General features: G+C 46.3%; 1 protein-coding gene across 5 annotated transcripts; it reads left to right on the top strand.

The window, feature by feature from the left end:
• Positions 1-26,691: 26,691 nt before the first annotated feature.
• ZNF331 (zinc finger protein 331) lies at positions 26,692-41,208 on the top strand. Of its 5 annotated transcripts, none has more exons than XM_047077458.1 (6): positions 26,692-26,840; positions 27,812-27,877; positions 29,484-29,583; positions 34,850-34,897; positions 36,088-36,214; positions 39,364-41,208. In XM_047077458.1, exons 4-6 carry the CDS (start codon positions 34,889-34,891, stop codon positions 40,698-40,700), a joined length of 1,473 nt encoding a protein of 490 aa, XP_046933414.1. In that variant the 5' UTR covers positions 26,692-26,840; positions 27,812-27,877; positions 29,484-29,583; positions 34,850-34,888; the 3' UTR covers positions 40,701-41,208. The 5 variants fall into 5 exon arrangements, with proteins under 5 accessions (XP_046933414.1, XP_046933411.1, XP_046933413.1 ...); XM_047077455.1 differs by having other exon boundaries at positions 28,744-29,583; XM_047077457.1 differs by having other exon boundaries at positions 27,812-28,828.
• The last annotated feature ends 24,280 nt before the right edge of the window (positions 41,209-65,488 follow it).

The following is a 65,488-nucleotide window of genomic DNA, read 5'->3' as shown; positions in this document are numbered from 1 at the left end:
TCGGCATAATCCAACCTCTTAGGAAAACATAAAGTGTGTTCATGTGTATGTACGTATGTACATGTATACATGCATGTATGTATAGTCACACATACAGTTACTTTCAGAAAGTATGAAAAGCCCAAGATTTTACCTGAATTACTGGCGGGTAAGTGTGCCTGCAACAGTCCATGGATGCATAAAGACAAAAGACTCCTGAGTCAGAGGAAAGAACTTTATTACCCATGGCATAGCAGGTAATGAGCTTAATATTTGCAATGGTTTCCTTTGCACCCACCCCCAGCCCCATCCCCAAGCCTCACACCTTCCCACCTCACCAAACTCACGCCTCCCTTTGCCCCAAGACGTTATCTTCATTTTTCTGTGTGGCAAACAAATCCATTCTCTCTTCCAGAAGGAGATTTATATCTCCTTCCAAGGCTGTTTTCCATACAGTCATCCTTAGGAGATCAGTCAGGAAGAAAATCTGTCCATGATTTTGCCCACAAGACATGCAGACACTTGAAATCCCACTGACAGCCACTCCTCAATTCTGTACTGTCTCGGCTTCTAGCAGATTTTCCCATGAGCACAGCACTCCATTAAATTTCTGATTAATCACAGACAACAGAGGCTGAGACCAATTTCATTCATCAGTTGGTTAAGATTACTATCAATGGTTGGGGTATCTGGCTGCCTCGGTCGATGGAGCGCACAACTCTTGATCTTGGGGTTGTGAGTTCGAGCCCCATATTAGGTGTAGAGATAACAATAAATAAATAAATAAACAAACAAACAAATAAACAAATAAGTATATCAGTATCAGCAGGACTCCAGGTACAGGACCAGGCTAACCTGAAATACTGATGTCACTAGTGCAGAGAAGGGTCTCAGACTCAATCAGCTGTTTAAATATCAGAAGCCATCTGGACATGCCTTAGGTAGTCAGAGTATCAATGGCCTAGAGAGTGTAAAGGGTGACAGAAATTTGTTTCAAGGGTCACAATGGTGTGGCTGGCCAGCTGACCGTCATGCCTCGAAGCAGGTCAGAGTTCCAGTGGGGTGGTTGGAGCCTCCCCACCAGTGGGACAAACAGGTCAGCTGACCGTCATCCCTCGAAGCAGGTCAAAATTCCAATGTGGCTGGAGCCTCCCCACCAGTGGGACAAACAGGTCACCAGCAATCACAAGTGTTGCATGTAGCGACAGCCTCTGTATCAGAGACAGAATCGAGCTTGGTCATCAGCTTCACTGTGGTCACTCTCTCCATGGAACAGGCAATAGTAAATCCTTCCCTATCAATCATTACTTTACGGGGCACCTGGGTGACTCCGTCAGTTAAGTATCTGATTCTTGATTTTGGCTCAGGTCATGATCTCACAATTAGTGTGTTGAGCCCCCCATTGGGCTCTGTGCTGACAGCATGGAGCCTGCTTGGGATTGTCTCTCTCTGTCCCTCTCTCTCTCTCTGCCCTTGCCCTGCTCTCTCTTCCTCCCTCTCAAAATAAACATTAAGAAAAATCCTTATCTTAAATGTAAATGAAATGTGCAGAACCACAGAGTGGCTGAATGCATGGAAAGCAAGATCTAACTGTATGCGGTCTACAAAAAAACCCACGTTAGATTGAGAGGCTCATGCAGACTGAAAGAGAAAGGATGGAAAAAGCTATCTCATGCAAATGGAAACCACAAGAGCAGGAGTGGCTATATTTATATCAGAGGAGGCTGATGTGAAGTCAAAAGCTATCCCTAAGGGCTCCTGGCTGGCTCAGTCAGTGAAGTGTACAACTCTTGATCTCAGAGTTGTGACTTCAAGCCCCACACTGGGTGTAGAGACTGATTAAAATAAATAACCTTTTTTTTAACGTTTTTAAAATTTTTTTAATGTTTTTATTTTTGAGAAGAGAGAGACAGAGCATGAGCGGGGGAAGGGTAGAGAGAGAGACACAGAATCCGAAGCAGGCTCCAGGCTCCGAGCCGTCACCACAGAGCCCAACGCTGGTCTCAAACTCGAGCTGCGATATCATGACCTGAGCTGAAGTCATGACCTGAGCCGATATCATGACCTGAGCTGATGCTTAACCGACTGAACCACCCAGGTGCCCCAGCATGGATTTACTTTAAAAGTACCTCTACAGACTCCGGAAATGTTGCCTTGTTTTGAAGACTGGTAGCAAGCAAGTTAATTTCCAAATTGCCGTATACATGATTTTTTGTTTTTTGTTTTTTTACAGTTGTATTTGTATTTCTTTTTTTTTCAATATCTGAAGTTTATTGTCAAATTGGTTTCCATACAACACCCAGTGCTCATCCCAAAAGGTGCCCTCCTCAATACCCATCACCCACCCTCCCCTCCCTCCCACCCCCCATCAACCCTCCGTTTGTTCTCAGTTTTTAAGAGTCTCTTATGCTTTGGCTCTCTCCCAATCTAACCTCTTTTTTTTTTTTCCCTTCCCCTCCCCCATGGGTTTCTGTTAAGTTTCTCAGGATCCACATAAGAGTGAAACCATATGGTATCTGTTTTTCTCTGTATGGCTTATTTCACTTAGCATCACACTCTCCAGTTCCGTCCATGTTGCTACAAAGGGCCATATTTCATTCTTTCTCATTGCCACGTAGTACTCCATTGTGTATATAAACCCCAATTTCTTTATCCATTCATCAGTTGATGGACATTTAGGCTCTTTCCATAATTTGGCTATTGTTGAGAGTGCTGCTATAAACATTGGGGTACAAGTGCCCCTATGCATCAGTACTCCTGTATCCCTTGGGTAAATTCCTAGCAGTGCTATTGCTGGGTCATAGGGTAGGTCTATTTTTAATTTTTTGAGGAACCTCCACACTGTTTTCCAGAGTGGCTGCACCAATTTGCATTCCCACCAACAGTGCAAGAGGGTTCCCATTTCTCCACATCCTCGCCAGCATCTATAGTCTCCTGATTTGTTCATTTTGGCCACTCTGACTGGCGTGAGGTGATATCTGAGTGTGGTTTTGATTTGTATTTCCCTGATGAGGAGCGACATTGAGCATCTTTTCATGTGCCTGTTGGCCATCCGGATGTCTTCTTTAGAGAAGTGTCTATTCATGTTTTCTGCCCATTTCTTCACTGGGTTCTTTGTTTTTCAGGTGTGGAGTTTGGTGAGCTCTTTATAGATTTTGGATACTAGCCCTTTGTCTGATATACACATGATTTTTTGAATGAAGATTTCATTGCAGAATCTATACATATTTCCTTGCTGCATAGATTACAAATCCATATCCACGATCCACACAAATTGCAATAAACTAAATGAGAGGTGGTCAGAATTGAAATAAGGGCCGGAGCCACCAGTCAGTCTCCACAGGCTTGGCATGCGCCTCAACGATTCTCCTGCTTGCTGGGTGGCTTGGTATCAGACCTGTTTCTACTGTAGAACTGCTTTTCCCAGCACGAGCTCCTATCTGGTCTCCTGACAGGTCTCGTTCCCTTTTAGACTCTGCATCTCAGACTGGAAGAGAAAATGCTCACCCAATTAATTCCTTCCTGCTGTCAGGGCCGTGGGCTCAGTGTGATGCTTGTAACAGCCAAAGCATGTTATAGTTCTGTGACATCACCCCCAACCCCTCACAAGTGCAATTATCTTCCCAACACTGTGACAGCACCCTTGGGGAGCGGAGAATATTTTTGAAAAACTTTGCCCAGTTACCAATTATCAAGAATCTGGTAAACACCTACTAAGAGGCTGAGGAGTTTCGGAGACACTGTTTCTTTTCCATGATCCCTGGAGGGGGACAGGGTCTCACCTGAGAGCAGGAGATGCTGAGTCTGACACTCAGGGACCCGCATTGCAGCACGCTTGCCTTCCTGTACTACCTGCTTCCCTGAGAGGTTCTTCCACCCCAAATCCAACTCTCTATCAGTCTTCAGGTTCCTGAGCTGCCCCACATTTTATGTTATGGGCAGGGAAATGCAATCACTCAAAGGATCCTCAAGAGATTTTCGATTTAGTAGTAGCAATGAGAAGAACATGATGTCAGTAACTAATAATGGAAATCACCGGGCTAATTTTCATCACCCAGAGCAAATAATCAGGAACCCTCGATAGTGTGAAATTTTTCCAGGAAAAGAAACTACTGATAATCGGCCCCAGTATAGATGGGGGGGGGGGTCTAAAGACAACAATATCTGCAGAAGGAAGGGAGAAGTTTATACAAGTATCCTGCCCAAATAAAAGCACCAGTATTAGACGGTTTAACATGGAGATTCTACCGTTATTTTTATTTTTTTTAATGTTTTATTTTATTTTTGAGAGAGAATGCAAGTGAGGGAGGGGCAGAGAAGAGGGGGGGGGGACAGAGGATCTGAAGTGGGCTCTGAGCTGACAGCAGCCAGCCTGATGCAGGGCTAGAACTCACAGACCATGAGATCACAGCCTGAACCAAAGTCGGATGCTCAACCAACTGAACCACCCAGGTGCTCCTACCATTGTTTTAAATATCAGGTAAGCCCATGCTACCTACGCAAGGAAGTAGAAGTTGCAGATAATTTTAGGACATTTAATAGAACATGGACACATGCAGCACCTGGGTGGCTCAGTTGGTTAAGTGTCTGACTTCAGCTCAGGTCATAATCTCACATTTCGTGAGTTTGAGCCCCACGTTGGTCTCTGTGCTGACAGCTCAGAGCCTGGAGCCTGCTTTGGATTCTGTGTCTCCCTCTCTCTCTCAAAGACAAAATAAACATTAAAAAAAAAAAAAAAGAACATGGATACCAAAGCTTCTAAAATTGTACCATAGAGAATACAATAGAAGAACCTCACATCTGCCTATAGATGCAAAAAAGTAAAATGAATACTAGCAAATATATTCCAACAGCCCACTAAAAAACAATCAATGACCAAGTGCAGTTTATCCCTGGGATCCAACAGTGATTGTAGTGATGTAGGTTATCATATATATAAAGATAAAAGTCCTAGGGAGCCTGGGTGGCTCAGTCAGTTAAGCATCCAACTCTTTTTTTTTTTTTTACATTTATTTATTTTTGATAGAAAGAGACAGAGCACAAGTGGGGGAGGGGCAGAGAGAGAGGGAGACACAGAATCCAAAGCAGGCTCCAGGCTCCGAGCTGTCAGCGCAGAGCCTGAGGCGGGGCTGGAACTCACAAACAGCAAGATCATGACCTAAGCTGAAGTCAGACCCTTAACCGACTGAGCCACCTAGGCGCCCCAGGCATCCAACTCTTGATCTCAGCTCAGGTCTTTATCTCGGGGTCGTGAGTTCAAGTCCCGCATTGGGCTCTATGCTGGGTATGAAGCCTCATTAAAAAAAAAAAAAAAAGAAAGAAAGAAAGAAAAAGAAAAAGAAAAAAAAAGGATAAGACCTCTATTTGGCAGAATTTAACATGCATTAATGTTAAATGAAGACACTTAAAAATGAAGAATCAATGGACCTTTTCTAACCTGACAAAATAGTCTTCATCCTACTCATGGAAAGCACTAGAAAGCATCCTACTAAGTTCAGAAACAACACCAAGAAGTATAAGATTGCCTGTCCTGGCTGTCGAACATTGCACTGGAAATACAGCCAACACAATTTCGAGCACTGTAAGAATTGAAACACAGATGTGTGTGATTATTTGCAGGCGATATAATTATATACCTGGAGGGCGCCTGGGTGGCTCAGTCGGTTGAGCATCCACTTCGGCTCAGGTCATGATCTCACAGTCTGTGAGTTCAAGCCCCCCATCGGGCTCTGTGCTGACAGCTCAGAGCCTGGAAACTGCTTCGGACTCTGTGTCTCCCTCTCTCTGCCCCTCCCCCGCTCACACTCTGTTTCTCTCTCTCTGTCAAAAATAAATAAAACATTTTTTTAGAAATTAAAAAAAATTTATATACCTGGAACCACAAAAGAACTGAGGGAAACTCCTATTACAAAAAAAACAAAGAGGGGCTCCAGGTGGCTCAGTTGGTTGAGCATCTGACTTTGGCTCAGGTCATGATCTCACGGTCCATGAGTTCGAGCCCCACATCGGGTCTGTGCTGTCAGCACAGAACCTGCTTCAGATCCTTTGTCCCCGTCTATCTGCCCTCTCTTTCCACTCACCTCTCTCAAAAATAAATAAACTTTAGGGGTGCCTGGGTGGCTCAGTCGGTTAAGCGTCCGACTTCAGCTGAGGTCATGATCTCACGGTTCGTGGGTTCGAGCCCCGCATCGGGCTCTGTGCCGACAGCTCAGAGCCTGGAGCCTGTTTCAGATTCTGTGTCTCCCTCTCTCTCTGCCCCTCCCCTGTTCACGCTCTGTCTCTGTCTCAAAAATAAATAAACATTAAAAAATTTTTTTTCTAATAAATAAATAAACTTTAAAAAAAAATACAGAGGGGATGCTTGGGTGGCTCAGTTGGTTAAGCGTCCAGCTCTTGACTTTGGCTCAGGTCATGATCTCACAGTTCATGGGTTCAAGCCCCATATCAAGTTTGGAATTCTCTCTCTCCCTCTGTCTCTCTCAGCCCCTCTCTGCTCACGCTCTCTCTATCTCAAAAATAAATAAACATTTAAAAAAATACACAGAGAGAGTATGACATTAGCATAGAGAAAACAATGGTCTTCATATAGACAAAGAATCATTTACAAGTTATGATCTAAAGGCAGGCTACAATCACAAAGGGATAGTGTAAAAATGAAAAACCTACAAATAACCTTCACCAGAATGACCAGTGGGTGATTCTCCAGAGGGGGGGGTCTAAGGAGATGTATGGCGTGTCCCCCTCTGTGAGGGGACAATGCTGGAGCTGAGACAAGATTAAAGAGCCTGATTCAGCCACGCTAAGAGGGAGCGGCTGGTGCCTCCAAATACACGATGAAGCTATCACCTGGTCTGCAGTGAGGAAGGACAAAGTGTGTTGGAACGACAGAAATATGTCCCATATGCCAGGAGTGTGTGTGGAAGGGAATTGTTGGGAGAAGGAAAGTGACAGGCAGTCATGGACCACGTTACGGAAAGCTGCCTTGGTCCAACATCTGAATTTCAATTTTTTTTTTTTCAACGTTTATTTATTATTTTTTTTGGGACAGAGAGAGGCAGAGCATGAACGGGGGAGGGGCAGAGAGAGAGGGAGACACAGAATCGGAAACAGGCTCCAGGCTCTGAGCTGTCAGCACAGAGCCCGACGCGGGGCTTGAACTCACAGACCGTGAGATCATGACCTGAGCTGAAGTCGGATGCTTAACCGACTGAGCCACCCAGGCGTCCCTCAACGTTTATTTATTTTTGGGACAGAGAGAGACAGAGCATGAACGGGCGAGGGGCAGAGAGAGAGGGAGACACAGAATCGGAAACAGGCTCCAGGCTCCGAGCCGTCAGCCCAGAGCCCGACGCGGGGCTCGAACTCACGGACCGCGAGATCGTGACCCGGCTGAAGTCGGACGCTCAACCGACTGCGCCACCCAGGCGCCCCCAACATCTGAATTTCAAACTAAGAGCAGTCAGAGACCATGGGGAGAATTTAGTAGGGAGGTGATAATCCGCAGTTTGTAAAAGGTTTCTCTGGGACTGCAATGGAAGTGAGACTTAAGAGGGAAAAGAGATTCACCAGCAAGTTGCTGATATAGACCAGGAAAAGTTTTAACAACTCTGATAATGGGGAAGGATATCCAAAGTAATTTCCTGTTGACTTGGAGTTTCCTGTTGACTTCTCTCACCTACAGGTGAGAGAAATGAGAGGGCCAAGGGTGGTTAGTTTGGGATTAAATGGTTGTATGGTGTCCTTAATCCACATGAAGACCAGAGGAAGAAACCAAGGTGAAGGAGGAACATGATGTCCCATCTTGGGTATATTAAGGGATGAGATGCATTTCATCCCTCTAAGTAAAACCCTAGTAATGTATCACCATGTGGACAAGAATGAGCATCTCTCGGGGCACCTGGCTGTCTCAGTCTGCGAAGCATGTGACTCTTGATCTCGGGGTAGTGGGTTTGAGCCCTACGTTGCATATAGAGGTTACCTAAAAGTAAAATATTTAAAAAAAAAAAAGAGGATCTTTCCACAACAAGGACTGTCATCCCAACATATAGGTGGGGAGACTTCTATTCTTTCCTGTGTAGACTTCTGAGGTACCACCTACTAATTTCATTTGCGAGCACGAATTTTAATGTTTACTACATGTCAAGAGGTAAGGGTCTTACAAATATTAACTGACTCATCCTCATTAACAACTCTGTGAGGAAGCTACTGCTAATTCCCACTCTGCCACTGAGGGATCCGAGGCCTTCAAGAGGTTAAGAAACTTGTTGAGGTCACATGATCGTCAAGTCAGAAATGGAAATCATGAGATGCCTGGGTGGCTCCCTCTCTCTCTGCCCCTCCCCTGCTCACTCTCTCTTTCTCTCTCTCTCTCTCTCTCTCAAAAATGAATAAACATGTAAAAGAGAGAGAGAGAAAGAAACGGAAATCAAACATCTGGATCCACAATTCCATACTCTTAGCCTCAACCCGGGAACGTCTGTTTGCCATCACCCCTCACCCAAACAGAACCCCCTCTGAACTTCATAGCATTCTCGGGGCCCACATCAGCAGCATATTCCATATTCCTTCCTTCTTTTTTAATTTTTATTTACTTTTGAGAGAGAGACAGAGCATGAGAGGGTGAGGAGCAGAGAGAGAGGGGACACAGCCCCGACGCGGGGCTCAAACTCACAAACAGTGAGATCATGACCTGAACTGAAGTCGAACGCTTAACCGACTGAGCCACCCAGGCGCCCTGATATCCTTTTCACTACAGTGAGGTGAGGGCTTGTTTCTAGACCACCACCAAGATTCTCTGCCTCCTGCTTTCAGCCATGAACTGCCTGCTATTAAAGAGTCTGTCCTCTGGAACATAATCTTCCAGTGAGTTTTCTGCCCTGACACAATACAGCCCACTTCCCAGGGCATCCTTATTCCTTCCTGTACTGTCTACCAAAGCAACTCCAACATTTCTCCTTGACCTGAGAGTTTGGCCGTTGTTTCTTCCGGGATTCTGAGAGACACTCCAGCACCAAAACAGCCCCAACTTCAGGGCTCCTTGCTGGAGAGTTAAATCCAACGTACTGAGCAACAGAATAAATGAGATTTTGTTTATCCAGCCCTACATCCCTGCCCTCTTCATCAAACTCCCATAAGTCGAATCCCCAGAGTATTCCCTTGGCCCCTGCCATACATTCCAGCTACTTACAACTCTTCATGTTCATTCCTCCCTTAGCACTCCTGGCATGTCCAGAGCCAAGATATACTGAGATTCAGGGCCAGATGGGTCTAACATCCAGGAGAGGAAGTGGGGGAAGCTCCGGAGGGGATGCTTGCTGCATCGTGCACACAATCCTCTGCAGTATCTTCCAACACAGCAGCAGAGCCAGTCGCCCTTACTGGGAGAGAATGGGCCACCTCTACGCCCCAGAAGTTCCCTGGGATGTTGTAAAGTCAACATCTCCAGACGTTCCCATCCAGATGTCCCTACCCCAGTTTTCAGGACACCAGTTTTTTCCCACCAGACCCCGATAGTAGCCTAACAGACTTATCATGGCAGAGCATTCAGGCATCTCTAGAGCTCGGCAATACTCACAATTACGTCTAAACCCTGCCATTGGATCGTGCCTTCTCTTCCACTACAGATGACAACGAGGGCTTCTTTGTAGGCTACAACCAAGTCCCTCTGGCTCTTTTAGCCATTAGCTAGTTGCTATTAACTTTTAGTCTCTCATTTTCCTTACGCAGGCACTCAGTAAAACTCAGTAACCAGGCAACTCAGCTGTCTTTCAAATATCTGAATCATCACACCTGGTCAGCACTAGTGAACTCCTTAGAAAAGGACTTAGCTCTGTGCCCCACCTACTGACGAGAACAACATCCTCTTTACCTGTCAGACAGTGGGGGAACCAGTCCCAAATTCCCATCTTTCCACCTGGCTTCTCAGGCTGCTCTCAAGCACAAGTTTTGCTAAGATGGTCCTCAGAGAAGTAGATGCCCAGATGAGATTAAACATTCAAGGGATTAAGGGGCATCTGGGTGGCTCAGTCAGTTAAGTGTCTGACTTAGGCTCCAGTCATGACCTCATGGTTCCTGAGTTCAAGTCCCACATCGGTCTCTGTGCTGCCAGTGGAGAGCTGCTTCAGATCCTCTGCCCCTTCCCTGCTCTCTCTCTCTCTCAAAAATAAACTTAAAAAAAAAAAAAAAAAAAACACATTCAAGGAACTTATTAGGGGAAATGACTGAAAAGAAATAGAGAAGGAGCCAGGCAGGGACGAGTCTTCAGAAAGCAATGTAAGTCTGACTCCCCCTAGTGGACAGTGAAGGTTGAGGGAATTTTTGTAGACCTGTGTGCAGCATAAGCATGGTTCTACAGAGTGTCAGGGAGTTCTTGAGCCCACCAAAGACTTAAATCTTGGGAAAGGAAAAGAATTATTAGGATAATCAGGTGTCTGTTCACATTTAATTACATGCCTTCAGAGACAGGGCATAGACGGATGTCTGCTCTTTTCTATAACTGGCAATACTAATATTTTTTTAAATTTTTTAATATTTATTTATTTTTGAGAGAGAGACAGAATGTGACTGGGGGGGGGGGTGCGGGCAGAGAGAGAGAGAGGGAGACACAGAATCTGAAGCAGGCTCCAGGCTCTGAGCTGTCAGCACAGAGCCTGACATGGGGCTCAAACTCACAAGCCGTGAGTTCATGACCTGAACCAAAGTTGGACACTCAACCGACTGAGCCACCCAGGCGCCCCACAACATTTCTGATTTAGCATTTTATGTGCATACTGTACAGCTTCAAAGTTATAACATAGTGTGAAAACAAACAGCAAGTGGCCCACCCTTGTGTTGCAGCCATATACTGGTCAGGTGTCAGGAGCTAGTAAGGACCCAGGGAGTGGAGACCTCAGGGTCAGGTCATCTGCATTCTGTCCTGTTTTCACTGCTCTGCTCCCTCCCCCACAATCCCCCCACACTCCATTTGAATCCCAGGCCTTGTCCTCTGCCACAAGACCCCACTCTTCTAGTCCCAGTGGACTTCCTCAAGACTCTTACTTTCATGGACAAGAACACCCTCCCTGACTTCTTCTTGCTCTTTTGGACTGAGGCTAGGCGGCACAGGCATGGCTGTCGCACTGGCCCTCAAGGGTCCTCCAACTGCAGGGGTCCCATGTTAGGGGTCTCTAACGTCTGAATGGCCTCTGACTCTCCATGCTGCCTTTACCTGGAAACATGGATCAATGCCAGATCCATGGCACTTGACTGTTCTTCCGTTGGCCAGAAACTCAAGCACAACATCCTCCTCCACTGGGGTGAAGAAGGGTTCTTGGTAGATGAGTGATTAGGTAAACTTGTCTGGGCCCCATTACTATTTCAGACCAATCTGGTGTGTTTGTTTCATTTTGTCTTTTTTCCAAGAGCTTTTTTTTTTTTTTTAATTTTTTTTTAATGTTTATTTATTTTTGAGAGAGACAGAGACAGAATGTGAGTGGGTTGGGGCAGAGAGAGAGGGAGACACAGAAGCAGAAGCAGGCTCCAGGCTCTTGAGCTGTCAGCACAGAGCCCGACGCGGGGCTAGAACACACGAGCCGTGAGATCATGACCTGAGGCTCAACCGACTGAGCCACCCAGGCGCCCCTCCAAGAGCTTTTTACATTAATTTTTTTTTTAATTTTGTTTAAATCTAAGTTAATTAACATATAGTGTAATAATGTTTTCTGGAGCACCTGGGTGGCTCAGTCGGTTGAGTGTCCAACTTTGGCGCAGGTCATGATTTCATGGTCTGTGCATTCGAGCCTGTGCTGGGCTCTGTGCTGACAGCTCGCGGAGCCTGGAGCCTGCTTCTGTTTCTGCGTCTCCCTCTCTCTGCCCCTCCCCCACTCATGCTCTGTCTCTGTCTCTGAAAAATAAACATTAAAATTTTTTTTCAGGGGCGCCTGGGTGGCTCAGTCGGTTAAGCGTCCGACTTCGGCTCAGGTCACGATCTCACGGTCCGTGAGTTCGAGCCCCGCGTCGGGCTCTGGGCTGATGGCTCAGAGCCTGGAGCCTGCTTCCGATTCTGTGTCTCCCTCTCTCTCTGCCCCTTCCCCGTTCATGCTCTGTCTCTCTCTGTCCCAAAAATAAATAAACGTTAAAAAAAATTTTTTTTAATAAAAAAAAAAATAAATAAAAAAATAAAAAATAAAAAAATAAAATAAAAATAAAATAAAATTTTTTTTCATTAAAAAAAATAATGGTTTCAGTAGAATTCATTGATTCATCGCTTTCATACAACACCCGGTGCTCATCACAAGTGCCCTCCTTAGTACCCATCACCCATCTAGCCCATCCCCAACCCACCTCCCTCCACCAACCCTCAGTTTGTTCTCTATTGTTAAGAGTCTCTTGTGGTTTGTTCCCGTCTCCTCTTTCCCCCTCCATATGTCCATCTGTTTTGTTTCTTAAATTCCACATATGAGTGAAATGATATGATATTTGTCTTTCTCTGACTTATTTCACTTAGCATAATACATTCTAGTTCCATCCATGCTGTCGCAAATGGCAAGATTCCATTTTTTTTTATCACCAAGTAATATTCCATTGTACATACATATAACACATCTTCTATATCCACCCATCAGGCAATGGACATTTGGGCTTTTTCCATAATTTAGCTATTATTGATAGTGCTGCTATAAACATTGGGGTGCACATGCCCCTTTGAATCTGGATTTTTGTATCCTTTGGATAAATACCTAGTAGTGCAATTTCTGGGTTGTAAGGTAGCTCTATTTTTAATTTTTTGAGGAACCATCATACTGTTCTCCAGAGTGGCTGCACCAGTTTGCATTCTGATGTGTTTGTTTTGTGTGTGTGTGTGTGTGTGTGTGTGTGTGTGTGTGTGTGTGTAAATAAGATGGTCTGTTGACTGCTAATTGCAAATTATCTGGCTACAGCATTCCCTTCGCTGTCCAAATTTTCATTTTCACCCCAAGTGTTTCCGGGTTCCATGTATCATGCTCTACCTCCTAAAGACATGACTCCCAGAGTCAGCTTGTCTAAAGAACCAATCACACACGATTCCAGCCATTCTGGATCTTAGGGGGAGTGGCGTTTTTCAGATGGGAAAGATGTCGTGAGATGGAACTAGAGGTCACCTTCCTAGATGTGTGGTCTTGAGTTAATCTATAAAGGATCAACATTTTCAAATGGAAGTTAGATCCTATAATTACTATGCATAAAATTTTGCAAATAAGATGTTCAGTATATCACTTATAATAAAAATAGAATATACATCTGAAAACAGGGCTTGATTAAATTATACTATTACACATGAGAAGTGAGATAAAATTGGCAGTCTACAAATGAAAAGGTAATTTATACATCGTATATGTCAACTATACTTCAATTTTTAAAAAGGTAATTTACACAAACAAAAATTATTTATTTCCATCTTAGAAAACAGGCTTTTTAAAGGTGACACAAAATTCAAGCATTAATGGAGTAATAAATTTTAATGCAACAATATTTTTAAATGGTTCATAAGACAGCCAAATTAAATTTAAAAGGCAAATGAAAAACTAGAAGTTGTATCTACAACCACAGAGAAAAGCTTATTTCTTGAAACTACTAAAAAAAAAAAAAGGCAACAAATCAGAGAGAACTTAGCCTAATAAAAGTGGACAAACTATGAACACATGAAAAGATGCTCAATCGTAGTCACAAATAGGGAAATGCAATTTAAAACTAATTTAAATACCTTTATATTCCAAATATTTTCAAACTATTTGATTATTTCTCTTTTTTTAAATGTTTATTTCTTTTTTAAGGGGGAGACAGAGAGCCAGTGGGGGAGGGGCAGACAGAAAGAGAGACACAGAATCTGAAGCAGGCTCCAGTCTCTGAGCGGACAGCACAGAGCCCGATGTGGGGCTCGAACCCACCAACCGTAAGATGACGACCTGCGCTGAAGTCAGATTCCTAACCGACTGAGCCACGCAGGTGCCCCATATTTGATTGTTTCTCATTGAGAATATATTCATTAGGGATATTAGGGTTTCTGGACCAAATATGGCAGACCAGGGTTTGCTCCACACAAAACCAAGCAATTCTGACACTATCTACAGATAGCATCAGATTCCGAGTATTAAGTGTTCGGTCCTACATGACGGCCTCCCCAACTCCCATCTCTCACCCCGTCCCCCCACTTCCCCCCTCCCCCACTTCTGACGCCAGCCGCAAGCCACAGGCTGCCACCTGTGCTTCTGATTAACTGGCTACAGATTATAGGTGGCAACAACCTTCTTCTCAGGTTCAATTAATTTGCTAGAGCAGCTCAGAGAACACAGGGAAACACTTACCAGGTTTTTGAAGGACACGAATCAGAAGCCAGATGAAGAGCTACATAGCGCTAAGTTACTCAACAAAGGAGCTTCTGTCTTCGTGGAGTCTGGGCGCAGTTTAGTGGCACGTGGGGTGTTGAGGTTTCCCAAACGTGCAAAGTCCCCATAACAGGACCAGAAGCTGGGCTCTTGGATTTTTACAGTGGCTTTAATGCATAGTCATGAATGACTCAGTCACCAGCTACCGGCTAATTCAACCGTCGGCCCCTCTCCCCTCAGCAGAGGTCAGGGGGTGGGACTAAAATTTCCAACCCTCTAATCACATGGTTGGTCCTGCTGGCCACCAGCCTCTGCCCTTGGGTGGAGCCCAAAAGGCATCTTCATTAATAATGAGGCTGTCACTTCACTCCTATGGCTCTGAAGCATTTTTAGAAACCGTGGGTGAAAACCAAGCAGATCTGTGAAATAAATTTTGGTCATCTGAATGACCAAATACATATTTCGTATAAATCATTATATCGCAGGGAGAGAATTCTCAAGAGATGTTGAAGCCATCACTGTGTTACATCTAATTACCCAAAATGAGAAAAATTAGTAAACTGGACCTGAAATGGGATGTTTGTGGTGCAGGAAAACTGTGGAAAGAAGTCGAGCTTTCTGAAAGATAGCATTTTGGAAGGAATCTGTTTTCCCTCCTCCTACCTTTCTGATATTGATGCAAAATAAACCTTGTATTATTATTAGTAGTAGTAGTAGTATCTTAAAGAAATAGGAAAGACTTTTATTCCAGCCCAAGTTGGGACAGCTGCCCAGGACACACAATCTTCACAAAGTAGAGTACTCTGGGGAGAAAACATTTAGTGCAGGGCAATGTATGCTGTTTTGTACATGAAAAGTTACAAATCATGACAGGGCACCTGGGTGGCTCAGGCAGTTAAGCATCTGTCTTTTGATTTCAGCTCCGGTCAAGATCTCATGGTTTGCGAGTTCAAGCCCCACATCGGGCTCACTGCTGTCAGCCTGGGGCCTGCTTCGGATCCTCTGTCTCTCTCTCTCTCTCTCTCTCTCTCTCTCTCTCTCTCTCTCCCCCTCCCCCACTCACACTCTCCCTCTCTCTCAAAAATAAATAAACATTTTTTAAAAAACTGGTTAATTTTTAAATAAATATTTAAAATTTTTTTAAAGAAAAAGGGGCGCCTGGGTGGCTCAGTCGGTTGAGCATCTGACTTCGGCTCAGGTCATGATCTTGCAGTTCATGGGTTCAAGCCCCACATTGGGCTCTGTGCTGACAGCTCAGAACCTGGAGGCTGCTTCAGATTCTGTATCTCCTTCCCTCTCTGCCCCTCCCCCGCTCATGCTCTGTCTCTCTCTGTCAAAAATAAATGTTTAAAAAAAAATTTTTTTAACTGGTTAATTTTGTATCTTGGAACTATTAGACTAATTTGGGGTTTTTTTAAGTTTATTTATTTTGAAAGAGAGAGAGAGGGAGGGAGATAGAATCCCAAGCAGGCTTTTCACTGTCAGCACAGAGCCTAATGCGGGTTCAAACACACAAACTGTGAGATCACGACCTGAGCTGCAGTCGGACGGTTAACTGACTGAGCCACCCAGGCACCACTGGACTAATTTGTTTTATCAAAAAATAAAGCCTGAAGTAATCATTCTAAGCAGATAAATAAATAAATAAATAAATAAATAAATAAATAAATAAAAGTTGAAAAATTCCTTTATTTTATCACTGGGAATCCTAAAAAGACCTCCCCTTGGTGTGAAGAACAACATCATGAGAAACTACACCTGGCCAGGTCTCCAACTGTCCGCCAAACACATGACCCTCTCCTCTGTCCCCATACCCTCCCAGCACCTGGTATTAACCCACATCACAAAAGGTAATCCCTGAAGATTCCCTCCTACATGGAGGTGGGAAGGTGGGCTTCCTTCTGCCAGCACTCAGAATTCCCTATTCTCTGGATTGTCTACAATTCCTGGAACGTGGACATAGACAACCACAATAGAACAAGCTTTCAGCTTTTTTCTTTTTAAGTAATCTCCACACCCAATGGGTGGCTTGAACCCATGCTCGAGATCAAGAATCACACACTCTACCCACAGAGCCAGCCAGGCGCCCAGCTTTGACATTTCTGTATGGGTCATATATGATCCCTGAGAAGGATGATCTAGCAGACAAGCTCAGTCCATGACTGAATCTTCCTCAAGACATCCTAGGTGCTATTTCTCAAACAAGGCAGCACTTTAGAATTACCTCGGGAGTTTTTTTTTTTTTTTAATGTTTATTTATCTTTGACAGAGAGACAGAGCATGAGCAGGGGAGGGGCAGAGACAGAGGGAGACACAGAATCTGAAACAGGCTCCAGGCTCTGAGCTGTCAGCACAGAGCCCGACGCGGGGCTCGAACTCACACTCACAGACTGCAAGATCATGACCTGAGCCGAAGTCGGACGCTCAACTGACTGAGCCACCCAGGCGCCCTGCCTCGGGAGTTTTTTAAAAAATATATCAGAAATTCTGATGGAATTGCTCTATGTGGCTGGCATCAGGGATTTTGAGATATACTGTCCTAGATGAACATATAAAAAATCCTATGGACTTCAGTGCCTGTCAAATTCAAATATACCTTATAATATTTTCTCTGCGGGTTCCAATAAACATTTAAGTTTTAAAAGTATTAGGATGTGCGACGGATGAATGGATAAAGAAGATGTGGTATATATATATATATATATATATATATATATATATATACACACAATAGAGTATTACTTGGCAATCAAAAAGAATGAAATCTTGCCATTTGCAACTACGTGGATAGAACTGGAGGGTATTATGCTAAAAGAAAGACAAATATCATATGACTTCATTCATATAAGGAATTTAAGATACAAAACAGAACGTAAGGTAAGGGAAGCAAAAATAATATAAAAACAGGGACAGGGACAAAACATAAGATACTCTTAAATACATAGAAAAAAACTGAGGGTTGCTGGAAGGGTTGTGGGTGGGGGGGATGGGCTAAATGGCTAAGGGCCATTAAGGAAGACACTTGTTGGGATGAGCACAGTGTATTATACATAGGGGATGAATCACTGGAATCTACTCCTAAAATCATTATTGCACTATATGCTAACTAATCTGGATGTAAATTTAAAGAAAAATTGATCTGGCAGGGCAAAAAAAAAAAATGTATTAGGATGTGGCTTTATTTTTTTTTAACGTTTATTTATTTTTGAGACAGAGAGAGACAGAGCATGAACAGGGGAGGGGCAGAGAGAGAGGGAGACACAGAATCTGAAACAGGCTCCAGGCTCTGAGCTGTCAGCACAGAGCCTGACGTGGGGCTCGAACTCACGGACCGCGAGATCATGACCCGAGCCGAAGTCGGACGCCTAACCGACCGAGCCACCCAGGCACCCCAGGATGTGGCTTTAGTAGCAGTTGTCAGGTAGGAAAGACTTTTGCTGTTAAGAATCAGGAGTGGGGCACCTGGCTGGCTCAGGCAGTTGAGTGTCCGACTTCGGCTCAGGTCATGATCTCACAGTTCATGGGTTTGAGCCCCAGTCAGGCTCTGTGCTGACTTGGGGCCTGGAGCCTACTTCAGAGTCTGTCTGCTTTTCCCTCTGGCCCTCCCCTGCTCATGCTGTGTCTCGCTGTTTCTCAAAAATAAATAACTATAAAAAAAATTTTTTTTAAAGAAGCAGGACTGGGTATTATGCTAAGTGAAATACGCTAGACAGAGAAAGACAAATACCATAGGATTTCATTTATATGTGGAGTGTAAAAATCAAAACAAAACAAAAAAACCAAATCCAGAGGTCAAACATGTGCTTGCCAGATGGGAGAAGAAGAGGGAGAGGGTGAAATAAGTGAAGGGGATTAAAAGGTACAAACTTGAAGTTATAAGATAAATAAGTCAGTATAGGGAATATAGTCAATAATACTGTCGTAACATTCTATGGTGGCTAAATTTATCATGGTAAGCATTGAGGAACATATTGTCAACCACTGTATTGTACACCTGCAATGTATGTAACATTGTATGTCCACTATACTTAAATAATGATTTTTTAAAAAAAGAATTGGGACCACTTCTCCATCAGTATGAATTATTTGCTCCATCTGTTTTCATGTCTTTGTGTTTTCTTTACGTATTCTTGTCATCGTTTGAGAAGAGTAGATTATTTTAGGGATATTAACGTGCCAATACCTCATCCGATCATTGAGAAAACTTGTGAAAGATTTTGAAACAAGTAAGAAATTTTGAAACTTGTAAAAGATTTGGCAACCTGGTTTCCTTTCAGTAGAATTCTGGCATGCTAGGATTGATGTATATGGTACATTTTTCCCTCTGACAATTGAGGAACAATTGTCTGCCCCAAAGAACTATGAACTCATTAGTTTTTTTCACTGTGGAAATACTTTTACTTAATAACTTATAATAGTTCTCTACATAAACACATAAAATATATGTGTTTAAGTACTGTTTCTTCTTGCACTTTTCGTGTGTGTGTGCGTGTTTAAGTAAGTTCTTCACCCAATATGGAGCTCAAACTCACAACTCTGAGAAGAGTTGCATACTCTATCAACTGAGCCAACCAGGCACACCCCTAAGAAATACTCTTTTTTTTTAACGTTTATTTTTGAGAGAGAGAGCGCATGCGTGCGCTCACAAGTGTAGGAGGGGCAGAGAGAGAGAGAGGGGGAGACAGAATCTGAAGCAGGCTCCAGGCTTTGAGCTGTCAGCACACAGCTCTATGTGAGGCTCAAACTCACAAACTTAGAGATCATGACTGGAGCCAGAGTTGGACCCTTAACCGACTGAGCCACCCAGGTGCCTGAGAAATACTCTTTTATTTATTTTTTATTTATTTTTTAAATTTTTTTTCAACGTTTTTATTTATTTTTGGGACAGAGAGAGACAGAGCATGAACGGGGGAGGGGCAGAGAGAGAGGGAGACACAGAATCGGAAACAGGCTCCAGGCTCCGAGCCATCAGCCCAGAGCCTGACACGGGGCTCGAACTCACGGACCCGAGATCGTGACCTGGCTGAAGTCGGACGCTTAACCGACTGCGCCACCCAGGCGCCCCGAGAAATACTCTTTAAAAAAAAAAAAAAGTTTATTTATTTATTTTAAGAGAGAGAGAAAGAGCATGAGCTGGAGAGGCATAGAGAGAGAGGAAGAGAGAGAATGTCAAGCAGGCTCCGTGCTGTCAGCAGAGTGCCACACAGGGCTCAATCCCATGAACTGTGAGATCATGACCTGAGCTGAAATCACCAGACACTTAACCAACTGAGCCACCCAGGAGCCTCAGAAATACCCTTATTCCACTTTAACACACACATAGTGAAACCACCTGGGCTCCTCCAGTCAACCTAAGTCTTTAAGCTTTAGCAAACACCCTTAGCCCTCGTGATTAACTATCCTGTCTTTGAGTATCTATAGATCATGCATTCTTTCCTAGAAACAACAGAGCACCTCTGCACTTCATGAAACAGAATCCAAATCCACGAGCACTAGCACCTGGGCACTGAGGAACCAGACCCCCTTGCACAACCTCAGAACACGGAGATAACATCTGTAGCTGGCATCACTGAATCTGCAGGTAATCAAGAAATGTTCCAGGGAGCACTGCCCTCCCTTTACGGATCAACTGCCCCAAACTCCTTTAAAAATCCCTGGGCCAGGCAGAAACCTTCCTTGGTGTTGGCCCTGGGACAAATCTGTCCTCTCCCAGGGTGGCCAGCCTCCTGACTAAAGCTCAAATTCCTTTCCAATCAACATGCATCTCTTGGGCCTTCTGAGCCACAAGGACCTGAACTTGGGCTTCGGTAACAACAGAACATCTATCAAATGTGAGGTTACAGCAGGACAAAAGAAAATTTCAGTTAACTGCAAACAAGTAGACGCAATCCAACTTTATTTCAAGATACATGCATAGATTTATAGCTCACCTCCAGCACGTAATAGACCAACACAATGAAGATAAAAAAGAACCAAGGAATTAATGCCTATTTTTTAAGTTTTTTTTTTTAATTGATATTTTAAAGCAATGGATTGGTGACGTCGATGCTCAAATTCCCCTCCACCCACCCTCCCAGGTCCTTTGTCCCGGGTTGCTGCAGCTCCTCCCCGTGGAACCACTGTGTACACCGCCCAGCGCCCCCTCTCGTCTCCACTCGCCAGCAAAAGCGGCTGCGGACTCCAACCGTTTCCAGCTCAGTAAGAGGAAAACATCTCGGCTTCCAGTGTGAGAGTCTACAGCACTCTAAGCGTTTACGCTAAATTGTTGGAAATATATACATAAAGCAGGAAGGAGTCAACCCTGCCCCGCACTACGCCTAAGTAGTCTAAATGAATCCAAACCCCGAACACCACATTAGGTGGGGCCGATCCAGGAACGCCCGGGGACTGGACACAGGCGCGGCCGAGGCCCCGCCCACCACCAGACTCCGCCCCCACACCCGCCCCCACTCCGTCCTCGCTAGCTCCCAGCCCCGCCCCGCGCTCACCGCAGCCCCGCCCACCCCCAGACCCCGCCCCCACACCCGCTCCCTCGGGAGCCAGCACCCTCCCAGCCCCACCCACTCCCAGCCTCCATACCCGCTTCCCCGGATCCCAGGACACACCATGCCCAGCCCCGCCCCGGCCAGCCGAAGCCCCGCCCCACCCACCCCCCCACCCCCAGCACGGCCGTGGCGCATTTCCGGCAGACCCGGAAGCGGATCCGGATAAGTGGTGTCCCACTGTTGCGGGACAGTTTGTCTTTCCGGTTCAGTTTGAACGCAGCGGCTGCTCGGTCCGCAGAAGTCCGCACGTGGGTGTGGGGTCGCTGGAAGGCTGCAACCCCTGCCGGTCCATGCAGTGGTGAATCCCGACGCCGCTGGAGGCGATCCGAATGCTGGGATCCGCTCTGTTCCCGGTTAAAATTGCTCGGAAGGAGATCTGCCTCTCTGCCTGTGGCATGTGGACACTACCGGCCTCGTCGTTTTCCTGCACAGTACCCTTCGCCGATCCTCCTCACGGACCCGATGCCGTGTTAAGTCCCCACTCGGTGCACGGATTCTTGCCTTTGCCGCCGGCTCCCGCCTCTCGACTGTCTGTCTGCCCCTTGCGGGCAGCGCGGGTGGCCGGTTTCCTCCCTGAGCCTGGCATTCCGCAATCTTCACCCTGTCCTGAGACCCCCCACCTCCACAGCCCGCGGCATCGCGTGCTCCTGGGGCGGGGACCTGTCACTCCTCCCGGGACCTCCTCGTTGTTGTCCCCCCACCCATCCGCGGAGGTGACAGGCTCGTGCCCTGTAGTGTTTCCTTCCTCCCTGAGCTCATCCGGACCATGGTGTAGCTGGGTCGCAAGGGTGCAAGAGGGGTGGGGTTCCAAACAGACCAGGTTGGGCCATTCCTGCTGACCAAATCCAAAGGCAAAGAGAGGAGCGGTGGTGAAACACGAAAGGAACCTAGGATTCGCTTCTCAAAGACTGTCCAAAGTGCTGAAAATACTTCCACGTTTATAAGGAAAATGTGGGGCAAAGGTGGGTGGGTGGATAGGTAGGCAGTGAAAGTCAAAGAGATCTTTGTCTTGGAGTCAATGATGAGTGGGGGCTCAGGGCAAACCCTACTGCTTGAAGGGGCAGCTATTGGTTCCCCTCAGGGCATGTTTTGCTTTCAGAGTCTTCCTCCTGAGCTGAGAGTCCAGCTGGAGAGAACCCAACCGGAAAGTTTGAGGTCAAAATGCAGGCGCCCGAGATCCTCTTTCTCAGTGGTGTGTGTGCAACCTCAGTGTTCCACTGGAAAGGGTTTTCCCCACCCAGGGGCCATTTTTGTTCCATTCCTGTATCCTCAAATTTCATATTTCAATATGATTCCTAATGTGTTCATTTTTTTTTCAAGTTTCAGCTTTTTTCCTTTTAAATAAATTGTATAATTCAGTTGAGGTCTCAATGCTTTTCTGATAATTATATATTGAAAATATTCATCAGGGGTGCCTGGGTGGCTCAGTCGGTTGAGCATCCGACTTCAGCTCAGGTCACGATCTCCCAGTTTGTGAGTTGGAGCCCCACATCAGGCTCTGTGCTGACAGCTCAGAGCCTGGAGCCTGCTTTAGATTCTGTGTCTCCCTCTCTGTCCACCCCTCCCCTGCTTGCGCTGTCTTCAAAATAAACATTTTTTTTAAGTAAAAAAAAAAAAGAAAAACAGCAAAACAAAAAACCAGCAGATGCAGGAAAGGTGTTGTGCCTCCCCCATAACTGTCTAAATTTACAGTGGAAAGGAGAGTCTGCAGGAGAAAGACAAGTATTAACAGAGGCCCCCCTTTACCAAAGGAACTCATCTGTATAATCCACCTTGTCTTTCCAAACATCTCCTCTCACCTTGCTATTGAGTTTACACCCATACCCCTCTCCTTCGTTCCCTGTAAGCTTCATGGTACCTCACTGTCTTCTGAATTTCACATCTCTGTGGATTCCCATATGTACACTATTAAATCTAGTTTTCTCCTGTTAATTTGTGTCGTGTCAGTTAGATTTTTAAGTTCAGCTAGAAGGACCACAGGGCAGAAGGTCTTCCTCCCCAACCTTCTCAATTCTCTTATTAGTCAAACAGTCAAAATAGATCTGCTGTTTCAAGGTTTGTAATCATGTCATCTGTGAATAATAACTGTTCTAGCCTCCTGCTTCTAGTTTTGTTTCCTGCTTTACCCTTTTCCTCTGGGTCCTGGCTCAGGCATCCTGTGCAGGGGTGAACGGGCTGAGCACTGACTGGGCCCCTGGTCTCAGCCCCACTTTCATGAAAATGTTCCCAGTGTTAACTCCTGATCATAATGTTTGCTGAAATTTTCTTGCTGAAAAGTAATTTTTTAAATGTCATATTTGGCAGGATTTAACTAGCAAGGATCTACAGCAGTGCTCAAATATGTTTTGTTTAAATCTGTTACAGGTGCCTGGGTGGCTCAGTCAGTTGAGCGTCCGACTTCGGCTCAGGTCATGATCTCACGGTCCGTGAGTTCTAGCCTCACATCAGGCCCTGTGCTGACAGCTCATAGCCTGGAGCCTGCTTCAGATTCTGTGTATTCCTCTCTCTCTGTCCCTCCCTTGCTCATGTTCTGTCTGTCTCTCAAAAAATAAACGAACATTAAAAAATATATGTTATTTTGATGTATTGCATTAATTGGTATTCTAATATGGAATCTTTTTTTCATTAATGAAATAAAGTGAATTTGGCTAATATTAATTGCTAACTGGCTACATTTAAACAGCTAAAGTCATATTTGTACCTTTACATTATGTATTTAAAGGAGATCAAGTTAAAATTTTCTCTTGTTTCATTTTGTTCATATTTTTTTAGTAGCCTGATAAAATAATATGAACAAATTAATTTTTCTTCATTAAAAGAGATTCCAACACATTGGAACTATCTCTGGCTTAAAATGAAACAGATTTTGGGGTGCCTGGGGGGCTCAGTTGGTTAAGTGTCCGACTTCCGCTCAGGTCATGATCTCACGGTCTGTGGTTTGAGCCGCACGTTGGGCTTTGTGCTGACAGCTCGGGGCCTGGAGCCTGCTTCAGATTCTGTGTTTCCCTCTCTCAAAAAATAAACGTTAAAAAAAAAAATGTTTTTTTAACGTTTATTTATTTTTGAGACAGAGAGAGACAGAGCATGAATGGGGGAGGGTCAGAGAGAGAGGGAGACACAGAATCTGAAACAGGCTTCAGGCTCTGAGCTGTCAGCACAGAGCTCCATGCGGGGCTCGAACTCACAGACCGTGAGATCATTACCTGAGCTGAAATCAGACGCTTAACCGACTGAGCCACCCAGGCGCCCCCCCAAAAAAATATTTTTTAAATAAAATGAAACAGACCTTATTAGATTCAGAGACCTCCAATGCCTTTTAATCTGTATATTGAAATTGGTTACTCAGATTGTTTTCTTCCTCAGTCAGGATGTGCAATATAACCTAGAAAGTAATACATGTCCCTTAAAATTATAGATTTTTTTAAAAATAGAAAATGCTTTGTTATTTTCCATTCTGCACAGAAATAGGTAAGGCCTCCTAAGTCCATAGCCTCAGCAACAGTGTTTTTGCTCTTTCATAGTATAGCCATTTTAAAGAGTGTAATAATTGCACTGTAGTTTTGATTTGCATTTTCCTAGTGCCTGATGATGTTGAGCATATTTGCTTATGAGCCATTCATATATCTTTGGTGACATGTCTATTCAAGGCTTTTCCCTATTTCTTTTTTTTTTTTTTTAATTTTTTAATGTTTATTTTTGAGAGAGAGCGAGGGAGACACAGAATCCAAAACAGGCTCCAGGCTCTGAGGTGTCAACACAGAGCCCAATGTGGGGCTTGAACTCACAAACCATGAGATCATGACCTGAGCCAAAGTTGGACACTTAACTGACTGAGCCACCCAGGGACCCCTCCTGTTTCTTTTTTAATTGGGTTGGTTTCTTCATGAGTTACGGAAGTTCTTTGCATATTGTTCGCCTGGAAATGTCTTTATTTCCCCCTGATTTTTTAATGATAGTTTTGCTGGATATAGTATTCCTCTTGGACCTTTTTAAATTATTATTCTCTCATTACTTTGAATATCTCATTCCACTGCCTTCACTTACTATTTCTGATGAAGTGCCAGGCATTAGTCATCACATTGTTGTTATCCTCTATACAATGAGTCTGTTCTGTTGCTGCTTCAGGATTTCCTCTTTGTCTTTTGCTTTCAACACTTAAACTGTGATGTGTCTCTTACAACTTCTGGATTTTGGGTTACAGTTCGAAAGGATCTCTCCTTATTTCCATGTTATGTACACATTTTTATCATATTTATGACTTACTTTTTTACTTTTACATCTCTGATCCTCTTGTACTTTATCCTGATATATAATTTGAGCTATTGAATGAATTTGACCTTTTTCCAAATAACTACCCTGTCGTTGCAACACCATTTTTAAATAGTTCATTACTGATAAAGAAACAGTGCAGTATCTTGAATGGGAGCCATTCTAAGGACAAAAAGAATTATGGAGAACATTTCAGATTTTCTTTTGTTATATCACAGTTCTATCAACATCGTTATTTTGAAAGTATTTCCTTTAGGGGCACCAGGGTGGCTCAGTTGGTTAAGCCTCTGACTCCTGGTTTCGATTCAGGTGGCTTGTGAGTTCGAGCTTAAGTCAGGCTCTATGCTGACAGCACAGGAATTCTCTCTCTCTCTCTCTCTCTCTCTCTCTCTCTCTCTCTGCCTGTCTCCTGCTCACCCGCTTGCTCTCAAAACAAGTAAACTTTAAGAAAAATCATAAATATGGGCAACTGGGTGGCACAGTCGGTTAAGCTTCCGACTCTTGATCTTGACTCAGATCATGATCTCAGTTTGTGAGTTCAAGCCCCACATCGGGGTCTGCACTGATGTTGCAGAGCCTGCTTGGGATTCTCTTTCTCTTTGACCTTTCCCCGCTTCTGCTCTCTCTCTCTCTCTCAAAAAAAAAAAAAAAAAAAAAAAAAAAAACTTTAAAAAGAAAAAAAGAAAAATAATATAAAATATAAAAAAGCATTCCCTTTATGTTGTAGGTGACAATAAGTAATTATAAAGTTGGGATTTAATAAATTGAGAGAACAATGCTATAAGGTCAGATTTAATTTGAAAATTATGAACAGGAATACAAGAATTCTTTTCCTACCTCTGTTCACCAAAAGCACCTAAAAGCAGTGTCAGCCCAAGAGTACGGAGTTTGTGTTCTCTAATGTTCTTTCCAAACAACAGGAGTCCAGGCTTTTTGGAGAAAGTGACTGATGCTGCATCTGGAATAGAGAACGAATAAAATGAACCTACAAGAAAACGCCAAAAGTAACTAACATCATCATCATTCAAGGTAGTTTTTAAAACAATTGATTCGGTTACAGAGTGGTGATTAAAGAGGCAAACGTGCTGCTTTTACGATGGGACCAATACTAGAGTGGAACCACATAGTCCCACTGCATAAGGAAAGAAATGTGCCAGTTAACGGCTGTATAAGGAACGTCAGCATTAGGGGGAAAAAACGTTGTTTTGGGCTTTTTGTTTTTGTTTTTCACAAGTCAAATAATGGTCTGAGAGAAAAGTCTCAATTACTCTTAAAATCAACCCCTTGGCAACGAGCGACATCACACAGACGACGAGCCATCCTTACGTAGAGGCCGAAATGCACGCTGGGAGCGCCGCCGCACCCCCCCCCCCCCCATCCTTCCGCGAGTCCTTCCCCTGAACGACATTTCCCAGAAGTCTGTGAGGCACAGCGCTTCGGGCCGCGCAGAGTTGCATGCCGGGGAAGTGGGCCGCCGCGCTTCAAGCTCCGCGTATTCCCGGGCTGCTGGACTACATTTCCCAGAGGCCCGGTGCACCGCCCCCTCTCTGAAGTCGGAACGCGGCGACGTGCCTGCCGGGAGAGGCTCGCTAGGTCTAGCATCGTCTCTGCTTCGCATCCCGCAGACGCGGTTCGGAGTTAACCTCGCGCCTTGCGCCCCCTCGCGCCCCCTCCCGACTTCCAGTGGGTCGTGGGGCCCCGAGCGGTGAGTGGGTGGCCTCCCGGGAGAGGAGCGGCGCGGGGGACGGCGTGGGAGGGCGGTGGGGAAGGCATCCCGGGCGCGGAGGCCCGACGCGGAGCCTGGGCCTGCGGGAGCTGCTGCGGGGAGAAGTGCGGGAGCGTCGGGGGGGGTGCCAGGGGCCGGGTCCCCGGGGCCGCGGTGCGCGCGGGGGGGCAGGCCCCAGCTCGGAGGCTGTGACGCACTTCGCGGGAGGCGGGGGGGGGGGGCGGCGGCGGGACCGCGATTGCGCGACTGGGCTCCGCAGGGGTGGAGGGGCCCGGCTGGAGCTGCGTGCCTGTCACGGGTGCTTTCGCGCCACGGCGGGGGCGGCAGGGGGTCGGATGGGCCACCGTGCCTGTCACGGGTGCCTTCGTGCGGCGGGTAGCAGGGAGGCGGAGGGGCGGGTCTGGAGTGTTACGGTGCCTTCGCGCAGCCGCGGGGGTGGCGGGGCCAAGGTGCGTGTCGTGACGGCATGTGCGGTGGCGAGGCTGGGATTAGTAGGGGACAGTGCAACCTGTAGCTTTGCTGTCGCTGCTCCAACCGGAGCACGTTCCAACCCGGGGTGGAGGGGGGAGGAAGGGGAGTGGTCACAGAGGGAGATGAGAGCCCGAACCCTGCCGCGAAAGTGACCGACAGGAAGGGCACAGACGTAGCATGAGATGACTGTTTTAGAACGAAGTATTGACTTTACGGGCTACCACAGTAACAGGACCGAAGGGCCTCGGGAATGAGATTCCTTCTTTGGAGGGGAGAGGTCCCTGACTTGGGAGATGGGGCTGCTTCATATGTCAGAACCCCAGTTACTCCAGCCTGGTCCCCGGGAATCTCCGAAATACTCAGATCCCAGTTCCCTCTCATTCCTGATTGGTTTTAGATAGGATGTGTGGGCTTGGAGGGTGTTTCCTGCTAAGTTTGTGCTCCAGAAAGGCCCTAGTGTCTCCTTCTCTTTCCCCCAGGCCAGCTGTCGTCCAGAAAAAGCATCCTGAGGAGGAAGACGGCTTGTTACACACCTTAAAGTCAAGGTTCAGATGAGTTACCCTTTTTATTCTGTCAATGACTTGTGCTTTTAGGACTTCAGAATATCTGCTTTCCTTGGCCTGAAATGTTCTCCCTGATGGGGACTTAACCTCAGTCATTCTTGCCCAAGAGGTGTGATGGGGGTCAGGCAGGTGTATGCACACAACACAGAACAGAGGACTGCAGTGGAGAGGTTCCCTGTGGTGCTTTATTTTAGAGGGTGCTTTGGTCAGGACGATCTGACTTGTAAGGTGGAATCAAGCACTAGACTTCGTCGGTCTTTAACCACAGGCCTGACTTCCAGAGCAAAATAAGAACAGAGAAGTTTTGAGGGTGTGGGCCAGCGAATGAGAAAGTTACCAGCTTTGTGATGCTCTTAAAAGTGGGGCTTGAACAAAGGTCTTTTCATCAAAGGCAGGGACTTTTTTTCCAGGGAGCAATAAGTTGAGATTTGTTGTATTATCCCCATCTTTTTGGGGGTCTGGACAGCCTCCGTTTGTTTTCCTGGGTTTCACTTGCCTCTCTGTCTTAACTATAAGAAGCAACGTAGTTTGACGTTGTGTGTGAGTTCTGGGTCTAGAGCAGGGTTTCACAGACGTTTTCCGTGAAAGGTCACATATTAAATAGTTCATGTTTTGCGGGCTACAGGTTGCATATTCTCCATGTTAATTTTTAAAATGGTTTGAGATTTGCAGAAAAATTGCAAAGATAGTATGAGAATGCCCAGGTCTCCCCCACCATTAACAACGTACGTTAGGGTGGGATATTAATTCACAGTTGATGAGCCAGGTTTGATATGTTATCATTAACTGAAATCTGTGCTTTATTCAGATTTCCTTAGTTTTTACGTAATGTTCTTCATCTGTTCCAGGATGCCATCCAGGAGATCCCATTACATTTCACTGTCATGTGCCCTTAAGCTCCCTTGTTTCTGATGACCTTGACGGTTTTGAGAGGTACAGGTACTTGGTAGGATGCCCCTCTCTCGGAACCTGATGCTTTTCTCATGATTGGACTGGGTGTATGGTTTTGGGGGTGGAAGATCACATTGCTTTCATCTTGTCATGGCAAGAATACATCACGATTTATGATGGCTGAGTTTGAACTTGATCATCTGGTTGAGGTAGTTTGTCAGTTTTCTCCACTGTGAAGTTGTTCCTTTGTTTCCAAAGACCTTGTCTCCCTAAGTGACAGCCTTGTGTTTCAGGACCCCAGTTACTGGATCCCAGTGACTCTGACCCTGCCTCAGTGGTCAGGTCTTTCTCTCTTATCACCCCCTCACTTACTTGTAAGGACCCTTGCATTACGTTGGGCCCACCTGGCAAAATTCAGGGTACCTCCCTGTGTTGAGGTCAGGTGAGGAGCAACTCCCAAGTCCACCTGGGCCCTAGCTCCCCTCTGCTCTGTAATGTAACATATTCATGGGCTCCAGGGCAAGGATGTGGATGGACATCTTGGGGAGACCGTTTTCCTGCCTGTCACAGGCCTGTCCACCCAGCGTTCCCCTGATGACTGCAATATTACCCACTCCCCCATGACTATGGTCTTTCTCTTTGTTGATTTTTTTTTTAATTTGGGACTCTTATGTTTCTTATCATGGGATTAATTCAGGCCTGCCGCAAAAGCTTCAGTTCCCTAAGGAGCCCGTAAAGAAGAAACTCGAAATTACCCATAAGTGTACCATCCAGAGCTAATTGCTGTTGATTTTTTGGTATGTATGTGCCCAGCCCTTCCCTCCCTGTCTGTGCATACATGTGTGGTTTTTGTCCTCAGAGTCCTGGATCCTGCAAAGTGATAACGTAAGTGAGCCATAGACTCTCCAGATGTTAGTTTATAGAGGCGTCCAAGTCAGCCGTGGGTCCCATTGTACCTGTGTGCATGTGGAGAGAAGTGTTCCAGTGATCCTCATCTTGCTTAGGAAAAAAAATCTCTCACATATTTACACCTTCAAGGATTAGAAAGGCATCATTTAAAATTAATTCCATGAACAAATTATCAACACAGACAGGCTTTCAAAATTAGATTTTGTAAGATTTGAATTTTCCTTTCACAGAACGTGACTATAAGTACTGACTTACTACAGATACGAGCTGTACTCTAACATTTGCACGGGCAGATACATGAGAAAGGTGTAAGGTGACAGAAATCTCCCCTGACAATGGAGTAGGAGGTCCAGCCGCGTGCTGTCAGTTTGACACCTTCTCAGGTTAGATTCTGAGCTGGATTTTCCATGCAGACTCCGGTCTGTCCCTCATTTTCTCCATGTGTGTCTCAGAATGTTTTTTTGCTGATGATTTAAAAGAATTTCATTTCCCAAGAGGCTCGGAAAATTGTTAGCATGGATTATATAGAAACAGGTTTGAGAAGCACCTTTCAGTAGAAGAAAGGAAAAGGCACGCTTGAGTTCCTTTCATAAAAACAGTGTGATGTGACTGATTTTCAATCATAGCTGCTAACTGGTATTAAGTAACTTAATATTATTGTGTTTTATATAGATTATCTTAATAGTTGCTGCAGTCCTACCTGCCCGATACTGTTTTTACCCCCGTCTTACCCATGGGGGAACAGACAGTGGGAGGTTAGCAACTGTCAGAGCTCAGATTCACATCCTAAAAGACCACAGGGCCTTATTCTTAATTTCACCAAGACCTCTTCTCCCAAATTACACATATTTATTAAACCTGTTTTCTTCACTTAGTAACTTACCTTAATTTTTTTTCTTAAGGAATATAAGTCAATATCATTGTTAGTAAATGTATTATATGTCATTATAACAGACCATAATTTATTTCATCTGTCCTCTACCATGAGCTATTTCTATTTCTTTCTTTTATTTTTTTTTCCATCTTTTAAAACAATTCTCTGGAAAATCTGAATAAAATTGATGGATTACATCCGTATCAATGTCCTGATTGTTACATTGTCCTGTAGTTTTGTGATGTGTTACCATTGGGGTCAGCTGGGTAAAGGGTACACAGGCTCCCTCTGTATTATTTCTTGCAACTGCATGCGAGTCGACAATTATCTCAAAACATTTCTAAAGCTGTCCCATTTTTAAAAAGTCCTCAACATTCTTGTACACATATTTGTACACCTCTTTCTGTTTCCTTGGGATAAGTGTTCCCAAAAGAGGAATTTTGCATCAAACTCCTATCTTTGTTAAGTGCCTACAAGGGGCCTGACCCTGTGGTGTGAGCACTGGGAACGAGCGATGACTGAGCACATCATTACCTGCACGTTGCCCATAACCCGGCCCGAAAGGGAGACTGAATGGAAGCCCTGGGCAGCCTGCAGTCAGGGTCTGTGGAGACTCGTAGGTGACGTGCTCCGAAAGGTGCTGGGAAGGAGAGAATCATTCTCACGGTTGTCAGGTCATGACCAGATAACTGAATGCACGGGCTGTGTGTGGAGTAAAATGGAATTTGCTACCCGAGTTTTAGACCTTACAGGTCGTCTGTAATGATGTCTGATGCAAAGTGAAGACTGACAGGGTCAGGTGGTTTAGCATTTGTGCACAGGACACCGTGGCTGGAAGGCCAAGTTCAGAAGTCCAGTTCAGCCTTCCAGTGAGACAGCTGTCAATGTCTGCAGAGCACCCCTTGGAATTCTGGTCCTGTTTCTAGTCGGTGCCCCAGCATGTGTGGGCATGGGGGTGCACCAAAGAGCTGGTTTACGTATTAGGAAGTGAAAGGAAATAAAAGTCAATGCGGAAAATAATGCAAAGATCATGTATTCTGAGCTTTTTTTCCCACCATGTCAAAAAGAGACTTTAAAGACTTTTTTTTTTTTTCAACGTTTATTTATTTTTGGGACAGAGAGAGACAGAGCATGAACGGGGGAGGGGCAGAGAGAGAGGGAGACACAGAATCTGAAACAGGCTCCAGGCTCTGAGCGGTCAGCCCAGAGCCCGACGCGGGGCTCGAACCCACGGACCGTGAGATCGTGACCTGGCTGAAGTCGGACACTTAACCGACTGCGCCACCCAGGCGCCCCAAAAAGAGACTTTAAAAAAGAAGTTTCTCTGTTGTTTGAGAGTCCAACGGCCATTTAATGAATTTTTTTAAATTTTTTAAAGTTTGTTTATTTTTGAGAGAGAGTGTGAGCAGGGGAGGGGAGGAGAGAGAGGGAGACACAGAATCTGAAGCAGGCTTCAGGCTCTGAGCTGTCAATACAGAGCCCTGTGTGGGGCTCGAACCCACGAACCGCACAAGTTCATAACCTGAGCTGAAGTCGGAGACTTAACCGACTGTGCCGCCCAGGTGCCCTGCCATTTAATGAACTTAAAAGAAACGCACACACGTATATACATCCAACCAACACCTGCTGTTACACACCAAGTGAGGTGTAGTTAAGAAAATCAAGATCATGGGGCGCCCGGGTGGTTCAGTCGGTTAAGTGTCCGACTTCAGCTCAGGTCATAATCTCACGGTTTGTGACTTCGAGCCCTGCATGGGGCTCTGTGCTGATGGCTCAGAGCCTGGAGGCTGCTTTGGATTCTGTGTCTCCCTCTCTGTCTCTGCCCCTCCTGCTCACGCTCTTGTGTCTCTCTCAAAAATAACCAACCGTTAAGAAAAGAAGGAGAAAATCAAGATCAGACGGGTTTCAGGTCACCAGTAGGTTCTGTGGTTCTGAGTGGGCTCACAGGATTCAACAGTCAGTCCTGCTTGTGGCCAGGGTTTATCCGGTGACAGGGCACACAGCACAGTCAGCCGAGGGACAGGCACACGGGACAATGTCGGGAGGAATCCAGGCACACCCTTCCAAGAGCGCCTTCCCAGTGCAGTGACCCAGGACATGCTTAATCCCCCAGCTTGAGTGACAGCAGCACATGTGAAGTGTCGTCCACCAGAAAAGCTCATCAGGGCCCAGTCACAGAGGCACCGTCTGCCTGGTACATCCCAGAATTGCAGACCCCCAGAGGAAAGCAAGGGTTCCGTATAAACCACATGGTTTCTACAGTTTAAGAGCAGTGAGCCGCCTTGTCAGGGAGTGGCGGGGACCCTCCGGAAGTCCAGCCAAGGGCCAAGAAATTTCAAACCTGCTCCGTTAGCTCTTTTCTGCATAAGGGATGCATAACTTTCCGGGCTTTTTCTTTCTGTTTCTCTGTGTTTCCTGTTTCTATTGATGTGTTACGGTTATTCTGTGTCTGTGTGTATCTGTATACGCATACATATGTTCATATATAAAATACTGCAACTGTATTAATTCTGTTTTGGTAGACTGATTTTTCTGCTGCCAATATCTCCGAAGTAGTCCTGTCTTTTAAGGATTTCTCCCAACTTAGCATTTCATGAACATTTACTCTTTTACATCGTACTCGATGCAGTCAGCTTTTTTGGACTCAGTGCTGAACGTGGTGGCCTTTCCTTCACTGTATCCACCTGTCGTGTCTTGACCAACCTCACCCCATCTAGAGGCCAGAACAGATTTGAGGGCACGGGATCCACACAGGGTTACCTTCAGCCCTGACACCAACCCAAGTTCAGGACTTTCCCGAAATGACTTTCAGGTTCAATAAATCAGGACTGGAAGCATTCCTAGGATTCACTGAGAACTGTCTCACAGTTACAGTTAATTACAGGGGAAGGATGCAGATTAACAAGCTTCCAGTGTCCAGTGTCCTCTCCCCATGGAGTTAGGACTGGATTCCCTGTCACAGGGACGTAGGACAGTATGCATAGAGTATTGCCAAACGCCCAGAGTTTTCACAGGCCTGGTTGGTTGACTGAATGATTGATCATCCAGGCATGATTGACTAATTGTCTCCATGCTAATCTCATTATCAGATCATGACCCAAAGCACCCACCCCGAATCACCTGGGTTGCCCTTTCTTGTGTAGCCAGTTCCTGCCCTAAGACTAGTTGGGTATAACCAGAGGCACCAAAACAAAGACACTCTCATCAGGTGTGATGTAGGTCACCTCTTGGAAGTTGAGGGCAGGGGCACCTGGGTGGCTCAGTAGGTTGAGCACCCGACTCTTAATTTCACTCAGGTCATGATCCCAGGGTCGTGGGATCGAGCCCTGAGTTGGGCTCTGTGATGAGCATTGAGCTTGCTTAAGATACTTTCTCTCACTCTGCCCCCCTCCCCAGCTCTTGTCCTCTCTCACTGTTTAAAAAAAAAAAAAATTGAGAGCAAAAGAGAAAGAAGAATGAGAGCTTGCCATTTGCAACAAAATAGATGCACCTAAAGAGTTTTAAGTGAAGTAAGAGAAAGATAAATATCATATGATTTCACTTATATGTGGAATCTAAATAAAACAAATGAACAAACTAAGACAGAAACAAACCCATAAATGCAGAACACCAACAAGTATGGTTGCTGGAAGGGACGGGGGGGGGGGGGGAGGTACAGGCCTCCAGCCCTGGAGAGAGTCACAGGGATGAGAGGGACAGCATAGGGAACACAGCGGCATTGTAACGAGTGTAACAGGGCCGCTACACTTGTGTGCACAGCGTGAGATACAGACTTGCGTATTCCTGACACTAACACGACACTGTCCGTGCGCTGCAGTTGAAAAAATGATGTTGAGGGCCGCCTGGCTGTCTCAGTCATTGGAGCGTGCGACTCTTGATCTGGGGGTCGTTGAGTTCATACCCACGCTGTGGGTAGAGATTACTTAAAAAAATAAAAATTTAAAAAGTAAAAGTTATCTTGAGAAATGACAGCTGAGAGTAGGTCTGACTTCAAGGCAAAACCATAACTACAAGCCGCTCTAATGTGTGTGTGCAGCTGGGTTTCTGGGGGGTTCGGGGAGAGCGATTTCCCTTTTTGCGCAGACTCCTCTGTATCCTCTCCGGATGTGTCATGTTGATACGTGCATATTGTGGGAGAGGAATGCGGGGGCGGGGCTTGGAAACAAAGAGGAGCAGGAAGGTTGTATGTTGGCATTTGGGGACCAAGGTGCACTTGTTTTAATGCCTCTTTTTTTCTCGTATATCTCTGGCTTCTCTGGATTTTGTGTCTTTGGTAAAAGAAACCCCAAGAGGACTGATCAGTTCTTGATTCTAAAACTATGGCCCACGTAAGTATGTTTTTCTCTCTCCTTCTTGAAATGTGATGTTTAGGTCCTGTGGATATTTTTATGAGTTATCCTGAAGCCTCCTGCCCAACTGAGGCCCCTGTAATTGCCCCCCAACCACCACCTCGGGTCTTCTGTTCTGGTGAACGACAATGCCATACAGCCCTGTGCCCCCGCATGGCTAATGGTCACTTCACCCCCAAGCCAGTGATTTCACTGTCTCCTGTGTGCTCACGTTTTTGTCAGGAGTAACGGGGGAGCAGCGGAGGAGGAAAGTCCCTTGAGAGAAATACCTGGGCCATGTCTGTGGTTTGAGGAGTTGGAGGTGGTGGTCCCATGTGACCACATGCAAAAACTAAAATTCTCCCCGTTCTCCACTGGTCTTTTTTCAGGCCGAGAAAAGGGAACGTTCACGTTGTCTGGTCAGTGTCAGTGTGCGGTGAGAGCTCGAGCTCCAGGAGGCTTTTGGAGTCGGATAGGGCTGTGCTTAGGGCCTGAGGGGCCGTGGCGTTACCAGGGGACCCAGGAGATGCATTGTGTTGTCGAGGAAACCTGCCAGACCCACACTCCCATCCACATGAATCTGCACCAGTATCCTAAGTCAGGAATGGGGAAAAGGCAGGGGTGGTGGGTGGCGAGGGGTAAGAAGGTCACCCAGTACAGAAGTCCCGGATGATCATCTACTCCCAGAATTGGGGAAAACCCCGGATGTCTGGTTATACCTAGGTGTACAGCTGTAGTAAATTTAATCTGTTACCACGAGGGAATAAGAAAATGCTGCTCATTACGTAGGAAGACTGCTTAAAGTCTTGGCAAATGATGAGCATGAGGCTTGAGAACATTCCGACACATGAGCTCTAGTTTCGAAGGTAAAAGAGCTCACATTTCGGAGACAAAACCCTAGGCATTTTCCTTCCCTTGGAGGATGGAAAGGGTGCCCCAGGAATCCACAGTTGCTGAGATATTATGGGGCAGGCACTCAGGAGGAGCCCCAGGATTGACAGGTTGGAGTAAGGAGGCATCCCACAGGCCGTGGGTTTTCTCTTCAGCCGCCCGGCCCTGCTGCGGTCACAGCCCCCACCGCGTCCTGTCCGTGTCCAGCCCGACCCAGCACAGAGCCCTTTCTGGCCTGTCTTTCATCTTGAGCCTGTGCTCCCTCATCTCATCAGGGACGTGTGGGTTTGTGTTCTCAGGGTCTGGTGACGTTCTCAGATGTAGCCATCGACTTCTCGCAGGAGGAGTGGGCGTGCCTGGACTCCTCGCAGAGGGACCTGTACTGGGACGTGATGCTGGAGAACTACAGCAACCTGGTGTCCCTGGGTGAGCCGCCTGCCCCCCGGAGCGTCGGGACTGCCTTCCAAGGACCTAGCCGACTTCCTTCTTCCCCTTCCCAAGGAGTGTCCTGAGCTCAGCCGCATCTAAAATGGGCGTCATGCGCCCTCGTCTGCTCTGTCAGCGATCGTCCCACCTTTGGGGCATCCTGTCCTTAGTGACCAAAGCGAATTTAGATTCTGGAATATTTATTTCACAGCCATCTTCATATTAGGGTAGTATGTTACCGCCCAAACCACTGTGGATGGACTGTGCTACTCTGGGGACCCACCTCCTGGGAAAACCGCTCCGCACAGCAACTTCATCTTCCTGGTAAACCAGCGTCTGACATACAGGCAGACCGAGTGAACAGCATTCCTGTAAAACCAAAGCGAGCACTTTCCATTTGCTGCACGTTGTTACCTGCAATGAGGCTGAAAGTTCCCATTCCTGAGTCCTGAGTTAAACATTGGATGACCGTGTCGTGTAAACGTTTCAGGACATGTCTTGTTTTCCTCTTGGAAAACAGTAGCCATAGTGTTAGTGGCTGATACTGTGCCCACTGTGTACCCGGCGTTGTTGTGAGCACTGTGTGTACAAACACTTCATCTCGCCCCCACCAGCTTATGGCGTCGGGACGACTTCATCTCGTCCCCACCAGCTTATGGTGTCGGCACGATTGCCGTGTCTGATCTGTAGGCGAGAATACTTGGGCATAGGTTGACTAGGTCAGACAGGGAGGCAGAAGCAAGAATTGAACCCTAGAGTTGTGGCCCGGGTCCACACTGTCACCCCCCCCGTTGTCCTTGCCTCCAGGGGTAAGGCCCTTGGGAGTTTAAAATAAGACCTTCCTGTCTGGCTGCCTGTTTGTTCTTTGATCCTTTCTCTGTTCTGAAGTCTGACCACTTTGACTTGCAGCTTGTCAGAAATTTCGCGAGGTCTCCATCAAAACATTTTTGAGCTTATGATTTGTTTCTTAAGTCCCACATCACGTGCCTTTCTTTTTTCGGAAGCGGGGCCTTTCATTTGTAAGCCAGATGTGACTTGCTGCTTTCGGGAGCCTGGGTTGAGAGGGGGGTGTGCGTGCAGAGGACAGTGACAGCCGGTCCGCCTGGGACGTGCCATCGAGGCAGCGAGCAGGTGTGCCCCTGGGCATTTGGGAAGCTCACTGCAAAGGCCCAAGGCCTGTGGGGAAGAAGTCACCACTAGGAACCTGATCTCCACCCCATCCCCCTCTACCCATTCTCCTCTACTTCACCCCACTTCTCGTGTCGTGGATGACCAGCCTCCAGTGGCCGGGCGTAGACGGCGTGATCCCATGTCCTTTGTCGTTCGTGCAGGTTGGCTGGATTCCTAGCTTTGAGGGCTTTTCTCCTTTTCCTTTTGTCTAATTTTCACTAATACCTCTTCCCGGGTGTGGTTATGTTCCAACATCACAAGACGTTGTCTGGTTATGGCTCTTTTTGTGCCTTTAGCTGTCACTGACACTCGGTGCCCAGACCCACTTTTGCAGAGGGATTCTAAACGGTGATCTTCTAGGGACGCCTGCGTGGCTCAGTCGGTTAAGCGTCCGACTCTTGGTTTTGGCTCCGGTCGTGATCTCGCGGTTCGTGAGTTCGAGCCCCACGTCAGGCTTTGCATTGGTGGTGAGGGGCCTGCTTGGGATTCTCTCTCTCTCTCTCTCTCTCTCTCTCTCTCTCTCTCTTCTCTCTCTCCTCTCTCTGCCCCTCCCCCACTCACGCTGTCTGTCTCTCTCAAAATGAGCTTTAAAAAATACATTTTAGGGATGCCTGGGTGGCTCGGTCGGTTAAGCGTCCGACTCTTGGTTTTGGCTCCGGTCGTGATCTCGCGGTTCGTGAGTTCGAGCCCCACGTCAGGCTTTGCATTGGTGGTGAGGGGCCTGCTTGGGATTCTCTCTCTCTCTCTCTCTCTCTCCTCTCTCTCCTCTCTTTCTCTCTCTCTCTCTCTCTCTCTCTCCTCTCTCTCCTCTCTCTGCCCCTCCCCCACTCACGCCGTCTGTCTCTCTCAAAATGAGCTTTAAAAAATACATTTTAGGGATGCCTGGGTGGCTCGGTCGGTTAAGCGTCCGACTTCGGCTCAGGTCATGATCTCACGGTCTGTGAGTTCGAGCCCCGTGTCGGGCTCTGTGCTGACAGCTCAGAACCTGGAGCCTGTTTCGGATTCTGTGTCTCCCTCTCTCTCTGCCCCTCCCCTGTTCATGCTCTGTCTCTCCCTGTCTCAAAAATAAATAAACGTTAAAAAAAAAACTTTTTTTTTAAATAAAAAAATTAAAAATACATTTAAAAAAATGGTGATCTTTTATCACCACTTCTTTGTTTGTTCACTGCACTATTTTAAAGAGAAACTGCTCCATCTACTACTTGGTTATGTAATGACACCGTTTGTACCTGATAAAGATTGTTCTTTAAAGAAAAAATTACCAGTTCCTACAGTAAAGGGCTGCTTTGTTAGCATGCTCCCAGTTGATCATTTAACACTTTGTAGCATCGTTGTGACCTCAGGAAGTTGAACATGTTCAGGATTTTGCAGCCCCTTGGAGTTAACGTCGCACGGATGGTCAGATCCTCCTGAACATTCCTTTATACGCGTTTACCAGGTTTCTTACAGTGAATCCTACACATTGTCTCTTTTATTGCCTTCGATGTTGGGTCTTTATGTCCAGAACTACTTTTCATTATATGACTGGCACTACATAATTTCAGAATATTTTATACCCAGCTACCCCACTGTACGTTCTTGTTTTTTACATTAGTGGTGTATTTGACTTTCCTGCATTTTCCAGGTATGTCATTACATTATCTGCAGATTTGTTCTTTATCATCTTTATTTTTGAGATCTGCCCCTCCGATTTCTTTCTGCTTAATTGCGTCAGCTCATAGGAAATAGTGGGGCGTCTAACAGACAGTTCCTTTTTCTTGTCTGACTTTAGCAGGAATGTGTGCATCTCCAGTGTTTCCTCATTAAGTATTATGGTCCCAGGAGTGGACTCTATATTCTAACAAGAGCCCTTAGGGGATTCATGTTTGTTCTCCTAGAGAAGTTTTATTTCTCTTAGACAAGGTTTTTGGTTTGTGGTTAGTTTTGTGTTTTCATTCTCCTTAGAAGGAAACAAATATGTTTATTTTTTTTTCCCCCAGATTTGGAGTCACCATATGGGACCAAGAGTTTACCTACAGAAAAGGGCATTTACGAAATAAATTTATCCAGATGGAACTCAAATGGAAAAAGTAAATCCCTGGGCCTTAACTGGATGTGTGAAGGTGAGTTTGAAAGATCACAGGGCCCTCAGCAGGGCTGTTTGAATCAAGTGATAACCAACCATGAGAAAACGCCCACTTGTAGAGAAAATACCTCTGGTAGACCACACCAGAGACCTCATGCTAGGGAGAATTCCTATGAATGTAAGGAATGCGGGAAGGCCTTTAGTCGTGGCTACCAGCTCACTCAGCATCAGAAAATTCACACGGGGGAGAAACCCTACGAATGTAAAGAATGCAAAAAGGCCTTTCGTTGGGGCAATCAACTCACGCAACACCAGAAAATCCACACAGGGGAGAAACCCTATGAATGTAAGGACTGCGGGAAGGCCTTCCGCTGGGGCTCGAGCCTGGTCATTCATAAGAGGATCCACACGGGTGAGAAGCCCTACGAGTGTAAGGACTGCGGGAAGGCCTTTAGACGTGGTGACGAGCTCACCCAGCATCAGAGGTTTCACACGGGGGAGAAGGACTACGAGTGCAAAGACTGCGGGAAGACCTTCAGCCGTGTGTATAAACTGATCCAGCACAAGCGAATTCACAGCGGCGAGAAGCCCTACGAGTGTAAGGACTGTGGGAAGGCCTTCATCTGCGGCTCGAGCCTCGTCCAGCACAAGAGGATCCACACTGGCGAGAAGCCCTACGAGTGCCAGGAGTGCGGGAAGGCCTTCACGCGAGTCAACTACCTCACTCAGCATCAGAAGATCCACACCGGTGAGAAACCACATGAGTGCAAGGAGTGCGGGAAGGCCTTCCGCTGGGGCTCGAGCCTCGTGAAGCACGAGAGGATTCACACGGGTGAGAAGCCTTACAAGTGCACAGAATGTGGGAAGGCCTTTAACTGTGGCTACCACCTCACGCAGCACGAGCGGATCCACACGGGCGAGACGCCTTACAAATGTAGGGAGTGCGGGAAGGCCTTCATCTACGGGTCGAGCCTTGTGAAACATGAGAGGATTCACACAGGGGAGAAGCCCTACGAATGTAAAGAGTGCGGGAAGGCCTTCAGTCACGGCCATCAGCTTACGCAGCATCAGAAGATTCACACGGGTGAGAAGCCCTTTGAAGGTAAGGAGTGTGGGAAGGGGTGTCACCATGTGAACCATCTTCGAGAACATGAGAGAATTCACACTGCTGGGAAACCTCTTGAACACAAAGAACATGCAGAAACTTCCATCCCACATTCCTTCCTTCCACAACACAAGGAAAACCCATGATACGATTTAACACGAGAAAGCCTTCACCAGACACCCTTCTGCTCACAGGACCTCAGAGGAGTCATGCTTGAGGCAGATTTGGAGAATGGAGAAATCACTTTTTCTTAGTGATCACCGTATACCCTGTGTAGACTTTTTTTTTTTTTTTTTTTTTTTTTTTACTGAATTGGTTAGTGCAGTGAGTGGATAGAAGCCTCCTAGTACCACTCGATGTCTGTCTCATTTCAGACTTGTTCTGGGGAATAACTCTGCCAATGTAACATATGCGGGAGAGCCTCCCACCATGGTACACTCCCTCCCCGTTATCGTCACCATCCCACCGCTTTACTCCCTGTGATTCACTGGGGAAGTGACCTGGTACCCCCTGTGCGTTATGTGTGGAATGGGGATAATTACACCTAATCCTGCTGTTGTGGTGACTGCGTCTGGTACTTGTAAACTCTTTGAAAGTGTATCTGGAATATCACGTAAGCTCAATAAATATTAGCTGTTGTTGTTCTTACCATCATTACCATGGGCGTTGCTCTTAGTGAATTCTTACAGGAAGACCCCCTTCCCTGTGGGTACAGCGGGTTTAGAAAAGACTCAGACTTCTAGAAGAAAATAACAGTAATCTAGAGATTACTGCCACGGCCTTGGGGTGGACAGCGTTTCTTGGTACACAAAAGATGCTCATTGTGAAATAAAAAGTTTACACGTTGGATCTTGTTGAAAGTTGTTCGTCAGGCGAAACCATGAAGCCAGCAAAAACAACAGGAAGAAGGCACTTCCTGTCCATGCACCTGGTAAAGGACTCACAGAAAACCAAATCCCCCAAGTCAGTAACAAATTGGTGGGAAAGGCAGGGAGGGAGACTTAAATAAGCGCTTGACAGAGATCATCAAATGGCCGGTGAGCCAGTGAAATGGGTTCGACGTCTTTTCTCACCAAGGAAATAAGAAGTAACACTACCTGCGATTTCACTGGATCACTAGAATAGCTACCATTAGAATCACGTGTGAGCCTGGCACTTTGTTGGATCGTCACACGTGACCTGTTCCGGAAGGAATATGGGACCAGCACATGAGATCTTGGGGGTCCCACAGCAGGAGCAAAGAGGTGGTGCTCAAGGGGGGTGGCAAGTGGACTTACCCTGGGGGGAGGCACTGGGACCCTCCATCCAGTCCTGGGACAATGAAGGGAGCAGTTAGAGTCAGGAGTCCTAGAGAGAAGGGAGAGGTCGTCTTGTGGAAAGGACCAGAGCCCACAGGAGTGAGTTTGAGAAGCTGGGGGAGGAATGGCTAGTGCTCAGACAGGTCCTGGGAGACTGAAGCCTTCAAGAGCTAGAAGACTTGAATGCCTGTGGGTCTGGCCTTGGCACGGGGTTGGGGGGCAGAGGGTGGTAGTGTGGTTAGAGCACAGAGGAGCGTCCTACAAGGGCAACAGAGGATCCAGATTCTGGGGTCAACGTAGGGCTTAATGTTTGGTTTACCTCCGGGTTGGGGTGTAGTATTCACAGAATACAGATGTCTGCAGACTGCAGGTGTGGGTGGGTGCTGTCTTGCATGAAGGGAAGTGGGGGCAGGGATAGGGCGAGGCCACCCAGGCACCCCCACAGTTTCAACTTCAGAAATCTTCAAACTCTGCTTTGGACTGTTTTCAAGAGTGTGGTCTCCCAGTGGTTGCCACCCTGGCATCAGAGTAGTTCTGACAAGTTCGTTCTTGCCGCCCATGAAAGCATCAATGCATAATCCTTGCTTCAGGCTCAGTTTTTGGGAGAATAGGGTTTAAGGCATCTTGATGCAGCTCTGTCACATCACTACTCATTTGCTTCTGGTGTATATCCAAAACTGAAATTTCTACTGAAGGTTTCTTTTTTTAATTTTTAATGTTTATTTATTAGAGAGAGAGGGTAAGCAGGGGAGGAGCTGAGAGAGGGAGACACAGAATCCAAAGCAGGCTCCAGGCTCTGAGCTGTCAGCACAGAGACTGACATGGGGCTCAAACTCGAACCGTAAGATCATGACCTGAGCCGAAGTCATACACTTAACCGACTGAGCCACCCAGGCACCCCTCTACTGAAGGTTTACTGACTTATCATCTGTGTTCTCCATCAGAGTGTGAGTTCTTTTTTTTTTTTTTTTTTTTAATTTTTTTAACGTTTATTTATTTTTGAGACAGAGAGAGACAGAGCATGAACGGGGGAGGGTCAGAGAGAGGGAGACACAGAATCCGAAACAGGCTCCAGGCTCTGAGCTGTCAGCACAGAGCCCGACGCGGGGCTTGAACTCACAGACCGCGAGATCATGACCTGAGCTGAAGTCGGCTGCTTAACCGACTGAGCCACCCAGGCGCCCCAAGAGTGTGAGTTCTTGAATCCTGTGAACTTTCGCTTGCTTACCTCTGAATCCTGACCCTTTTTTTAAAAACAATTTTTTTAATGTTTGTTTATTTTTGAGAGAGAAAGAGAGCACGAGCAGGGGAGAGTTAGAGAGAAAAAGGGAAACACAGAAACCGAAGCAGGCTCCAGGCTCCGAGCAGTCAGCACAGAGCCTGACTCAGGGCCCAAAACCCATGGACTGTGAGATCATGACCTCAGCCGAAGTCGGATGCTTAACCAACTGAGCCACCCAGGTGCCCCTGAATCCTGACCCTTTGAACAGTAGGCACCATGTACGTTGTAGGCAGTCAAGAAGTGTCTGTTGAACATCTGAATTTTATTGAGCCTCAATAACACATTAATCAATGATCCCCTTCTCAAATATATAAGCATAAGACACACTTTATCATTAAGGATATGTCTAAAGAGCTGTTGCAAGGATTCACAAGATCTCGACGGGGTGGAATGATATAAAGTGCTGAAAGAAAAGGCTGCAAACCAAGAATTCTTTATCCGTCAAAACTGTCCTTTAAAAACTAGACAGAAGTGAGGACATTCCCAGATAAAAGACCAAGGAGTTGCTTGTTAACAGACCTGCCCTACAGGAAATGCCAAAGGAGCGCCTGGGGTGACTCGGTCAAGCATCCCACTTCTGTTCAGGTCATGATCTCACGGTTCATGGGTTCTAGCCCCGCATCGGGCTCTATGCTGATAGCTTGGAGCCTGGAGCCTGCTTCAGATTCTGTGTCTCCCTCTCTCTCTGCCCCTCCCCCACTCATGTTCTGTATCTCAAAAATAAACATTAAGATTTTTGAAAGATGCTAAAGGGAGTCCTTCAGGTTGACATGAAATGGCACACGGCAGTAATTTGAAGGCATGTAAAGAAACCGTAACTACACAGGTAAATATTTGTAATCCCTCTGATTTCCTGCGTGATATAAAGGATAAATGCATCAGAAATGATGTCTGTGTTAATGGGCACAAAAGTAAACCTATAACTGACAGTGATAGGAGCATGGTGTCTCTGTTACTGAATCTAAGTTGGCATCAGCTCAAACTAGATTGTTACAAATTTAGAATGTCGGCTAAAATCCCCATTGTAACCATTAAGAAAATATCTTTATATACATAAAAAGAGGGGCGCCTGGATGGTTCAGTCGGTTAAGCGTCCGACTTCGGCTCAGGTCATGATCTCACAGTTCGTGGGTTCAAGCCCCACATCGGGCTCTGTGCTGACAGCGTGGAGTCTGTTTGGGAGTCTCTCTCCACCCTGTCCCCTACTCACTCTCTCTCTCTCTCTCTCTCTCTCAAAATAAACATTTAAAAATATTAAAAACACAAAAAACAAAAAGGAAACTGGGGCGCCTGAGTGGCTCAGTTGGTTTAGCGTCCTACTCTTGACTTTGGCTCAGGTCATGATCTCACAGCTCATGAGTTCGAGCCCCGCATCGGGCTCTGTGCTGACAGCTCAGAGCCTGGAGCCTGCTTTGGATTCTGTGTCTCCCTCTCTCTCTGCCCCTCCCCCACTTACACTCTGTCACTCTCTCTCAAAAAAAAAAAAACAAAACACATTAAAACATTAAAAAAAACCTCACCGTATTAACTTTGCTGTTCATTTTCTTGACTTCCATCCTCACAACGGTCATATTCTTCACTCTACTGCTTACCCCACAGACAGCCCTGTACTTGGCTCTTACCAACATCTTTAGCATCCACAATCTCAATTTCAAGTATCCCCTTCAGCACAGCGGTCTTGACTTTTAGTTCCACCCAAATGTACCCACGTATCCACCATTACTTCCCATGCCGCCCCGCCTCTGGCAATGCAATTCTCTTCAGTTCACAACTTTTCCTCACCAACCCTACCACGTAAGAGTATGACCGAAAATGTAAAGAAAAATGGTCACTTACACAAGCTGATAAGTCAACTATGCCTCAATAAAGCTGGTGGGAAAATAAAAATGATCAGTTCTCTTGGATATTATGAAATGATGTACCTCACCTGATACTACTCTCTTTCTTAGAGTCTCCATTGCCTGATGTTAAAACAGCTATGCCAGCTTCCTGTTACCACTTGCACAATGTGTCTATTCTCTTCCTTTTTTTTTGTTTTTATTAAATTTTTTCTTAATGTTTATTTCACTCAGAGAGAGAGAGACAAAGTGCAGACAGGGGAGGGGCAGAGAGAGGGGGACACAGAATCTGAAGCAGGCTCCAGGCTCTGAGCTGTCAGCACAGAGCCCAACTCGGGGCTCAAACTCACGAACTGTGAGATCATGACCTGAGCCGAAGTCACTTAACCGACTGAACCACACAGGCAACCCTGATGTTTATTTTTGAGGAGAGAGAGCACAAGCAGGGGAGGGGCAGAGAGAGAGAGGGACAGAGGATCTGAAGTGGGCTCTGTGCTGACAGTAGCTAGTCTGATATGGGGCTCAAACCCATGAACCGTGAGATCATGTGCTGAGCCAAAGTCAGATGCTCAACGAACTGAGCCGCCCAGGCGCCCCTCTTCCCTTCCTTTTATTTCTAGTCTGTGCCCTAATATTTATTTATTTTTATTATTATTATTTTGAGAGAGAGAGAGGGTGAGCAGGGGAGGGACAGAGAGAGAGGGAGACGCGGAGTCTGAAACAGGGTCCAGGCTCTGAGCTGTCAGCACAGAGCACAAAGGGGGGGCTCGAACCCATGACCTCGAACCATGAGGTCATGACCTGAAACAAAATCGGACGCTTAACCACCTAGGTGCCCCTAAAAGCCTGTCACTCTTGATCACAGAGTTGTAGGTTGAAGCCTCACACTGGGTGGAGATTACTTAAATAATTTTCTTTTTTAATGTTTAGGGAGAGAGAACAGGGGAGAGGGGCAGAGGGAGAGGGAGGGAAAGAGAATCTTAAGCAGACTCCACTCTCAGCACGGAGCCTGACTTGGGGCTCAATCCCAAGACCCTTGCTTGGATCATGACCTGAGCCTAAATCAAGAGTCAGACACTCAACCGACTGAGCCAACCGGGGGCCCCCCAAAGAAATATTAGTCAGCCTTTAAAAGACTGAATTTTGGTATATGCTGCAACACAGATGAATCTGGAAGACATTATGGTAACTGAGATATGCCGATCACAAAGACAGATGTATGATTCCACTTCTATGAAGTACCCGGAGTCCTCAAATTCATGGAGACAGAAAGTAGAATGGGCTGGCCATGGGATAGAGGGAGGGGGAGGAGGAGGTGTTTAATGGGGGCAGAGTTTCATCTTGCAAGATGAAGAGTTACACAACATACAAATAAAATATGGTTTGGGCGCCTGGGTGGCTCAATCAGTTAAGCATCCAACTTTAGCTCAGGTCATGATCTCAGCTCGTGGGTTCGAGCCCCACGTTGAGCTCTGTGCTGACAGCTCAGAGCCTGGAGCCTGTTTCAGGTTCTGTGTCTCCCTCTCTCTCTGCCCCTCCCCCACTCATGCTCTGTCTCTGTCTCAGAAATAAATAAACATTAAAAATTTTTTTTTTATCATACAGACGGGTCACTCAGATAAAATTTATCTCTGCTAATAATCTTTACTCTGGAAACATCCAATTTAGATTCTTCTATGTAATTAAGGGAGGGGCGAAAGTTCCTCTTGAGGCTTCAGGGTCTTGACTGCTTTCAACTTAAAGTAACCTGCATGCCAACAGTGCCTATTCTGGGGGCACCTTTCCTCAACCCCTTCAATATCTTTCTAAGATTTTTTTTTAACGTTATTTATTTGGAGAGAGAACATGAGCAGGGGCAGAGAGAGAGCGAGAGAGGGAGAGAGAGAATCCCAAGCAGGCTCCACGCTGTCAGCGCAGAGCTCAACACAGGGCTCAATCCCACAAACCGTGAGACCATGACCGGAGCTGAAACCAAGAGTCGGACACTTAACCAGCTGAGCCATCCAGGTGCCTTTATTTCTAAGATTTTTAAATATTCAAATCCATTTGATCGCCAAGGACCCAGAGAAGTAGGAGCTGTATAACATGGGACCCACTCACAGCCCTTCCTCCCCCCATCTTCTTAGGCCCCTTGACTTGCCAGTCTGCACACGCCTGGGACAGTCGGGTGCGGGGGACCCCCAAGCCGAGCTGGGACCCAACCAGAAGCAGGGGAGCTCTGATATCTGTTAATCCACACAGGCATGGCATTTAACAAGCAAGCATCATGCACTCGCCCCGCCTAGCACATGGGGATGGGAGAAGATACAGATGACTGTGAATTCATCCTGTTCTTCAAGGAGCTCAGCTGGCTGGGCCAGCGGAGCAAGCAGCCACGAGAGGCAACGTGATGCAAGACAGAAGAAGCACCGTTCCTTCACGGGAGAGTCCCAGGCGAGGGAAGGGGCCTGGTGCAGGACTGACGGAACAGGTGACGACAGGCATCAAACACCCGACGTGCTGAAACGCCGGGTACAATCCACCAATAGTGGGACTGAAATGCAGCACTCTTTCACTAACTTTCAAAAAGCCATCCACCCAAGATGGAGCGAAGCGGCTTAAGCTCTTGAGCAGACTTGTGGTTGGTTGTGTGGAAACCAACTCAGACCCCCAGGGTTGACATTAAGATTATCTTAAAGCTTTTTTTTTTTTTTTTCTTAAAGGTTTATATAAGTATTTTTGAGTGAGAACCCAAGCAGGGCAAAGGGAAAGACAGAGGGAGACAGAGAATCCCAAGCAGGCTCCGCGCTGCTCAAACTCACGAACCAGAGCCGAAACCAAGAGTCCAACGCTTAACCAACGGAGCCACCCAGGCATCCTGAATATGAAGATTATTTTATTTCATTTTTTAATTTTTTTAACGTTTATTTATCTTTGAGACAGAGAGAGACAGAGCATGAACGGGGGAGGGGCAGAGAGAGAGGGAGACACAGAATCGGAAGCAGGCTCCAGGCTCTGAGCCATCAACCCAGAGTCCGACATGGGGCTCGAACTCACAGACCGCGAGATCGTGACCTGAGCTGAAGTCCGACGCTAAACCGACTGAGCCACCCAGGCGCCCTGAAGATTATTTTAAAGGGAAGTCATTTGAGACCCAACCGATGCACAAAGGAGCCTTCTTGGCTCTTCCCTTATGTGACTCAAAGCAGAATATTCTACAGTATAAGGATGCAACAAACTCCCTCTTCAGAAAGAGCTGTTCCCAAGCAGAAGGAAAGTTAAAACTTACTATTCTAATTCCCTGACGATGGAAAGACGGCTCACGCCTGCACAGGCAAACACTATCACAAAGTTTCTTATCTCCTGTTTGTTCTCTTAAAAACCTATTCACCTAGGGGCGTCTGGGTGGCTCAGTGGGTTAAGCCTCTGACTTTGGCTCAGGTCACGATCTCACGGTTCCATTAGTGAGTTCGAGACTCTCATTGGGCTCTGTGCTGACAGCTCAGAGCCTGAAGCCTGTTTCGGATTCCGTGTCTCCCTCTCTTTCTCTCTGCCGCTCCTCTGCTCATGCTCTCTCTCAAAAATTAAAAAAAAAAAAAAAGCGCGAGTGACCTTCGGATGGTGCATTCTATTCGATGGCACTTTTACCGTCTGGGGTCTTCTGACTTTGTATGGGTGCACCTGCCCCACTCTTGTTCTCCCCTGCGGCCCAATTCAAAAGCTTTAATGGGATGTCTTAAGGACTCAGCAGGCCGTATCCTGGAAAGCGTTCTCTCGTGTTCCGGAAGGTGGCGCTGCAGCTCCAGCTGCGGTCTCTCCCGGCCGACGCGCGGTCGGATCTCCGAGCGCGCTTCGGAACCGCGGGACCGGCTGCTGCGCGCTCGTAGGCGCTCGGAGCTGGGAGAGGTTGGGATTGGCGCAAAGTCTCTCCCTTCCAAGGCCCCAGAAATCTGTATCCGCCGTCTCTCCCAGGATCCCTCCTCCCCTGGTAGGGGAGGTCCCACCGTGCGCCGCGGCGTCCTGCGCTCCGAATGGCCGGGCGCCCCCCGTGCCGCTCTCCTTTCCCCGCGCGCGAGGGCGCTGCCGCCGAGTCCCTCCCGGAAGCCTGCGCTCGTGCAGATTCCCGCTGCTGGCGAGACTCTGCCCTGGTCTGCACTCTCCTGGCTTCCCCGACACTTGCTGGCTCCGCAGGTGCCCGTCACCTCGTGCGCTGGTGCGCAGGCCTCCTTCCGGATGGCGCAGCACCCACGGGGGCGCCTCCGTTCCTGGACGGGTGTCTAACCCGTTGTTAAGGGGGGTAAAAAGGAGGCTTTTCCTTCGCTGCCGTGATGCCGAGGTCACTCCCTCTTCTGTCTCCGTCTTTTGCTCATTTTTGTACCGATTTATCTCTTTTCGTAGTGATTTACAAGAACTCTTCATATGCCGTTGCCTGTATCTTTCCCCACGCTGTGGACTGCCTTTCCCCTTCGTCAATGGTGTTTCGCTTTTTTAAAGAACAGTGGCCCTTAATATTAATATAATTGAATTTGTGTATCTTCCCTATTAAGAATTTTTTGGCCTTTTTAATAAATCTTAGCTTACTCCTAGATCACAAAAAATATGTCCTTGTATGTTGTCTTCTAAAACCCTACTGTTGTGCCTTCTGATTTTAGGTCTGTAAATCATTTGTATTTGCTTTTTGTGTATGAGGAAAGAGAGAGTCAAGATCCATTTGTGATGCCATAAAGTGTGGCAACGGGTGATTTTATTTGTTCTGTTGATCTGGGGTTTTTTTTGAATGTTTATTTTTAGGGGGAAGATCTCCCACTTCTGCCTGTTTCTTGCGTCTCTTCCTCATCCTGTTTTTCAGAACGATACTGCCTTAATCTGGATTCCCCAAATCAGAGCCTGGTACAAGGACGTGAGTTCAAGATGTTTATTTGGAAAACGATCCCCCAAAACAAAAGGGACGTAGTAGGGAGAGTAAGATAGGGGAAGGCAGGGGACCCAACATAAGGGTAAGTTATTGAAATCCATGGTGTGAGCAATGAGGGGGGCCTTCATCCCTTCTGAAGAGCATATATGATGCCTCATATAATACCCTGCCAGAAAGACGGGAGGTTGGGGCATTTATGTACCAAATTTAACCCCTCTCCCTCACTGACTTGGGGGTTTTCCTCAGAGGAATTGACTTTCTGCAATTCTGAGCCATTATTTTCTTTCTTCTTTTTTCTTTTTTTAAGTTTATTTTGAGAGAGAGCATGAGCAGGGGAGGGGCAGGGAAAGAAGGACAATCCCAAGCAGGCTCAGCACTGTCAGCACAGAGCCCAGTGCAGGGCTCAAATTCACAAACTGTGAGATCATGACCTGAGCTGAAATCAAGAGACAGATGTTTAACTGACGGAGCCAGAAGCTTCATGGGCCATTATTTTCTATGGGGTGAACAGCATCAGAAAAGGCTCTAGGGACAAATACAGAAGGATGAGTGGCCCATGGCTGAGATAAGACTATGGCAGAATAAGGGGAGTCTGTGTTTGTACGAGACCATTGAAGCCCAGACTGACTTTAGAGGTGCACCAAAGAGATAGGAGGTTGACTTCTGCCAAGGCACAACCCTTGCACCTTCTCAGATATACTCACTTCCACATGGAGTCCACCCAGTGGTTGAGTCTTCAAGGATCCTGCCACCATCTACAAAATTCTGACTTCAGTGTGACAGTGGAACCAGCCATAGTCCCCACTGTACCTCGGACCCAAGACCACTTCTATTACTCATCTCTCCTTCTGCCCGACACCTTCTGGATTCCTGTGGTGGGTCAGCACCATATCTTGTCTAAGTCATTTGTCCAGTAGGGCAACTGGGGACTTCGTTTCTAAGAGGTCGGAATCGTGGGCTGCTAGGAAGGCATTAGCAGCTGGTCTATAATCCACTCTTCCTATCCTGATTTATGAACATGCTAATCAGACCTCCTCCCCGAGGTATTAGAGGAAACCAAACTAGACTCCTTATCTATGAAATACTTTTAATAGGATATACCTGGTCTTTCTAGCTGGCTTATAGTAAACAAACCTGGGATTTATGGGTTTACAGGGCGGGGGCCATTGGAAAACATGTCTGCTATTTACTCAGAGTGTGTGTGGGGGGAGAGAAACTCATTGATCAAAGGAACAAACACCTTTGTGTACATGAGGCCCCAATATACATCATTTAAATAAAGACTTCGAATCTTAATTCAGGGCCAAGTGTCATTCTGATATGACAAGGAAGGGCCTGATCGGCTGTGTTGGCTGCCTCAGACTTTCCCCGTGTTTGCCTGTGTCTTGCAATTATCTGTATCCTCGGAATTATTGATGAAGTTTGATGTGGTATTGAAAATCTCTGATCACATGAGTCTTTCACCATCCCTGAGGGTTATCTCAGTGACTTTGCTTTTATTGGGTTGCAAGTTCCTTTCACCCATGACTGTAGGGCACACCTCTGGGTCCCAGACACATGTGTTCGTGACCTCATTATGTAGCAGTGACCCTAGTCCCTGGTCTGGTAGTCATCATGGTGGGCTATCCATGCCTGTGAACTAACTCATTTCTCTGCTCACTGGTTAATCAGCACAGAAAGCCCAAAGTAACCAGGCAGGGACTGGTTTCTGATTCCTGATGAAAGTGTTGCCCTTCTGAAAATGAAGACACCTCATCCAACAGGTTCTAAGGTTGGGGGGTCAGGAAGCACAAATTCTCCAAGTGAGTCCCTAGAAGTGGGAGTGACAAAAGCCGACTCTTCTTTTCACCCCTTGATGTCTAGACTTGTGCATTCTGATAGGGACACAGCAACTTATACTGACTGTTGTTAGTTTAATGCATATACTGCATGTTGCAGGACAGCACCCCACCCCCACAGGCTGTTATCCCTCAGCTGGCACCTGAGCAGAGCTGTTTCCAGGCCATTCCATCATCCCATTGTGGCAGCTTGCTCTGTATATAATGCAACATATGACATCAACAGTGGTTTCCATAGTCATGCACAAACTGATGAGCCATTTCAGCACAAAATGAATCCCCCAGTCTGAGGTGGTGTTTTGTAAGATCCTGTTATCAGGGCTCATTATCAAACACAGGTCTGAGGAAGGAGACTCCAACATACCCACTAGGTAGAGCATCCTCTCTATCTGGTTGTTGAGGGACTTCTCGCTGATGAGTGCTCCCTGGAGGTCATCAACACGAGACACAACGTTCTACATGTGTTGTGTGTCTCTTCATAGGTCATTGACCTACCTTGTCCACAGACCACTTAGACTTCCATCTTTCAGCCTTCTTCCCTTCCCTGACCAATAAGCTGGTCCATGTTCCACTTCCCACAAGTGCATACCTAACCCGATCTCAGGCCACGTCTCTGTCCGTACAAAGTGGGAAGCCGTGGGCACCTCTCACAGCTCTGGCCGCTGGGCTAATTCCCTATCACCACGACCACAGGGCCACCTCTGAGAAGCGCTGAGGTGTCAGTGGACATCCATGGGGGCACGTGACCCACCTGTGAGCCAGGCTGGAGTTTCGTCCTCTCTCAGCTGCTCATAGGAAACCCCGTGAGACCATAGTGTGAGGTCAAGAAGAGGCACCAATGTAACTGGGTTTGAAACACCGGGACCTGATGCCAATTCTTCTTGTGTAACTTACCTGGGTGTTCTGGACCTTCTCAGCCCGATTCTTCAACGTGCCTCTTCCAAGGTACAAGTAATGGCTGCCACACCCATCCAATACGGGACCCGATCCGCCGAGGGTCTAACCGCACCCAGAGCATGATGGGCACATCTGGCTGTGTGGCCCCTTGATGTCTCACGTTCAGAGGCGTTCAGAATTGACTAGGGTTCAGCCGCGATTCATCCCAGGAGTGAGGGGTTCTGCCGCAGAAGGCATGGCCGTGCTCCAGAACCCTAGAATCCCTCTGTGAACATTCTGTAACCGATGCCTGCCAAACATTCCTTGGAGTGTCGCCAGTACCACAGATACCACTACACGTGGCTGGACCCGCTGGAACAGGAGCAAGGACCCTGTACCACCAGCCTGGACAGACTGCAGGACCTAGTCTTACTCTGGGTCCACCCAAAACCAGCAGCCTTTACGTCACCCTAGAAATGAGTTGGGTGAGACTTTCCTAACAGAGTCATCTTAAGTGGTCTTTTGGGTACCAATTATTTGGGGAAGATTAGAACCTAGAACATGCATCAGGATATATCCTTCTCTTAGGGTGCCTGGGTGGCTCAGTTGGTTGAGCATCTGACTCCCGATTTCAGCTCAGATCATGATCCCATGGTTCGTGAGTTTGAGCCCCACGCCAGGCTCTGTGCTGACAGCTCAGAGCCTGGAGCCTGCTTCGGATTCTGTGTCTCCCTTTCTCTCTCTCTGCCCGCACCCCCCCCCCTCACGCTCGCTCTCTCAAAAATAAAATAAACATTAAAAATATGAATTTCTGTATGTTTGTTTTTAGTAGGCTCCCATGGAGCCCAACATGGGCCTTGAACTCAAGGCCCTGAAATCAAGACCTGAGCTGAGATCAAGAGTCAGATGCTGAACCAACTGAGCCACCCAGGTGCTCCAAATTTCTGCATGTTTATTAACTTACCAGTAGAGTGCCCCGCCGGGGCAGCGGAGCCTCCATGAGGATGATGGCTCTTCAAGATACTTGACCTAAGGAGCTGAATCAATTACTGAAAAGTGCATGGATGAGTTAATTGACTACTTGAATTAGCTTAGAACATTCCAGTACTTTAGATGCATTCCCCCATAAAATGTGATGCAATCTCCTTAAACTATAAACTCATGTGGGTTTGTCTGTGTGTTCTGTGTCTCTGGTGTCTAGAGCAGTAACTCGTAGAGTCAGCCAATTAATATACATTGAATAAATGGGTGAATTCAATGAGGAACAAAAAAGACCCTGGTTTCAAAGATACTACAGTCCAGTAAATGAGCCAGGCAATGAAGAGATATAAAATTTGACGTCAAGGGGCACCTGAGTGGCTCAGTCCCTTAAGCATTGACCTCGGCTCAGGTCATGATCTCATGGTCTGTGAGTTCGAGCCCCGCGTAGGGCTCTGTGCTGACAGCTCGGAGCCTGGAGCCTGCTTTGGATTCTGTGTCTCCCTCTCTCTCTGCCCCTCCCCCGCTCATGCTCTGTCTCCCTCTTTCAAAAATAAACATTTTAAAAACTTAAAAATTTAGTGTCAAGAAATAATAAATATGCTAAAGAAAAATAAGACAGTACAAAGGAATGAAGACTGATGGGTGCTTTTTAAGATAGGATGCTTAGGGAGAGCATTTACTTGTTTTGATTTGGGGATGGAGGGGGTGTTGTGCTTATTTTTCTTTCTTTTTTCTTTTTTTTTTTAATGTTTATTTTTGAGACAGAGAGAGACTGAGCATGAATGGGGGAGGGGCAGAGAGAGAGGGAGACACAGAATCCAAAGCAGGCTCCAGGCTCTGAGCTGTCAGCACAGAGCCCGATGCAGGGCTCTAACTCACGAACTGCGAGATCATGACCTGAGCTGAAGTCAGACGCTCAACCGACTGAGCCACCCAGGGGCCCCGCTTATTTTTATTTCGAGGAGGTGATATCTTAGCAGAGATTTGGATGAAGTGAGAGAAGCCATGTGACTATGTGATGGAAGAAAATTACAGGGTTCAGTCTATAGAAAGAAGTAATAAGAGGGGGGTAGAGAGCCTCACCAAGGAAGTACGGTGGTTGATACAGTCTAAGGCAGAGTTTCTCAACCTTGTTGCTACTGACCTTTACCTTTGGAGACTGGTGATTCTTTGTTGTGGGGGCTTTGTTGTGTGTGCAATGTGAGATGTTTAGCATCAATCCTTAGCCTCTAACCCACTAGATGGCAGTAGAATCCTCCTCTCCCAGGTGGAGACTGAGCTAAACAATTTCCAACCCTACCAGTGCTCGGGAACCACTTGAGGATTGCATGCAAATCTTTATGCTGAGGCCCCACCTGCAGAGATTTGAGTTGATTGACCTGACCCTGGGGTGGAGCCCCGGGCATTTTTAAAAACTCTAGCCTAGGATGACAATATACAGCAGCCATGGTTGAAAAACACTACTAACTCAAATTCATTAATGTCTTCCTGCCTCTCCCTGAAGCTGCAAGGCTTATCCCTGAGGTATGCTTTTTCAGACTCAGGTGGAATTTCTGAAACCATTTAATTTTAAAAGTTTAGACCCTCTGCTCCTCCCAGGTGACAGGCAGCCAAATCTTGTGTGGTGCCAGTGGCGTCTCTGAGATGTGTGACTTTCACACAACGGTGAAGGTCAGAGTAAATGGATTTGAGCGTATTGGGCGTCTGGTCACCAGGTCTGCTTTTACCTCTGGTAAGGTGGATATTGTCACCATCAATGACCCCTTCACTGACCTCAACTGCATGGTCCACGTGTTGCAATGACCCCACCCAAGGCAAGCTCAGTGGCACAGTCAAGCCTTGTCATCAACGGAAAGCCCATGTCCATCTTCCAGGATCAAGAGTATCACATGGGGTGAACCCTGTGCTGAATAAGTTGTGGAGTCAGCCAGTGTCCTCACCGCCCTGGAGAAGGCTGGGGCTCACTTGAAGAGTGGAACTAAGAGGGTCATTATCTCTGCCCCATTTGCTGACACGCCTCATGCTTTGTAATGGGTGTGAACCATGAGAACGAGGACAGCTCCCTGAAGGTCGTCAGCAAGGCCTCCCTTACCACCAACTACTTGGCCCCTCCAGGCCAAGGTCATCCATGACAACTGTGGCATCGTGGAAGGACTCACGACCACAGTCCCTGCCGTCACAGCCGGCCAGAAGACCATGGACGGCCCCTCTGGGAAGCTGGGGCATAAGGAGGGAGGGGCTGCCCAGAATAACATCCCTGCTTCTGCAGGGACTGTCAAGGCTGTTGGCAGACTCATCCCTGGGCTGAATGGGAAGCTCGCTCATGACCTTCTGTGTCCCCACAGCCAGCGTGGGTCCTTCTGAAGCTGTTCAGTATGGCGACATCCACAGGGTGGTGAAGTCAGCATCAGAGGGCCCCCTGCGGGGCATCCTGGGCAGCACAGAGCAGGGTGTCTCCTGCGTCTCCAGTAGGGACACCTGGTCTTCCACCTGTTGCCAGTTCTGGCACCACGTTAGGCTCCTTGCCTGGGACGATAGTAAATGTGACTGCAGTGTGGCCTCCAAGGCACAGAAGCCCTGGCCCTCCAGCCCCAGCAAGAGCTCAAAAGGAAGAGAGAGGCCCTCAGCTGCCCCAATTCAGTCACCCGACACAGAGAATCTCCCATCCTTGACATTGTCCGTCCCAGACGCCCTGGAGCAGGGGAGAGTCGTAGGGAGAGTCATACGGAGAGCTACCCGGTCGTGTGCTGTTAATACTGTACCCAGCCGAGGTAAATAAATAAAATATAAAAGATACAATAAGATACAAAATTAAATGAATAAAGTACAAAAGTAAAACAACAAACTTGTAGGGGCACCTGGGTGGCTCAGTTGGTTAAGCACCTCACTTAGGCTTGGGTCATGGTCTCACAGCTCATGGGTTCGAGCCCTGCATCGGGCTCTGTGCTGACAGCTCAGAGCCTGGAGCCTGCTTCAGATTCGGTGTCTCCCTCTCTCTCTGCCCCTCCCCCTCTTGTGCTCTGTCTCTCTAAAAAAATAAATAAAAAATATAAAAGACAAGGGTCGCCTGGGTGGCTCAGTCAGCTAAGCGTCGACTCTTGATTTCAGCTCAGGCCGTGATCTCACAGTTCGTGAGTTCGAGCCCCACATCGGGCTCCGTGCTGACAGTGCTGAGCCTGATTGGGATTCTCGCTCTCTCCCCCCTCTCTCTGCCCCTCCCTCATACTCTGTGTGTCTCTCAAAATAAGTAAACTTAAAATATATACATATATATGAGTATATAAAATATAAAATTAAATTTAAAATAAAAACAAAATATAAAATACAATAAAAATTTTAAATATGAAGTAAAATAAAGAAAACATAAAGTGTAGTGAAACCCCTAAAAAGGTATGAGCTACCTCAATAAAGATTTGGAATATAAAGATTATCTTTTTTTTTTTTTTAAACATTTTTTTAAGTAATTTCTACACCCAACTTGGGACTTAAACTGATGACCCCGAGATCAAGAGCTGCACGCTCTTCCCACTGAGCCAGGCAGGTGCCCCCCTTCTTAAAAAAAAAAAAGAAAAAAAAAAACATGGGCACCTGGGTGGCTCAGTTCGTTGATAATCTACTTCAGCTCAGGTCATGATCTCATGGTCTGTGAGTTCAAGCCCCGCGTCGGGCTCTGTGCTGACAGCTCAGAGCCCAGAGCCTGCTTCAGATTCTGTGTCTCCCTGTCTCTCTGACCCTCCCCCGTTCATGCTCTGTCTCTCTCTCTCTCAAAAGTAAACATTAAAAAAAATTAGTAAATAAATTAATAAATAAAAGTGTCTTTAAACAAAGTTTTCTATAGCATTTGGGTCCTCCTGAGGTCAACCTATAGCAGTTGGCCCTTTCCCAAGAAAGGGTAAAAATTGTACCCAAGGACAGAAACAAGCAAGCTATGGCTTTAGCCCCTTGACTAGACTGATGGTAACAGCTTGAGGGAATGCGTGCCGTTGTACCTCTGACAAGTGGACTTTATGTGATTTCTTAGTGGCTTTTTTTTTGTATTGAGGTGAAATGCACTTAACATAAAATTAACCATTTTATTTTATTTTTAAAGTTTATTTAGAGAGAGAGAGAGAGAGAGAGAGAGAACATGCGGAAAGGGGCAGAGAGAGAGGGAAAGAGAGAGAATCCCAAGCAAATTCTGTTTTCATGCCAAGTGGGACACATCATTCCCACGATGAAAGATTTCATGACCTGAGCCAAAATCAAGAGTCAGACACTTAACTGACTGAGCCATCCGGGTGCCCCAACTATTTTAAAAAATTTTTTTAAAGCAATCTGTAGGGGCGCCTAGGTGGCTCAGTCGGTTGAGCATCCGACTTCGGCTCAGGTCACGATCTCACGGTTCGGTTCGTGAGTTCAAGCCCCGCGTCGGGCTCTGTGCTGACAGCTGGGAGCCTGGAGCCTGCTTCGGATTCTGTGTCTCCCTCCCTCTCTGCTCCTCCCCTGCTCACACTCTGTCTCTGTCTCAAAAATAAAGATTAAAAAAAAAAAATCTTAAAAAAATTTTTAAAAATAAATAATAAAAAAAATAATAAAAAAATAAAAGCAATCTGTACCCCCAACGTAGAGCTCAAACTCACGACCCCAAGATCAAGAGTTGCACGCTCCACTGACTGGACCAGCCAAGCGCCCCCAAAATTAACCATTTTAAAGTCAACAACTCAGCAGTATTTAGTACACACACAATGTCGTACAACCACCACCTGTAGCTAGCTTCGAAACGCTTTCATTAACCCCCAAATAATCCCTGTGCTCATTACACACTTACTCTCCATTCTCTCTGCTGCCAGCCCATCCATCCATCAACCGATGAATAAGCCAATTATGGTATATCCATGCACTGGAGTCTAATTCAGCCACAGATACAAGGGTTCTGAAAACAACATGCTCAGTGAATACTAAGACGCAAGAGGTCATGTAGTGTATGATCCCATTATGTGAAATATCTCTACTAGGCAAATCCATAAAAAGAAAGCAGAACGGAGGCCCTTTTCAAAGTGGTTTCTGACACTACGAGATGAAACTATGGCTTATAAATTGTTGGTGTGTTGGATTCACCACTGAAGATGTATTCGTTGCCTCTCGGGTACATTATTTGTTACTCCAGTTCATCAGAGATGATGCTGATTATCGGATGATGATGATGTGATTATTTCTCATTATCCGATCATCATGTCTCATTAGGTGGATTTTTTTTTTTTTTTTTAACTGCTGAAATGATAGGAAAGTTGGCTGGATGCTTTCCGGTCCAGAATACAAAACCCAAGACAAAAGGCAGGCAGAAATCTAGTTACAAGATGTAGGCTTACTAGAAGTACTGTTTCTAAAGTATCTTCATTTAGCCCCTTTATTTCAGTGTGTTTGTTTCTTTCTACGCAATGATCCCATGAAGTCGGGGTTTTCTTTGCTCACTTGCGGGCCCTCTGGCTCCCCCAACTGGACTTAGGGGCAATAGCACCTCGCTGGTCAAAATACTGCCTCTGACACTTACTGGTTACTGGACATTGGCCAAGTCGATTAACCTTGCCTTTTGTCTGTTTCCTCATCTGTAAAATGAGAGCAAGTGGATTAAATAACTAGGATATGCAGGTGCTTAGAAGGATGTCAGTCACAGACTAACCACTAAAGAACACCTAAGTGCTCCCCAAGCAACCAGAGACACCCTCCCAGACCCCATCACGGAGGTACCGTCACCTGGGAACTCGTGAGGTACGATAATCCTCAAGCCCCAGTCCAGCCTTGTTGAACCAGAAACACTGGGTGCTGGTCCCAGCAACCCCTGTTTTAGCAAATGCTCCAGGAGACCCTCAGAGACACTGATCTACAGCACAGCCCGGTTCCTCTGTGAAATGCAGACTCAGGCTCCAGTTTGGCAGAATCTGCATTTTCTTCTAGTTCCCCAGAGATGTGATGGACACATAGCATGAGGACGTTTCAAGTGTACGACTAGTTTCAACGCGACCGCGGCCAGAGTGGCATTTAAGACGTCCGTCCCATCACATCACCTACATTCCTTTTGTGGTGCGAACCCGTAAGATCCACCCCCTCGGCATCAAGTCTATAATACAGTATTAGGAGCTCTCATCACCATGCTGTGCATTACCAGAACCTGTTAGTCTTAGAGCTGGAAGTTCGTACCCTTGCATCACTATGTATTGATTCTGCTTAGTAAGCTCTCGCGTGATGTTGCTGCTGGGGTGTGGACGCCACATCAGACAGATGGCACAGGACTGGGGGGGCTCAAGGACCCAGGGATCGGATTAATGGATGGAGAGGGAAAGATATTAAGAGGTGGAGGGGTGGGACCAGGGTGTGGCTGTCGAGGGAGGTATTTAAGTCGAGATGCCTCATTTGCCAGCTCTTGTCACAGGAGCAGAGCATGGAAACCCATCTAGATCTCAGGATGTCAGACCCAGGGGTCCTTCCTAAAGGTAAGCCAGAGGGATGTGAACTGGAAGATAATATGTGAGGAGTCAGCTGAGAAGGATGGTGGAGGTGAGGCTATCTGGAGGTGAGGCTATCGGAGGACAAAACCAATCAGAGGGAAACCCAGTTCACTGTTGTTTTTTTAATGTTTATTGGGGGAGGGGGGGGACAGAGAGCACAGAGGATAGAGGTCCTAAGCTGGCTCTGCCCTGACAGCAAAGAGCCTAACACAGGGTTTGAACTCACGAATCGTGAGATCATGACCTGAGCCAAAGTCGGATGCTCAGCGGATTGAGCCACCCAGGCTTCCCACCGCCCCCCAATTCTGCCTTTGAATTCCAAATCTTCCCCTGGTTACCTATGACATAATGCCTCTCATCCTTCAGAAATAGAGCCTCTGATCCCCACTGGGATGATTAAATGACACAATGGGAGCTTAGCCAAGAACTCTGGAAATCAGGGCTTGTGCTAAACCACTTTCAGGCACAATCAACCATTAAAATCTTAAAAAAAATTTTTTTTAATGTTTTTGAGACAGAGGGAGACAGCATGAACGGGGGAGGGTCAGAGAAGGGGAGACACAGAATCTGAACCAGGCTACAGGCTCTGAGCTGTCAGCACAGAGCCCGACGCGAGGCTCAAACTCACAAACCACGAGATCACCACCTGAGCCGAAGTCGGATGCTTAACCGACTGAGCCACTAGGCGCCCCAAACACTAAAATCTTTTAAAGTGGCTACAACCTGGCACGCCAGGCTGGCTCAGCCAGTAGTGTGTGCAACTCTTGATCTCAGGGTTTTGAGTTCTGGCCCCACGTTTGGCGTAGAGATGTCTTCTTTAAAAAATAATAGAGTCGTAACAGCTAGAAGTCTCCATTTTAAAGATAACATTGATGGGGCACCTGGATGATCTCACGGTTTGTGGGTTTGACCCTGCGTCGGGCTCTGTGCTGACAGCTCAGAGCCTGGAGCCTGCTTCGGATTCTGCCTCCCTCTCTCTCTCTGCCCCTCCCCTGCTCACACTCGGTCTCTCTCTCAAAAATAAACATTTAAAAATAAATAAAAATAAAATAAAAAGTTAACGTTGCAGGGGATGATATGCTTGCTCCAAGCTCACAGCACAAAAACAGGAGCCCTAGAACCCTCTGTCATGAACGCTGGAGCCCAGTTCAATAAACTACACGTGTTGGCCATTGGTTCTCCAAAAATGGAGCACAGCACAGCCTCAAACCCATCATTTAGTCTCCCCGTGCCTCAGTTTCCCCATCTGTACCAACCACGTGGGGAAAAGTCAGAATCGAGTCAGCTGGTATTCACAAAGCACCCAGAAAAAGCGTCTGGCACGCTGCGAGGGTAAGGATGTTTGTTTTCGACGAATAATGGACACACATAACATCGTGTGAGTTTAAGGTGTGCAATGTGTTGATACGTTTATGTATTTCAATACGATTAGCACCACAATGTTAGCTGACACCTCTATCACAACCCATAATTATCATTTTCTTTTGTGGCGACAACATTTAAGATCTGGTCACTCAGTGGGGCGCCTGCCTGACTCAGTCCGGTAAGCGTCCGACTCTTGGTTTCGGCTCAAGTCTTCATCTCAGGGTCATAAGATTGAGCTCTGCGTTGGGCTCCGCACTGGGCGGGCAGGTGCTTAAGATTCTCTCTGTCCCTCTACCGCTCAGGTTCGCACTCGCGCTCTCTCTCCCAAAACAAAAGATCTGGTCACTTAGCCATTTTTAAGTGTATAATATAGTACTGTTGACTCTAATCACTGTGCTGGGTATTCAATCTACAGAGCCCTTACTCATCTACTTGTCGCAAAAGTTTGCAACCTGTAACATCTCCCCAACCCACCCACCACTACCACTACCTGCACCGCCCACCCCCATGCCTGGCAACCACCATGCTACGCTGTTTCTACAAGTTCATCTTTTATGGATTCCACATATACGTGGTACCATACGGTACCTGTCTTTTCTCGGATGTATTTCACTTAACATAACGCCCTCAAGGTCCATCCATGTTGTTGCAAATGGCGGGAATGAATGATATTGCATTCTGTCATATCCCTTTCATGTTTCTGACCCTCCCCCCCCGTCTTCTTTATCCATTTACGTTCTCCACTTTGGTTCGTTCTGTTAAGGCAACTTTGAATAGCGTTTCTTAATTGTAAGGTAGTCAAATGTAGCGTTGCTTCTTTCATGGTTTACTCATGTGTCGCATGTTGAAATCCTTCCCTGCTCAGAGGTCATAAAGATAAGTCTTCAGAAAGTGTCCTCGAATGCTTTTAAGCTGTGACTTTCTCACTGAAGCCCCTCGAGGCTTCCGTCCTCTCTCCGTAATTTGTAGGTATCTTGGGAGTTCTGGGCTGCTTTTGTGAATGTCGTCTTTCGCTTTTCCAATTTTGTTTCCAGCTGAACATGGCTGGTACAGAGAAATGTTATAGGTCTTCTAACTAGAAAAACTGCTTAACTCTCAATAGCTCTAAAAGCCCTTACCTGTGGAATTCTGTTGGCTTTTCTAGTAAATAAGATTACCTACAGAGAATCCGTTTTATCTCTTCCCTTCTGATCTTACATATTTTTTTTTCTTTCCTTATAATGGAACTAGATTACACTGTCACGGTGCTTATAGATGTCCCTTTCATGTTCCTGACTCCACAGAAATGCACATGTTTTTCCATTAAGTACAGTGTTTGCTAGAGGGATTTAATATATAACTTTCACAGAGCGTGGCAAGATGGCTTTGCGCCCTGATTTGCCAAGATCTTCTTTTTGGGGGTTACAAAGATCAACTTTATTGATGTGCAATTTATGATTAAAGTCTATCCATTTTTACGTGCACACTTAAAAGTAAGTTTTGACAAGTGTACATGCCTATGAACCACCACCCCAGTGGAAACACAGAACATCTCCATCACCCTAAAACAGTTCACATCCTATTGTGGTCATCATCCCCCAACCCCGTCCCCACACACAACACGGGGACCACTAGCCTCAGGCACCATGTGATTTGCTTTCTTGCCCTACAGATTATCTTCGCTTGCCTAGTATTGCCTATAAATCAACATACAGAGTATGTGCTCTTCTGTGCGTGCCCCTGCCTTTGCCCAGCATGTTTTTGGGATACGTTCATGTTGTATGAGTGGCTCATTCTATTTTAGTGGAGAAGTACTATTCCATTGTATGAATACAACACAATTTGGCTATCCATTACTTGCTGTATGATGAATACTGTTGGGTTATCCCAAATTTTTGGCTACTATGAATAAAACTGGTAGGAACATTCACATACAAGACTTCATGTGGTGTTTTTACTAGGAACAGAATTGTTAGGTCATTGAATTCTTTGTATATTCTGGATATGAATTTGACACATGTAGTATGAATATTTTCTTCCATTATGTACTCACCTCTTCTTTTCTTTTTAACATTTACTGTTGAGAGACAGAGCATGAGCAAGGGAGGGGCAGACATAAAAGGAGACACAGAATCCGAAGCAGGCTCCAGGTTCTAAGCTGTCAGCACAGAGCCCAACATGAGGCTCACAAACCATGAGATCATGACCTGAGCTGAAGTCAGAGGCTTAACCGAGCCACCCAGGTGCCCCATCGTCTATTTTCTCAACGCAGTCTTTTGAAGAGCAAACTTTTTCATCTTTGTAAACCCCAGTTCGATTTTTACTTTTATACTCTGTGCTGTTGACACCTTTGTCTGACCCAAGGTCTCAAAGATTTTCTCTGATGTTTTCTTCCAGAAGTTTTATTTATTTTTTTTTTTTTTAAATTTTTTTTTTAATTTTTTTAACGTTTATTTATTTTTGAGACAGAGACAGAGCATGAACGGGGGAGGGTCAGAGAGAGGGAGACACAGAATCTGAAACAGGCTCCAGGCTCCGAGCTGTCAGCACAGAGCCCGACGCGGGGCTTGAACTCACGGACCGTGAGATCATGACCTGAGCCGAAGTCGGCCGCTCAACCGACTGAGCCACCCAGGCGCCCCTCTTCCAGAAGTTTTAGAGTTAGGCTTTATATTTATGTCTGAAATCTACTCGTAGCTCATTTTTTGCATATGGCTCAAGATAAAGGTTGAAGTTCATTCTTTTTCCTGTAAGGATATCCAGTTGACCGAATACCATTTGATTTCTTCTTTGTCCCATGTTTGATTCAGAAATGTGTTTAATCTCAGACACTGGAGGAGAGATGTTACAGTTATTTTTGTTACACATTTCTATCTTAACTCCTATGTTCAGAGAACATATTTTGTATGATTTAAATCATTTAAAATTTTTTCAGACTTGGTTTGGGGCCCAGCATATGCTCTATCCGGATGAATGTTCCATATGTACTGGAAAGAATACTTAATTTCTGCCATTGTTGGGTATAGAGTCCTATAAATATAAATAATCAAGTTGGCTCCTAAGATTTTTACTTTTAACAGCTTTATTGAGATATAGTTGGCATATAATAAACTTCACATATTTAACCTGTACAGTCTGATAAGCTCTGATAAATATCCTATCCTTTGAGATAAAACATACTTACTCTTGATGTATTTATTTAAAATAGCAATGTTGGGTTCAGTTAACGTATTTTAAGGACTTTTGAAACTATTTTCATAAGTGAACTTGGCCTATATTCATCTTTTCCTTTTTTCTGTTTTTTATTTATCTTGTCTTATTGTGCTTAACAAGTATGGAGTCAAGGCCACAATGACCTGAGGACATCAGGTGGATGACTTTGAAAGGGATCCGAGGAAATGGAGGATAAATAGATCTATGCATTGTGTTGATTGCGGAGATAATTTCATGAGCGTGTCAGTATACGTATATCAAAATTTACTGAGATTGCACACTTTAAATACGTAGTTTAGTATACGTCAACTCTATCTCAATAAAATGGTTAAAAATGCATAGTGGAGTTCAGTCCGGGGTCTTGTGAGGTTGTAATCAAGCTGTCAACAAGGAATGCAGTCATCTAAGACTTCACTGAGCCTGGAGGACTGATCCACTTCCAAGAGGGCTCGTTCACAAAGCTGTTGGCTAAAGGCCTCAGCTCCTCACTGACTTTCCTCTGGAGACCTCAGATCCTTGCCAAGAGGGCCTTGCCATAGGGATGTTCCATATGGCTTCCCCTGGAACAAGTGATCCAAAAGAGAGAAAGTGTCCAAGACAGAAGGCACAGAGACTTTCATAAGCTCAGAAGTGACATCTCATGGTATTTTCTGTAAGCTGACCAAGTCGGGTACCATGTTGGATGGGAAGTACACAAAGGTGTTAACACCAGGAGGTGAGGACCATGTTGAAAGCACCATGTGCATGGGAGAATGACATCGATATACTGTGTGTGAGAGATTCAGTGCGTTCCTTGAAGCCTCATGATATGTTAAGTCCTGCATTTCAGACATGACCTAATTGAATCCTCAGTAGCCTTGTGAGAGAGGGACTTTAGTCATCTCC

Source organism: Lynx rufus, unplaced genomic scaffold, assembly GCF_022079265.1.
Source record: "Lynx rufus isolate CCGP_SWC_20201006 ecotype Redwood Valley unplaced genomic scaffold, mLynRuf1.p SCAF_16, whole genome shotgun sequence".
Taxonomy (NCBI): domain Eukaryota; kingdom Metazoa; phylum Chordata; class Mammalia; order Carnivora; family Felidae; genus Lynx; species Lynx rufus.
Note: the sequence above shows the minus strand (reverse complement) of the source record. Positions and strands in the feature narration are given on the sequence as shown.

Excerpts from the sequence above, each read along its gene's own strand:
- ZNF331 (XM_047077458.1), top strand. Across the intron at positions 36,215-39,363 it reads CAGCAACCTGGTGTCCCTGG|ATTTGGAGTCACCATATGGG; the intron begins GTGAGCCGCCTG and ends TTTTTCCCCCAG.